Source organism: Apium graveolens, chromosome 9 (assembly GCF_009905375.1).
Source record: "Apium graveolens cultivar Ventura chromosome 9, ASM990537v1, whole genome shotgun sequence".
Classification (NCBI taxonomy): domain Eukaryota; kingdom Viridiplantae; phylum Streptophyta; class Magnoliopsida; order Apiales; family Apiaceae; genus Apium; species Apium graveolens.
The window spans coordinates 266,703,317-266,775,405 of record NC_133655.1 but is presented as its reverse complement, the minus strand read 5'-3'; the positions used below and the strand labels follow the sequence as shown (position 1 = coordinate 266,775,405).

General features: G+C 34.6%; 5 protein-coding genes, 1 non-coding gene and 1 pseudogene across 6 annotated transcripts; 5 read left to right on the top strand and 2 right to left on the bottom strand.

Annotated features, from left to right (window-relative positions):
- The first annotated feature begins 30,963 nt into the window (after window positions 1–30,963).
- LOC141688312 (small nucleolar RNA R71) lies at window positions 30,964–31,070 on the top strand. Its single transcript, XR_012561762.1, has one exon. It is a non-coding gene; the product is annotated as a small nucleolar RNA R71 (small nucleolar RNA).
- An 11,278-nt stretch (window positions 31,071–42,348) lies between these two features.
- LOC141684393 (putative aspartic proteinase GIP2) lies at window positions 42,349–43,861 on the top strand. Its single transcript, XM_074489325.1, has one exon. It carries the CDS (start codon window positions 42,356–42,358, stop codon window positions 43,682–43,684), a length of 1,329 nt encoding a protein of 442 aa, XP_074345426.1. The 5' UTR covers window positions 42,349–42,355; the 3' UTR covers window positions 43,685–43,861.
- A 700-nt stretch (window positions 43,862–44,561) lies between these two features.
- On the top strand, window positions 44,562–45,222 carry LOC141686290 (uncharacterized). Its single transcript, XM_074491333.1, has 2 exons — window positions 44,562–44,678; window positions 44,728–45,222. Exons 1-2 carry the CDS (start codon window positions 44,562–44,564, stop codon window positions 45,220–45,222), a joined length of 612 nt encoding a protein of 203 aa, XP_074347434.1.
- A 978-nt stretch (window positions 45,223–46,200) lies between these two features.
- LOC141686289 (uncharacterized) lies at window positions 46,201–46,806 on the top strand. The gene has a single exon (XM_074491332.1). The coding sequence runs from the start codon at window positions 46,201–46,203 to the stop codon at window positions 46,804–46,806; it is 606 nt and encodes a 201-aa protein (XP_074347433.1).
- A 5,426-nt stretch (window positions 46,807–52,232) lies between these two features.
- On the top strand, window positions 52,233–53,596 carry LOC141687256 (putative aspartic proteinase GIP2). The gene has a single exon (XM_074492464.1). The coding sequence runs from the start codon at window positions 52,261–52,263 to the stop codon at window positions 53,497–53,499; it is 1,239 nt and encodes a 412-aa protein (XP_074348565.1). The 5' UTR covers window positions 52,233–52,260; the 3' UTR covers window positions 53,500–53,596.
- Window positions 53,597–54,723: 1,127 nt separating this feature from the next.
- Window positions 54,724–59,127, bottom strand: LOC141687024 (putative RNA-binding protein C1827.05c). The gene is made up of 9 exons (XM_074492160.1): window positions 58,948–59,127; window positions 58,310–58,441; window positions 58,092–58,209; window positions 57,784–57,839; window positions 57,486–57,533; window positions 57,299–57,396; window positions 56,816–56,885; window positions 56,598–56,708; window positions 54,724–55,006 (listed from the first exon to the last, which is right to left on the bottom strand). The coding sequence occupies exons 2-9, from the start codon at window positions 58,430–58,432 to the stop codon at window positions 54,959–54,961; spliced, it is 672 nt and encodes a 223-aa protein (XP_074348261.1). The 5' UTR covers window positions 58,433–58,441; window positions 58,948–59,127; the 3' UTR covers window positions 54,724–54,958.
- Window positions 59,128–59,944: 817 nt separating this feature from the next.
- LOC141686288 (uncharacterized) lies at window positions 59,945–61,263 on the bottom strand (annotated as a pseudogene).
- Window positions 61,264–72,089: the final 10,826 nt, after the last annotated feature.

Below are 72,089 nucleotides of genomic sequence, written 5' to 3'. Positions count from 1 at the left end.
TTAATAATTGGCTGAGGAAATAGTTAGAATATGGGTTGTCACTCTAAAGGAAGTGAGAATCTACTTTCAAGATGGGACCTTCACTTTTCTTGGCAGTAATTTAATGGACAATCTCTCTCCAACAGAAATCAAGAGAGTGATAAGTATGTTGAAGGACAAGGACACTGCTACAAGAGCATGGAGATCAGTTCTAGCTGAATGGTTGATTGCAAGGGAGAAAAGAAGAGCAAGAAGTAACGAAAAATATGAGGAGAAAAGGAGGAAATATGATGAAGAGATTGAAATGTACATCAAAAGATTAGAAGAACTCAAAGCAAAAGGGATGCGCGGAATGTCCAAAGATGGAAGATTTCTTAATGTAAAAGCTGGCTCATTTTCAAGATTCAGAATTGAAATGTTAGATGGTTATCTAAAGCAAGACAGACTCAATTTGATAGAAGCTCTAACAGGGACTCCAATCATAGAGGAACTTGAAATTCTTGTATATTTAAAAGACCTCATGAGAAAAGAATCAGAAGTTCCAATCTTTGTCTGATGCTTGTAAATACTCAAACTCAAAATCATCTAATGTACAATTATTGTAATTGTGTAAATTTTTATATTATTCTTATTTTACATTATAACTTAGGGTTAGTCTTGTTAACAGGCATGAATTTGTGTTAAGCAAACTTCTCACAAATTGGGGGAGATTGTTGTGCAAGACATGCCTATACTTTAACAAGACTAAGTCAAATTGACAACCATATGTAAGTTGTATTGTAATCTTAGTTTGCATTTTGTATTGTAATATTTAAAGTCTGTATAATTATTAAAGGAGCATAATGGAGTCTTTTTCTGTAAAGAGTATTAAGTCTAAGAATTCTATCTGGAAGAAGATCATGAAGATCATGCCTCAAAAGAATTATGAAGAAGCTTGGAGTTGAATAAATCTATTTTGAGAAAAATATTCTAAGTCAAGATCTCTACAAGTCACAGATTTAGTGTTATAGAGAAGTCATTCGAGAACTCCAGAATGACTTATAGAGAACTCAAGAAAGCTACTAGAGAACTCAGAGATATCGACAAGCCAAATTGAAGACATAAAGATTGGAGATATCGACAAGTCATTTCTTCACTAGAGAACTAAGAGTTATCGACAAGTCAAAATTCATTAAGAGAACTCTAAGTTATTGACAAGTCAAATTTGACTAGAGAACTCAGTGATATCGATAAGTCAAAATTCATTAAGAGAACTCTGAGTTATCGACAAGTCAAAATTGACTAGAGAACTCTGAGTTATCGACAACTCAATAAGTCACTAGAGAACTCAGAGATATCGATAAGCCAAAGTGAAGACATGAAGTGGAGACATCTCGACAAGCCAAATTCTCTTATAGAGAACTCAGAGACCTCTACAAGTGAAATCAACAATAGAGTGATTAGAGATCTTGGTAAGCTAATATACTTATCGAGATGTCAAGTTCTCTATATGCCTAACTGGAGATCTCGAGGTAAAATCTCAAGTACAAATTGCAGATCAGTTCAATATCCAAGATTAACAATCAACAAACAATCCAACCAGTTAGATTGACAAAATCCATAAAAAGTAGCTTGAAGAATGTGCAAGATCAAGGGTGAAGATTAACTGATAAAGGAGGATCAAAATTAACAAAGTATGCAAAGATATGCTAAGCCAAAAATGGAAGATATATTTTTCCTAAAATGGAAATGATAAGTGACAGTTTACTAAAGTGAATAGCATCTCTTATTATACACTGTGTAAACCAGTAGTTAACTATGATATAAAGTTAATACTGGTCATTTGTTAGTTTTACTAATCTAGATAAGAAAATCTTGTATTTATCTCAAGATAGAGGCTAAGTTCTTTATCAACAAAGAGCCTAGAAATTTTGTAGCAAAACATTCTTAATTTTAATATAAAATTAAGTGAGTTTTGAAAGATATGTGTTATTCATAGTTGCATCTTTAATTTCTGTTTTAACACATCTTACTACAAGATTTGATTTACTTTGTTCACAACCATTAAAGATTCAAGAAAAGCATAAAAATACAAAAACACATTTACCCCTCCCTCTGTGTATAATTCATTACCTAACACATCTCATCTAGCTCATTAAGGGTATAGTACTCATCTTCCTCTAGCTCCAAAATAACTTTTTTTTGGGTCATTTGTTCTTTTGCTCCACAGCTTGAATGACTGAAGTATGTGCATCTTTCTCATCTTCACTTGCTTCACTGTCATTGACAACCAAAGCACTGGATCCATCAACTACATGTCCTTGGCTCGACCTTAATGACTTTCTTCGTAACATTTCAAGTTCATATGTCTTCAAGATACCATACAGCACTTCCAATGTCATTATTCTAAGGTCCCTTCCTTCTCTTATTGCTGATATCTTATGTGTAAGGTGGTCAGGAAGAGATAGCAAGAACTTTAGGTTCACCTCCTCAACTTCATAATACTTTTCATGAAGTTGCAAGTCATTTATCAATTTGTTAAACCTTTCAAAAACTTCAGTTATTCCTTCTTTAGGCTTTGCCATAAAACCCTCATACTGAGACACCAGTACCCTCCTTTGATTTGACCTAACTTTTTATGTTCCCTCACACAAAATCTCTATTTTATCCCGAATATGTTTGGATGTGTTATAATTGACGATATTATTATACATTACATTTTCAAGTGACTCTATCAGAATTAATTACAAGCCACTACCCAGAGAGACTTTCTCTTTTTCGGTTTCAGTGTATTTTGAGGGGTATTTAGGGGCATAATGAGCTGGGATGACCATGTCTCCATCAGTGGATTCTTCAACCCTTTTCATGGGAGTGAAAAGGCCATTCTTGAGAATCTGGATATATAATAGGTTGGTCATCCTTATAAACAATATCATCTTCTTTTTCCATAGTGTATAGTTGGCTCTGTGAAAGGCTGGTATCTTAATGCTACTTAACTTCTGTGCAATCATACTTCCAAGATCTTTATCTATTTTCTTCTAGATTTTGCTCAGATTCCACTTGTTAGATATTGAGTACAACATAGAGGGGAGGTGAATGTGTTTTCTTAATTTTTAGCCTTTTTAATACTTGTTTGGATATGGTGAACAAAGCAGTTTATGGTTGTAGAGATATTGTGTTACCAGAATTAAAATAACAAGCACAACAAACACAAATATTTCAAAACTCACTTAATTTATATTAATTAAGTTTGTCTTGCTACAAAATATGTGTTCTTAAAAATATAAGAACTCAGCTACTTTCTTGAGAGAGTACAAGAAAATTTAGATCTGTTTGTTACAACTAAAAACAAAGGACTGGTGTTTACTTTATAGATTAGTAAACACAGGTTTACACAGCATGCAATAAAATGTACTAAACCCTTTTCTAAGCTATCCCCGAATCTTTCTATTTTTGGCTTAATAAATCTTTGCAAATCTTGTAGGTCTGTGACCATCATTTGTTAGTTAATCTTGGCCCTTGATCTTGCACTCTTCAAACTGCTTTTGTAGACTTTCCAATCTAAGTAATTAGATCATTTGTTGATTGATAATCTTGAATCTTTAATTTGTTTGCATTACTGTATTTGAGGTTCATATCGAGATCTCCAGTTTGTTCTATAAAGAAGTGACATCTCGATAAATATAATGACTTATCGAGATCTCTGAGTTCTCTATAATTGTAGTTAACTTGTTGAGGGCTCTGAGTTCTCTATACGTGTACTTGACTTGTCGAGGTCTCTAGATATCTACATGTAGAATTGACTTGCCGATGTCTCTGAGATCTCTATATGCATTTTGACTTGTCGATATCTCTGACATCTCTAATAAGAAATTGACTTGTCGATATCTCCAATCTTCACATCTTTATTTGACTTGTCGATATCTCTGAGTTCTCTACATGCAGAATGACTTATCGATATCTCCATTCTTCACATCTTCATTTGGCTTGTCGAGATCTCTAAGATTTCTCTATAGGCCATTTTGGACTTCTCGATAAGTCATTCAGGAGTTCTCGAATGACTTCTCTATATAACGTGATCTATGACTTGTTGATATCTTGACTTAAAATATTTTTCATAAAACAGATTTATTCAACTCCAAACTTCTACTTCTTTTCTCTGAGGCATGATCTTTGTTTGGTCTTTTTCCGGAGTTTATTCTTAGGCTTGAAACTGTTTACAGAAAAATACACCAGTATAATCTTCTAACCTTTTTATAGAGTCAAGAAATATAATACATAATACAGATTTAGATTGTCGTCTATACTATATTATAATAGATAAAAATATTAAAATTTGGCAGTTGGTCGGTCGGTACTTGCTGAAGTAACTTAGTTACCCTTACTAAATAATATAATATTAACATTGAAATCGGCCTTTACATATCCTATTAAATTGATTAATAAAAAAATATATAGTACACTGTGGATATAAGATTGATAATTGTCACCAAATTTATTATAACACTAATTCTATCACACTTCTAGCTATTGTTTATATCGACAAATTTATATCCACCAACCTATAAAATTAAGTGTAATCACTCAAAATTACTTACACAGGTTGCTTGCTTAGATATAATTAAATCGCATGCAATATCTTATTTAAATACAAGTTTATTTAATTTTAAATTAATTTTTAATTTTAACAAACTTATTAACTTAAAATTATTATATTTAAAATATATGGCACACATTAAAAAATTCAGAAAAATAAATATTAAAAATAAATAGTAAATATTAAATAGTAAACTTCATGTTCAAATTCAAATTCAAATTCATAGCTAACTCTATATTATTCTAATCGGTATTAAAGTCAACATCTTTTTTAAATTTAAATTTTAATTCATATTGAGGTAAACTTCCTCTACCAATTTAAATTTTAATTAATATCTAACTATGTAGTATTCTATTCGATATTTAAGTTAACTTTTTAAATAGATGAAACACTAAAAGTATGGTGTTATTCCCTAATAATACAACAAGAATTACAGAAGGGGGTTGAATGTAATTATGGCTTCTTTTTGAGATTTAAAAATGTTCTAACTCAATATATATAATAGTGTTTGATTTGCAGTAATGGGGAATGAAAGAATAATAGAAATCAAAACACTAAATAATAAAACACAAGCTTTAAAACTTTCTGGTGGATTTGAAAGTATCCACCAGATATATATATATATATATATATATATATATATATATATATATATATATATATATATGTATATATATATCAGATAGAGAACTTTATGATGCTTTAAATAGCACACAGCTGCTTTACAAGTGAACAAACAAACTACAGAGAAATTCTTGACAAGTACTACTTTATCTATCTCTCTGAAAAATGTGCTTGCTTAGTTATTTGTTCTACTTACTACTCTTTGTTTATATATCACCAAGTTAGATGATAATAAAACAAGAAAATAAAACAAAATGAATCTAGTCTAATATCATTTTGCAACATTACTTTATCCAGCATCTTTGAATATCTTCACATTTGCATGAAAATGGTAATGCTTCTTTTTTCTCAAAATCCTGCTTAACAGGCTACCACATTCCTTTTGCAAACACCCGACACATGTGACTCTGTTATCACTATCAACAGCTATTTTGAATGTAATCATCCGTCAGGATTATGTTAAACATCTGTCGGAATTATGTTGATCATCCATCGGGAGCCTTGTAGATCATCCGTCGGGAGTCTATCTGTCACTTGACTCCATTTCACTTATACAAAATAACAAGACATCTCATATTTATAATTAGCCAACCTATTCTGTATATCAATCTAGTATTCAACATGACTTAGAGAATCCTACATAATCTACTAGACTAAAACATTATTGTTTGCAGAAATGAGCTACAATACTTAATTACTACATAAGCTACACTCTCGATGGATGTTCAGTTATAAGCCATCAGGACTATAAAAGATCATTCGTCGAGACTATAATAAAACATTCGTCGAGAGCTACAAATTCACTAAGTTAAATCTACTAAGGTGTTTTATTTAACTTATCATCAAGTTCACAACATAATCCTAACAATCTCCCCCAGTTTATGTCTATTGGAATTGTAGCCATAAATTAAGAAAAACTTGATGATAACAAAATACCCTAAATGTACATATTGAAATATAGTAGATAAAACTGATAAGAGTTACAAATTTATTGAAAATTGAACAAAGGAAAGTGCATAAAGAGTTCTCACAATCATTATCAAGGTGCTCCTCTAGTCTGAGCAGATGATATCTATTTCCTTGATGGTCTGGATTTCTTCCCTAGCTTCCTGTTATTTTCCTCTATTTGATTTTGGAGCTGCCTGTGGAATTCAAGTTCTTCAGCATCTGATAGATTCAGCTTTTCTTGTATTTCCAATATAGTCTCATTGCTAGAGATACTCAATTGGTCATCTAGTCTGAAGAATCTTTTAACACCCTTGTCATCCATGAATTTCATCAACCAATAAGGCCTCAAATGCACTCTATTTCCTGTGAAGGGAATTGATAGAGTCTTTGGGAGTGCATCTTTAGCTTTATTACTCCTTAGATCTTCAATCTTCTTTAGGACTAATCTCCTTGTAGTCATATTAAATCCAAAGTTTTTCTTGAAGGATGAGTAGATCTTTATCAATACAGATTGGCTTACTTGAAGAATCCTGTAAAGAGGCCATGTGATCTCTTTCCCTCCCTTGTACTTGAACACCAGTATTTCAGGGAGATTTTTGTGAGCATCAATTGCTCTCACTTCTTCTAGTTCATCCATGTAGAGATTAATCTCTGAAAATTCTTTGATGTCACAGATGTATAGAAGATCTCCCTTGTTGACAGTTGGTTTGGCTAGGGTTTTTATTCTGAAACTCACAGGTTTGACCTTCTTGATTGCTCTAGACTTTGTTCTCTTTGGCTTGTTGAAGATAGGTAAATTGAGTTCAAGAATTGGCATACTTTCCCAGTCTATTGGCTCATCCTTGGGAATTATAGGCTTACCATGAAAATTCTTTGTTGGATCCACCTTGAATTACTCATGTACCACTAAGGGCTTGGATGTTTGAGTTGAAGTTGTAGACCGTTTGGGAATGTAGTCTTCTAATTCCTCATCACTGAAGTCCAATTTTCTCTTCATTCTTCTCTTTTATCTTGGTTTCTTTGTTTGTTGAGGTTTATTGAGCATTTTCTAATCTTGAGCTTCAGTAATCACAGGTGGTTTCTCAGAAATCTCAGTTGTAGTTTTCACAGCTTGAAGTTTGGCTAAGATAGCAGCTTATTTCTTCTTTTATTTGAGCTTTTTAGCATCTAAAGCAGCCTGCTTCTTTTCTTTCTTAATTCTTTCCTTTTCTTCCTTCTTGGTTTCTACAAACTGAGGGTGTCCAGCCACCACACATATTTCCTTACCATTCCTGTAGATCTTGGCAATTCTTCTTTTCAGCACTGAATCAGTTGGATCTTTGAAGAATGCAATTGAACTTGCCAACAGCTTCTTTTCATCTGGCCTTGGTATCTCAAACATAAGATCCACAGGATTTTTGTCTGAGAACTTTGGATAGTTCTTTTTAGGCTTCAAAACCAGATTGGCCTTTGGAGACTTTGTGCATGAAGGTTGGCCCTTTTTCAAGCTACTTAGACTCATTTCATTCACAGTGATTTGCTTGACTTATGAGTGGTGATGAAAGATCTTCTCTGGTTTCTGTATCTGACCAAATATCTTCTAAATTTCTTCATCTATTTTCCTCCACTTGTCATCCAAATCCTTTTCAACAGCTGCAACATCAAGCTCCTTGAGATTTGACTTAGAATCCAGCTTAGCAGCTGCTATTTGGATCAGATCAATGCTGTCCAATAATGGTGGCTTTGGTAATGTAATTTCTGGAACTATTACTTGGCTGATTTGAGCATTTAACACATGCTCCCCTTCACTGGTTTGCCCTCCTTGACTAACTGGGATGGTTGAATCTTTCTCCCCCTTTTTGTTATTATCAAGTAGAGTGGATGTAGAAGTTTGTGCAGCTACCAGCTTTTGAAGCAACTGAGTTTGTTGTGCTTTATGTAGATGAATAGTTGTGAGAGAGGCTTTTACTGCTTTCAGTCTTGTGTCCAAGGAATCCACTTTAGTTTCAAGATTAGAATTCTTCCTCAACTGTCTGTTGATGTCAAGCACTGTTGTATCTGGAAATTTAGCATCCAATCTTTCATAGACATCCATCTTGACTTGGTCAATCTCTATTTTGATTGAAATGACATTTTGATTGTGTTGAAGAGCTTATATTTGATGTATTTATAGAGAGTTGAGGTGTGCTTGTAAAAGCTTCTTGGTGCTAGCATTAGTGATGGCTTGAAGAGCAGTGTGTGTCTGTTTAAATGATGTGAAAAAGAATTGTCTTGAAATGTTGCTCATCACACTCTTTAGAAAACACACAAGGTGGAATATTTGATCTAGAGCTAGGGCCTTCTTCTCCCCCTATGTCCATAAACTCTTCTTCATCACCATCTTCATCTCCAAAGAACTCTTCAGACTCACCAGTTCCATAGTCAACATTATCACCAGCTTTAAGTGGCATGGCTGTGATGGCATCCTTTGCTCTTTGCATTGAAGCAGTTCTATGCACCAAGTTAAGCATCTTTTATGCAGCCTCATTATCCTGTTCAGCTAGAACTTGATATGCTGACACAGGGTGAGTAAATGCCTCAGCTTCAAAAGAAATAGAGTCTAAAAGAGCTTGATATTCTTGCTGAATTAGCTGTCTCTTATCAGCCTCATTGACATCCATTAACTCACTTACAATGGGCTCTTCCCATTCAGTTGTACCTGCTTTTCTCTCATTTTTTCTATGTTCTTGCATCAAGGGCTCCCCTTGGCTCACCACCCTCACACCTTCACCTTCACCTACTACGGTGGAACTCCCCTCACTTACTTTTTCCAGGCTGGAAGAAATAGCCTGCATTTGTTCACTATTTTTCTCTCCTTTTGCCTGAGTGCAACTCAGCCTCCCACTCAGTTCACTCCCTTTCCTCATTCCTAAGAGTGATTGTACAACTACTAACTCATCTACACTTGTAACAATTGTTGAAATTTCAGTGTGTGTAGTGAGTACCGACGGATGAGAAACATCCATCGGGGTAGTAGTTAGGATAGCCGACGGATGACTGTTGTTAGGCACATCCGTCGGGATACAATCACTAACCGACGGATGAACAATATCCACCGGAATAGAAGAAATGATAGAGTTTGGAGTGGAAACTATTGTAGACTCTGTACAGATTGATGATAATTTGGGCATAGATGTCTCAACAGTTCCTGAAAGAATTGGCAAGTGAGCCAACAAATCATCTAAAAGATGATACTCACTTGCACTAGATTTTGGCTTCCACAATAGAGTTAAAGAAGGGGAATCAGGAATTGATGTGTTGATCATATCCACATCCAGAGAATTTATGGGAGAGTTTGGTGTTTGTGGTGCTTCTATGATTAAAGATTTTGGTTGTGACTCCACATTTATTGGAGCCACATCAATCTGAATTTGAGATGGTGCAGTGACTGAGTCTTTAGCTTCATTTTGTACTGTGTGTGTTCCCTATGCATCCCCAATGGTTTTGGATCTCTTCTTTCTGGCATAAGTTTGGGGTGAGCTTGTGTCCCTTACCCTCTTGGCCTATGCTCCTGGTTGGGAGCTTGTTTTAATAGTAACATTCTTTTGAGAGGACGAAACTAGAGTTGTGCTTATTTCCTTATTAATCACCATAGTTTGTTGGGAAACTGTGGTGTGGCTAGGCTTGGGTACACTTACCTCTCAAGCTTTATCCTTGGGGTTTCTTTGATGTTCACCCTGTCCCTCACCTACCTTACCACCATTTACACTCCCCTCTTTAGTTTTGGTAGATTTTACAACTGGTTTCTTTTTAGAGAAACCAGAGGGGGTTTTCTTTGTTTTGGATTTGGAAATTTTTGTTTTGGTGGCTTGGGTAGGCACTTGTTGGGTCATTAACATATATGCCATAGCCACACTCAAAGGCAAAGAAATTTGGGAGGTTAGAATAATAGAGACAGTGGTGCTTACCTCACTTACCTGACGGCCCTCCATGATTGGAAAATAGAAAAAGGGGGCCTCTTTGTGATGAATTGCTCTGTTAAGATCTGCAATCCCTCTCCTTTCTTGAACCCAACAATCCAGTTTGTTGGTTGGTTTCTCAATGACAATATCCTCAACAAGATGGTTAGCAAGAATCATAAAGAATCTAGCATAATAGATATTTTTACCTCTCTTTTTAATTTCCCCTAACTTGTAACCTAACTCAAACATGATCATGTCACTGAAATTATAGTACTTATCAATAACTAGCATATAAAGCATGTTAAGCATGGCAGTGTTGACAGAATCAAAATTACTTACCTTACCAGAAAACACCTTGGTAACTAAATCACACAAATAACTCCACTCTTTTCTAAGACCTAGCCTTCTAATCTCGCTTAACTTAGTTAGTGGTAGGAAGAGCATAGCCAATAGAAATAAGCATGGTAACTAAATTAGCATCTGTGTGTGGTTCAGTAGTAGTGTTCTCAGGAATCTTAAAACATGCTTGAATTACATCATTGTTAATGCAAAATTGCTTACCTTTAAGAGTAAAAGTTATGGTTTTGTCAGTAGACTGGTACACAACAGTTGTCCATATCTCCTCCATAACTTCACAATAGATTGTGGGTGATTCCAACATGGCATAACTGAGTTTGCATCCTTTCACAAAGTCCATCATTTTATGAAAATCTTCAGATGCAGAAATTTCTTTATTCACAAGTGTAGCGAAGTTGTTCTTCTCATAGAAGAACCCTGATTGAGACATGATTTTGACTACTGGTGCCATTGTTAAAGTGAGGAAATTTACAATAAGAGAGAGGATTTTGCTTTGAGGAAGAAGATAGCAGTTAGTTGCAATTGAGAATGATAAAAGTTAAAATAAACTAGAAGTAAGGCTTTTATGTATTCTCAGATTAAAAGGGAATAAAAATTAAAGTTAAAAATTAAAGACCCAATCAAAATTTCCCAAAATAGCCGTTTAAAAATAAAATAAACTGTCAAAATTCTGTCAATTATCCGTCGTGACATACTTATAGACTGTAAGTATATCCGATGTATAATGTTCAGTACTTTTAACGGCTAAGATGTAGACAATTCGACGGATGAGAATAAAGCAATTATCCATCGAGTATAAAATAATCCAGAAAGGTAATTGATTTTTACCAAGATATTCTATTTCGACGGATGATCAATCTCGATGGATAATGAACATCCGTTTGGATGTAAATTTTGACTTGGCCAAAATTTCATCTAAAACAGAAAAATCAATTAAGTTTTTGGCTGCATTACAACTTGCATAATTATCTGAAATGATTTAGGAATAATTAAGCATACCTAACTCACTTACCAACCAAGAAAAGGTGGATTCATCAAGTGGCTTGGTAAAGATATCTGCAAGCTGCTTCTCACTTGGAACAAAATGAAGTTCCACAGTACCATTCATCATATATTCCCTAATGAAGTGGTACTTGATGTCTTTGTGCTTTGTTCTTGAGCGTTGTACTGGATTTTCAGTGATGGCAATTGCACTTGTGTTATCACCGAAAATAGGAATTATGTCCACTTGCAGACCATAGTCCAACAATTGGTTTTTCATTCATAAAATTTGTGCACATCAACTACCAGCAACAATATATTCAGCATCAGCTGTAGAAGTAGAAACTGAATTTTGCTTTTTACTGAACCAGGATACTAGCTTGTTTCCTAGAAATTGACAGGTTTTTGTTGTACTTTTTCTATCAATTTTACAACCTGCATAATCTGCATCTGAATAACCAGTTAGATCAAAACCAGAATCTCTAGGGTACCAAATGCCAAGTTTTGGTGTACCTTTAAGTTATTTTAATAAAAACATGCCTCTATAGCTTGAAATATCCACAGACTTTTCAGTAGTGTTTAATTCAAGTTTAGTTGCAGTGGCCATGGGTTTTTTTGCAGATGTGCAATCCATTAGATCAAACTTCTTTAAAAGATCATAAATATATTTGGTTTGACTAATGAATATTCCATCACTAACTTGCTTAACTTGTAAACCAAGAAAGTAAGTTAGTTCTCCCATCATGCACATTTCATACTTACTTTGCATCAATTTGGCAAACTTTTTTGCAAAGTTTTTCATCTGTAGAGCCCAATATAATATCATCTACATAGATTTGAACAAGTATACTAAAGCCATTGATATTTCTGAAGAATAAATTTGTGTTAACAGTATCTCTTGTGAAGTGATTTTCTAAGAGAAACTTTGACAAAGTATCATACCAGGCACTAGGTGCTTGCTTCAATCCATAAAGTGCTTTCAAAAGATAGTAGACATATTCTGGAAAATTTGGATCTTCAAAATCAGGAGGCTGACTGACATAGACTTCCTCCTCCAAATCTCCATTCAGAATGGCACTTTCGACATCCATTTGATAGACTTTGAAATTAGCATGGGCTGCATAGGCTAAGAAAATTTTGATGGCTTCAAGTCTCACAACAGGGGAAAAAGTTTCATCAAAATCTATTCCTTCTTGTTGACAGTAGCCCTTAGCACCCAATCTAGCTTTGTTCCTGACAACTATACCATTTTCATCCATCTTGTTTCTGAATACCCACTTGGTGTCAGTTGGATTCTTTCCTTTTGGCTTGGGTACCAGCTTCCATACCTTGTTCCTTTCAAATTGGTTTAGCTCTTCCTGCATAGCTAAAACCCAATCAGGATCCAACAGAGCTTCTTCTACCTTCTTTGGTTCTTCCTTAGAAAGAAAGCTGCTATACAGAAATTCTTCTTGAGTTGCTTTCCTTATTTGAACTCTAGAAGATGCATCACCAATAATGAGCTCAAAAGGGTGATCTCTAGTCCATTTTCTATGTTGTGGTAGATTAGCTCTAGATGAAGAGGCCTCGTTGTTGTCTTGATGTGTGACTGAGATTTGATTATAAGAAACTACCCCTGAATTTGTGGATCTTTGACTTAAAGATGGGGTTCTTTCTGTAAGTGATCTATTTTGACTCTCAGCTTCTCTTATTGTTCCGACGGATGATGCACTTTGTATTTCGACGGATGAATCTGATTATCTACCAACGGATGAAACATTATGTAACTCGACGGATGTTGAATTATGTGCTTCATTAGTTGTATATTTTTCTGCATTATCCTTAGCCACTATTTCTTGATCATTTTCATCATCACTGTCATCACTAACCATCTCAACATTATCAAATTTGAGGCTTTCATGGAAATCTCCATCTTGCAGTCCTTCAATCTTTTTATCATCAAACACAACATGTACAAATTCCATAATAATGTTGGTTCTTTGATTGTAGACTCTATATACTTTCCCCACAGCATATCTAACAAAGATTCCTTTATCTGCTTTGGCATCAAACTTTCCATGTTGATCAGTTTGATTCTTTAAGATATAGCATTTGCAGCCAAAGACATGTAGAAAGTTTAATATTGGCTTCCTATTCTTGAACAATTGGTAGGGTGTCATGCATTTTACTTGCTTAACCAAAGAAATATTCTGAGTGTAGCATGTAGTATTTACAGCTTCAGCCCAAAAATATGTTGGTAACTTTGATTCTTCTAGCATTGTTCTTGCAGCTTCAATAAGAGATCTATTTTTCCTTCCCACCACTCCATTTTGTTGTGGAGTTCTAGCTGCAGAAAACTCATGCATAATCCCATTCTCTTCACAAAATGATTTCATCACAGAATTCTTGAACTCGGTTCCATGGTCATTCCTGATTCTTCTTACTTTGAAGTCAGGATGATTGTTGACTTGCCTTATGTGATTGATGATGATTTCACTAGCTTCATATTTGGACTTTAGAAAATATGTCCAAGAGAACTTTGAGAAATCATCTACAATTACTAGGCAATATCTTTTCCTTGAGATGGACAACACATTGACTGGTCCAAACAGATCCATGTGCAACAGTTGCAAAGGTTCTTCAATTGTTGAATCAAGCTTCTTTCTGAATGATGCTTTAATCTGCTTTTCTTTCTGGAAGGAATCACACAATCCATTCTTAGTAAACTCCACTTGAGGAATACCTCTAACCAATTCTTTCTTGACTAACTCATTCATGGTCTTGAAGTTTAGATGGGACAGCTTCTTGTGCCATAGCCAACTTTCATCTTGACTTGCTTTACCGAGAAGACAAGTTACTGATTCTGCATTTGATGAGTTAAAATCAGCTAGGTACACATTTCCTTTTTTCACTCCAGTGAGAACCACTTTGTTGCTCTTTTTGTTAGTCATAACACAAGCTTCAGAGTTGAAAGTGACTGAGTTGCCCTTATCACAAAGCTGACTGATACTCAACAGGTTATGCTTGAGTCCATCCACTAGGGCAACCTCCTCAATGATGACATTATCCTTTGAAATCAAGCCATATCCCACATTATAACCCTTGTTGTCATCTCCAAAAGTGATACTTGGGCCAGCTCTTTCCTTGAACTCAGGGAGCAGGGTAGAATCTCCAGTCATGTGCCTTGAGCAACCACTGTCTAGATACCAAAGATTCTTTCTATTTCCCTGCACACATCAAAACCAAATCAAGTTGATTTTGGTATCCAAGTTTCCTTGGGTCCTGCCTTGCTAGCCTTTTTCTTTGGTTTCTTAGGTTTGACCTCATTTGATTTAGGGATCTCAGATTCATCCTTAGTCATTTGAGTTGGACCTTTGAAACCAGTTATTGAAACAGAATTATCATGCACATTTTGGTTTACATGAAAAGGCATGCTATTTGCAAACATGTTATTCCAGTAAGGTATGCTAAATGGCATTTGAGGCATACTAAATGCAGTATAATAAGGATTAGGTGCAAATGGCATATTAGCAAATTGTGCATTCATATTCTGAGCAGGCATAGCATTCATAGGCATTGCAGACATGGCAGTCATGTTGGAAAAAGAAGAAGGTGTAGACATGGGAGTATGCATAGCAAGTTTGCAATTAACAGATAAATGATTAATACCGCACTTAACACAGATTTTTCTTGGAGCAAATTTATCAAGTGTGTAGCTGTTGTGTTTGTTAATCCCTACTTTCCCATTTTTATTATTTTTCCTTTTAGCTTCTGTTTTAACCTCAATCTTTTCCAGTCTGTCATTCAATTGTTTGATAGACATATGACCAACATTAGCTTTCTTTTCTTTTCTATATTGACTTGATTCTCCTGGAACAAAGTTTTTAGAAACTGATCCATATTTCTCATTCAATTTAACTAACTTAGCTTTGCTAACTGGTTTACTCACAACAAACAGATGTGGCTCCTTGTCTCTCGATGGATAATCCTTTTGATTATCCGGAGGATGATTTTCATCATTCGTCGAGTCCACATCTGTAAAGAGTCCTTCAACCATATTGGAATCAAGCTTCTCTTTGCTCTTTTTCCAGGCTGCATCACAAAAGGATTCTATACCTTGAACTTTAGTAATTTGAGCATGAACATCTCTAGATGATTTCCATGCTTTAATTACAACCTGTTCTCACTCAAGATGCTTCCTTAAAATCTCTTCTTTCTTTAAAGATTCTGGTAGTTCATCCTTAGCAAACTTGCATTCTAATTTCAATTTTTTAAACTCAATAAATTGAGTCTCTAGCACATTGTTTATTTCACTTAAGAACACATTATTCTCTTTGATTTTATTATTTTCTTTAGTGAGAGACTTGAGTGTAACACGTAGGTGATATAATTCAGTAGACATGTCATTTATTGCATCATTACACTCAGCTTTAGAAAAATGAGCTAGGTTGGTTGTGATTACCTGATTGCTTGATGAACTTGTTTCTGTTTCATCTGACTTGGCCATTAGGGCTAGATTGACACAGTTGATTTCTTCATCTTCATCCAATCCATCTGCAGCCCAGTCATTCTCCTGAGTTATAAAAGCTTTTTCCTTCTGCTTGAGCAACTCAAAGTATTTCTATTTATAATCAACAGGCTCAAACTTCTTTTTACTGAAAGCAGACTTTCTACACTCACTAGCAAAATGACCTGCCAAGCCACATTTGAAACACTTGAATTTTGACTTATCAACCATGTTTCTATTTGGCTTGGCTGCTCCAAAATTCTTCTTGAATTTGAGCTTGGAAAATCTCCTAGATAAGAATGCTAGATGCTCATCAATATCATCCATGTCATCTTGGCTCAATTGTTCTTCATTTTCAGCTACCAGCCCTTTACCCTTGCTTTCACAGACCTTTGATGTAGACTCAACAGCTTCCACCTTCATATTTTTCTCCTTTTCCAACTCAGCAACAAGTGCAATGGATCCTCCCTTCTTCTTTCCTTTCTCCATCATTTCATCTTGCTCTATTTCAAGCTCATAGGTTTTCAGGATGCCATACAGTCTCTCCAAGGTGAACTCCTTGTAATCTTGTGAATTTCTCAATGAGACTGTCATTGGCTTCCATTCCTTTGGGAGAGATCTAAGGAACTTGAGGTTAGAGTCTTTTATCTGATAGACTCTTCCATGCAGTTTTAGAGCATTCAGTAGTTTTTGAAACCTGCTGAAAATATCAGTGAGTGGCTCACTTTCTTCACAGTGAAAATGCTCATATTGCTGAATCAGGAGATGTATCTTATTTTCTTTTACTTGCTCAGTTCCATCACAAATGATTTAAATTTTGTCCCAAACCTCTTTTATTTTTTTATAGTTGATTATGTTATCAAATATATCACCATAAACACCATTAAATAATATGTTCATTGCCTTTTTATCTTTCCTGACTTGCTCAATGTCAGGATCAGACCATTCATGTCTGGGTTTTGGAACTGATGGTTCATTGCCAGTTGCGGCTCTTATTGGTACATGAGGACCTCTCTCTATGCAATCCACATAGGCCTCATCTTGGGAAAGAAGATGTAGGTGCATCTTCACCTTCCAGTAGTGATAATTATCTTTGTCCAGAAATAAAATCTTTACTCCAACATCCTTCTTGTTCATCTTGTTGATTTATTGTGATCTTTACACTCTTTGTGCTTCAAGAGCTTGCTTTGATACCAATTGTTATTCCCTAACAATACAACAAGAATTACAGAAGGGGGGTTGAATGTAATTCTGGCTTCTTTTAGAGATTTTAAAAATGTTCTAACTCAATATATATAACAGTGTTTGATTTGCAGTAATGTGGAATGAAAGAATAATAGAAATCAAAACACTAATTAATAAAACACAAGCTTTAAAACTTTCTGGTGGATTTGAAAGTATCCACCAGATATATATATATATATATATATATATATATATATATATATATATATCAGATAGAGAACTCTGTGATGTTTTGAATAGCACACAGTTGCTTTACAAGTGAACAAAAAAACTACAGAGAAATTTTTGATAAGTACAGCTTTATCTATCTCTCTGAAAAATGTGTTTGCTTAGTTATTTGTTCTACTTGCTAATCCTGGTTTATATATCACCAAGTTACATGATAATAAGATAAGACAATAAAATAAAATGAATCTATTCTAATATCATGCTGCAACATTACTTTATCCAGCATCTTTGAATATCTTCATATTTGCATGGAAATGGCAATGCTTCTTTGTTCTCAAAATCCTGCTTAACAGGCTGTCGCATTCCTTTTGCAAACACCCGACGTGTGTGACTGTGTTGTCACTATCAACAGCTATTTTGAATATAATCATCCGTCGAGATTGTGTTGAACATCCGTCGGATTATGTTGATCATCCGTCTGGAGCCTTGTAGATCATCCGTCGGGAGTCTATCTATCACTTGACTCCATTTCACTTATACAGAATTACAAGACATCTCATATTTACAATTAGCCAACCTATTATGTATATCAATCTAGTAGTCAACATGACTTAGAGAATCCTACAGAATCTACTAGACTAAAATATTGTTGTTTGCAGAAATGAGCTACAATACTTATTTGTTACATAAGCTACACTCTCGATGGGTGTTCAGTTATCATCCGTCGGGACTATAAAAGATCATCCGTCGGGACTATAGTAAAACATCTGTCGAGAGCTACAAATTCATTAAGTTAAATCTACTAAGGTGTTTTGTTTAGCTTATCATCAAGTTCACAACATATTCCTAACATATGGTCGATTGGTTGGTTGGTCATTCTAATTTCAATTGACAATGAAGTCAACTTCACGTAAAATTCAAATTCAAATTCATATCACATTCTATATTATTCTAATCGATATTAAAGTCAACATCTTCTTCCAATTTAATTTTAATTGATATTGAGATCAACTTACTCTACCAATTTAAATTATAATTCATATCGAGGTATGTATTATTCAAATTGATATTGAAATCAACTTATTCTACTAATTAAATTTATTTTAATTGAATTCTAAAAATGATATTTACTATACGAACCAATTTAATTATTTTTATTCTAAAATAATCTACTCTTTTCATCCAAACTAAATATAGTTAATTGGATTTGGTTGATATAATGTGTTTCGAGCTTAAACAAAATAATAAATACTATTGATACTGTTTATAAAATTATAATATTGAATCAGGCTAAAACAAAATAATTATAATCTTCATTCAGGCTAGAATCGCATTATATAGGTGATCCAAACTAAAACAAAATTAAAATCAAAATATAATTCAAACAACTAAAATAAAATCCTTCCTAGCTAAAACAAGATTATCATATTGATCCGGATTTAAAAAAATTACAATGATTTGGTCGGTGTAATGAATCTCGTATTAAAATAAAATAATGTAAACTATTAATTTAAAGATAAAGAGAAGTTCCTGACAAAAGAAAAGATGAAAATAAATTAGGGATCATTTGTTAACTTATTAATCACTTTTAATCCTTCTTAACAAGCATTTCTTAACAGTTAAGAAATTTTGAATTGTTTTGTAAAATATCTTAACAATTGTTACCTTCTCAATAGCTAAGAAAGAAAAAGGTTGCTTACTGATTAAGAAGTCGGGTCCGTGTCAAAACTTCAGTTTTACACGATATTGTTTTTACTTTAATATTTATATATCAATACAATAAATATAAGGCTTATCACTTTAGTTTTTCAAGGATAGTCTTACAAGTTTGCTAAGAAAGTTTTGTCATAACGTGTTACGTTATATTTATATTTAATTATTAAATTATTAAAAAATTGATTTTTAGCCTGAATAAAAATTATTTAAGTTATTTATTATGAATTTGAATATTATAATTCTCATAAACTATTATTCTTTTTAAATAATTTCTCAAATAACAAAATTCAATTATAATTAAAAAATAAAATTACGTTCAGAAATTTTTATTAAGTTTATGTACCAAACAGTATTATTTATTCAGAACTCGGATATTTTAATCGCTCAAAAAGTTTAACAATTCAGTTTTTTTATTCAGATTTATCAAATGACCCCCTTATATCAATATTAAACATAATTCGTATACTACTGATCTAAACTAACTTGACTTTTAATTAAAAAATAAATATGATCACACATAGAGATAAGAATAACATATATCACTGAATGGATGACATTAGTTTTATAGATACCTCTTCTTAAAAAAGTCATGAATATATATTAATATATCTATCATTAAATCATGCCATTTAAAATATTAAATGAACAAATTTAAGAATTAAATTCAGAATAAAACTATAAAAAAAATTATGTAATATTATAAAAGCCCGTGCATTGCACGGGTTTTAAACTAGTACAACTAATTCTCAGCGTCGTCAATGTGATTTATTCTTATTATTATACAGGCATGCCTTGCACAACATCACAAGATTAAGAAAAGAAATATATAAATAAAAGAAAAATGATTACATAACCATAATATGTAATATTATTAAAATATTCTCTTTACAAATTTATAATACGAAAAAAAATCAAATAATGAAAGAAATAAACTAAATTATAATACATATATTATATTTAGATTATCAATATTAAATATAAAAATACAATAATAACTAAATATATAAGTAAAAACTGTACATTTTTTTGAAAAATACATTATTTATGAAGAATATAAAAAAATTAGGGAACAAAATTATCATATTAAAATTAAATTAATTAAAAAATTATATAAAAAATGATAATTATTTTGTGCGACAAAACTAGTGTGTTTAAAGTTGTCATCAAGAAACGGATAAGACTTCCCTCTCTAAATTTCATTAACATTTTCTTCTTAAAATTTAAAGTTTAAGAGGATGGAACCCTTTTAGGTCTCATGGCATAAAACACAATGGAATAACGCATAAAAATTATAAAAATAAGAAAAATTTGAAATTCATCACGGGTTCATATGAAAGATAATATTTAATTTGTAGTTAAGAAGTTTGTTTTAAGAACCTTTATGATTTCGGTTGTCTAACAGATGTCCAAATTTTGAACAATCATCACATTTTACGTCGCGAAATAATCTATGTTTGCTAGGTATTTACACAAATGATCAGTCGGAGGATGAGTATATACTAGCACTCGAAATTTGTGTTTTTATCATATAAAAACGTAAAATCCTAGCTTAGATTTAATAAGATATTATATAGAAAACAGAAAAATATTTTTAATCCTAAACTAATTTAGAATTTTAAATATGAAATCCTAGTTATTATTGATTAGATTTGTTAGGTAATGAATCACACAGTGGGGGGTGAATATGGTTTTCTGATTTTAGGCTTTTCTCCAAAGTTAATTGTTGAACAAAGTAAATTAAATCTTGTATAGAAAAGTGTTCATGCAGAATCTAAACTTGCAGAAAATAAGGAGCACAGATCTTCAAAACTCACTTAATTTTTATATTAAAAATTAAGACTATTTTGCTACAAAATTTTTAAGCTCTTTGATGTTAAAGAGATCAGCTTCTTCTTGAGAGTGATACAAGAGATTTTATCTAAATTGTTACTTCTAACTAGAGGACCAGTGTTAACTTTATAACTCAGTTAACTGCTGGTTTACACAGTGGATAATAAACATGCAATTAATTTTTCTAAACTATCACTTGTCATTTATATTTATAGAAAAGCAAATCTTCCATTTCTGGCTTAACATATCTTTAGCATCCCGTGTTCACTTTAATCTTCCTCTGTCAGTTAATCTTTGCCATTGATCTTGTACACTCTTCAAGCTATTTTTTGTAGACTTGTCAATCGAGCTGTTGGATTATTTGTTGATTGTTTATCTTGGATATTGAACTGATATGCAATTCTGTACTTTGAGACTGTACCTCGAGATCTCCAGTTTGAAAAAATAGAAAACTTGACATCTCGATAAGTAGATAGGCTTATCGAAATCTCTAGCACTCCATATTGAGTTTGTCTTATAGAGGTCTTCAGCTTGTCGAGATCTCTAGTCTTCACATCTTCACTTTGACTTATCAATAACTCAGAGTTCTCTACTGAATGTAGACTTGTCGATAACTCTAAGTTTTCTAGTGAAGGAATAACTTGTCGATATCTCCAATCTTCATTTCTTCAATTTTGCTTGTCGATATCTTCCTGAGTTCTCTAGTAGCTTTCCTGACTTTTCTATTCTGAATTCATTCATTTCTTCTATCCCGCTGCATATTGCTCATCCGTCGAGTTGTGATTGTAACCCGACGGATGTGCCTAACAGCAGTCATCCGTCGACTAGCCAAATTACTCTGAAACTTGAATGACTTCTCGATAATCCATTCTGGAGTTCTCGAATGACTTCTCTATAACATTAAATCTGTGACTTGTAGAGATCTTGACTTAGGGTATTTTTCTCCAAACAGATCTATTCAACTCCAAGTTTCTTCAAAATTCATCTGAGGCATGATCTTCTTGATCTTTTTCCAGATAGAATCATTTGGCTTGATACTGTTTTAGGAAAAAGATTCAAGTCTGCTCCTTTACATTTTTACAGACTTTAAGTGTTACAAGTACAAAATACAAATTTAGATAATAATACAACTTACTCAGGGTTGACCCCAAGTTTAACTAATTATTGAAAACAGTTGTTCATTAATCTTCTACACAGATCAGAAGTCCATTTGACTTGCTTCATACTATGATCAGAGATGCTAATGACATTGTTATCTCCAGTAATCTTTGACATCATCTATTATGTATTACAATCTCCCCCAACTTGTTCATTATGAGATTATGCACAAGTTCTGATTGATGATGTCAAAACTTTAACTAAATGCTGAAACCAAACTTCCCATCTGGTCTTCTTTTGTTGAGTTGCATTTAGATTTATTATTCTCTCCCCCTATGAAGAATAGAATATTTTATTATCTGGAAACATCCATCAGCTGTTTTTGCAGGCATTTAGATATATTCTCCCCCTTTCTGACATTATCTCCTGGTGGAAAGATCTAGCTAGATGCACATTGTTCAAGCTACTGTCATTGTCCATTTAGAACATTGTCTGTAGCTCCAAGCTTCAGTGAGATTTGTGGAGATGAGTTTATCAAATATAATAGAGATTCCACTTAGATATGTAGAAAAAGTCTGTTAATAAAAAAAATCCCAAGCTCTCTGTTCTTTTGAATAAGTAGCCTCACTACTTCTCACTGCACTAGTCTCATGACTTTTGAGAGTCAGAGTTCCCTCACGAGGATTGTTAAATCCATACAGTCATCTACCTCTCCTTTTACCAGGAAGGATCCTGCCTCTCTTATTCTCTGTTTTTCTCTCAATCTTTTCTTTTATTCTCACATGAAAGGCTCAGTTTTGTTTGACTTACAGAAATAAGAGGTGGCTGAGAAGAGTTGTCTGTGATCATATGATTAGGAGTAATCTATATTGGTCTAATCATATTCATTTCATCAGAAAAGAGAATGTTGGCTTGAAGTTGTGAAGTGAATGAATCATTAAGAACATCTGTGACTAGGGCCACGGTTTGACTCACAGATTGCTCTGTGGTTTTGATAGTGTGTTGTTCCTCACTTGTAGTGGAAACCTCCAGCTGAATTGGAGGGGATTTGACTAGGTTACTATCATGTACATCAGCCTCAAACCCTTATGTGTTTTGAAATACACTGGCACATAAATGTGCTATACTTTCCCTTCTCATGACATTGGCATAGGTAATTGTACTTCTAGCTTTGACTGCTAAGGCAGCTTGTGCTAGAGTTATGAGGGGAGTTGTTCCTTTTTGAGGAACCTCCAATTGAATTGGAGAGGATTTAGATAGCTCCCCCTCAAGAGTACTACCCTCAAACCTTTCAATCTGTGAAGACGGTTTTGCACATGAAGGTGCATTAGGAATACTCATGGGATATTCGGTAAACTGATAAATTTTCCATGTTTGGTGATTTCTCTTCTCAAACAACAAAACAATCTGAAGAACATTATGAAATTGTTGTCCTTTTGTAAAACAGGTTTCTTTTGAGAGTCACCTGAGTGGGATTGTGTTTGAGTTTGTGTTTGTGTTGCTGTATTTGGGAGAGCTGCAGTTTGGTTTATAGATGTTTTAGCTACTCTTTAACACAAATACCTGTTGATTAAAATTTTGAATTTTCTGTTGTTGTCTGAGTGAATTGTGTTGAGCCTGTAATGTATTGAATATATCTGGAGTTTTAATTAGGCATAAGCATTGAGCCATACAGTTGTAAGCATTATGACAGGAAAACTAATAATTAATTAATTTGTAAACACAAGGCAATCATGACCTAAACAATCAAGCAACCAAAAACAAATTGATAAAGAAGAAGAGAATTTTCATTAATATTAAACACAGAGTACATTAGGATTCAGATTACATCAAGTAAATCCTAATCCTAACTACTCTAATTTGGGCTTCTTCTCGGCCTCCAACATCCTTGCCTTGCGCTAGTAAGCTCTGGACATGGAGTGTGCAAGAGAGATGATCCTCTCCTGTAACTCCAGAGCAGCAAGGCGTTGCTGCTCAGCTATCCTAGCACGCCTCTCCTGCTCCAGAGAGACTTCCATCTCAAAGAAAAGAATGCTGAGTTGATTATCCCATGAGAGTTCGTTAAAGATCTCTCGTGGAATATCAAAGGGGCTGCAAACAACCCCCCTGAGACGGACACGAAGTCCGAAAGGATAAAAGTAAATTTGGTCTTCAGCCAGATGATGGACAGGCTGGTAAACTCCATGAATAAGTTTGTAGAAGACTGGGGCATCCATTTGAAAGATAGAGAGAGATGAACAGGAGGTGAGTTTGAAATTAGATGTTTGTTGAGAATAAGAGTAGTGATGAATGATAAAAGGTGAAGCGTTTTGATCTATAGAGGGAGTAAAGATAAAAACCAAGAGACTCTTGAGTTGCCCGGATAATAAGAGTAATAATCACATAAGCAAACTTGACAGTTAGAAATGACTAGTTACTATTCCCCATGCAAGTACTCAAGAATCTTAGTTCACTATTTAGAATAACTATTCCCCATGGAAATAAACAAGTACTCCCTACACAAAAAGTAACTCCTCCTATCAGCATATAGTCAAATAATTTTAATCATTATCAGCTTTCTCAAAATATCAGATATAATGTACTAGTCTACTTACATTAGACTAACATATAATCCACAAAAAATAAGCATATAAATGTGTCAATAAGTCATAGTAATTATAGACAAAGTATGTCAAAAGTATTTTGCTGAACATAATTTATGAATTAAATTATTTCAGTTTTTCATACTTTTTGCTTCTTTTGATTTGTTATTTATTAACTTCATATAGTTAGAATATGAATTAATAAATATTCAGTTTGCTTAGAATTTCGAGAAATTTCAAGTTAAAATATTCGAGAAGTCTGGGTATTTATAGTAAAAGTAGATGACTTGTCGAGAACTCAAAAATAGACATTTGGAGTTTGTCTGTCGAGAAGTCATTTTAAATTACTCTTATAGAGAACTCAAACATGACTTGTTGAAATGTCAAATAAATACCCAGTTTGTCCAAAAAATTGACTGAACTAATTCTAACTTTTACTTGAATAAATTCATAATAAAATTAGAATAAATTATCCAAAAATATTTTACCAAAATAATTTATCAATTTAAATTATCTCAGTTCTGAGTTATTGATAAGTCAAAATTTGTACTTGTAGAGGACTCTATGAATGAACACTTTTAGAGAACTCTACAAGGACTTAGCGATAAGTCATTTTAAGCCTATCAAGAAGTCACTCGAGAAGTCAGTAAATTGACTTATCGAGGACTCACTCGAGAAGTCCTAAAATGACTTGTCGAGAAGTCAATTTATACTTATCGAGAACTCAGTTCTCTAACCACAAATTGGTAGAATTTGCACCTACTTTAAATTTACTTTTGGTTATTGCAATTCTGCTTTGTGTTAATTTTACATATTAAGAATGCAAATCAACAACTGAGCAGTTTACTCAGAATTTGAGAAATTTCAAGTTAATTTTAAATTTGAAAAAAAAAATTACAGAGATTTCTGAAATATTTATAATTCATATTTCAGTTAATTTCCAATTTAATCAAATTAATTTTGATTTACTAGAGATTAAACTTCTGAAAAATATTAGTTGAGTTCTTGCCTTAGGATGAAGAGTTAAGCATTCCAATTTACCTACAAGTCTAGTGAAAGTTGCTTCATCCAAAGGTTTAGTAAAAATGTCAGCTAATTATTTTTCTGTTGGTACAAAAATGAGCTCAATTGTACCATTAGTAGCATGCTCTCTAATAAAGTGGTACATCACATCAATGTGTTTTGTCCTAGAATGATTAACTGGATTAGCTACTATAGATATAGCACTAATATTGTCACACATGATAGGAATTTTGTGTAACACTAGGCCATAATCCATTAGCTGATTTCTAATCCAAAGCACTTGAGTACAACAACTTCCTGCTAGGATCCAGGTCTTTGTCCAAGAAATTGACAGCTTCCACTGGTACTCTTTCTGTCAACCCTGCATCCAGCAAAATCTGCATCTGTGTAGCCAACAGCTCCAAAACCAGTTCCCTTAGGATACCATAATCCCAAGTTTGGAGTCCCCTTCAAGTATCTGAAAATCCTCTTTACAGCCATCAAATGTGATTCTTTTGGATTGGCTTGAAATCTTTCACATAGACATGTTGCAAACATGATGTCTGGTCTACTTTCGGTTAAGTAAAGCAATGATCCAATCATTGTTAGGGTGAAAACACGCGCTAATATTCACGCAAGTATACGCGTTCGCAAGTAGTATAAGATATAAATCAGATTCGTTCCCACAGAGACTGGTTTAGGTTAAGTTCAATTTATGCACCTATGCAACAATGTATGGTTATCGCTCAATGCTAAGATAAATAACAAATTGGGTTTTTATTAAACTAAGAGATTATACTAAATAACATTAACTAAGAGAATTGAGGTTGAATTACTATATATGACAAACATGGGATCCTAAATTCATTAAATACTTCATTCAATAGCCTTATTGTTCTTAACCTTAGCATGTGATGGTGATGACACTAATCAGATAACACGAAACTGATAAACGCCAACTTTCATTGCACGAGTACCATTCTACCAGACATCCACAAAAGAGATAGAAGCTGAATAGGCACCAATTATATTGAGACCCTATATGTCTATAGAATTTGACAACATAACAGTTTAAGCACAAGTTATCTATCTTGATTACATAGGGCAAGTAAAACAGTTAGAGTTACGTACGAATCATGTATACACATACATGAACCTATGCTAGCATGGCAAGTTCTAAACCTCTATATTCACTGTCGCTTCAATAGAGATTAACACGCTATCTTATATGTTAGCTACGCACATAAGACGAATAAGCACAACCAATACTAGGATATCATATAATCACCACACACCAAGATATCGAAACAATTAATTATTGAAATCCATAAGTAAATCCGCTAGAATCCCATGACAACGATTAGCCCATAATCGAACTCATCGTCACCATGGGTTCCAATGAAAGCATGGTATAAACAAGGTCTTAATAAACTAAATAATAATCAAAGTACGAATAAACGAGATCTAGGTTCAACAAGAACGAAAACGAGCATCCAAAGTTATAACTAATTCAAAGAATCACAAGTTGAAAACAAGATCTTCTTTTTCGGAGTTGTTCTGTGCTTCTAGGTCTTCTCCTTGGTATCCCAATCTTCCCGGATGATGAAAACCCTTTTTTTTAAGTATATATACGCCCCTAGTGGACCTGGACCCTTAAAATCGTCAAATTCTACTCAAAAAAGGCTTTTTCAGCGAAATCAGCGACCAGCCGTGCCCTGAGCGGCCGCTCAGCTCTCCTGAGCGGGTGCTCAGCTCTCTGAGCGGGCGCTCAGCTCTGCTGAGCGGGCGCTCAGCTACTGACTGGGAAAAATATTCTGATGAATCTTGTTTTGACCATAACTTGAGTTCTACTCGTCAGAATTAGGCGATTCAACTGCCCACGCGAAGCTATTGAGATTCTCTACAACTTGACAATGGCCTTGGCTTCCAATTCTGATCACTTTTCATCATATTTCCTTTAAAAGCTCTTTTCTTCATTTAACTAATACCTGAAATGCAATAACACAAAAACACATCAAAATACCAACAATTTGAGTCCAAAACACCAATTTAAGCTTGTAATAAAGCATTCCAAGTGGATATAAAATCCACTTATCACACCCCCAAACTTGAATCGATGCTTGTCCTCAAGCATAAACAGACTCAAAACTACAAAATAAACCTAATGCATGAATGCAACTATGTGAATGCAACTAAATGATAATGCAATCGATCCCCTCAGAATAACCATAACCAAATGAATAAGCCAATGCCTCTAAAAATGCAATGACTTTAAACAAAGCTCGAATAAATCCCACAAACCAACTCATAAACCAGAAACGTGCGTGTGTGGATGCTTAACAGATATACTCTTGATACTAGATCAATAACCATAACTTATCTATCATCGAAACAATCAAAAGTTTATAAAGAGAATAGACAATAAACGCATTATGACTCACAACACCTCCTTTCTACTAGAGTTATACAAGGATTCACACTATTATTGAACACATAGCAAAGATGCTTATTTGATTGTGCAATGAATGAGGTCCCAAAAGACTTATACAATAATACCCATGTAGCGAGCGTTAGGTTAGTGAATCCCAGACTATAAAAGCCTTAGGTCACTAGGCACAAAGTCCCCTAAAACTTAATAACTCGAGTATTAAAGAGCTCACTCTTGATCAATTATGCATAAACACATACTTTTTTCTTTCTTTTTTTTTCTTTTTTTTTTCTCTTTTCTTTTTTTTTCAACAATTTCTGAATGAGTGCGTTTCGCTCCATCTCATTCAACCCTAGACTACTCATAAAAATATGAGCCGGCTACTAGCCATTTGACACCTAGCCTTACAACAACTAGCAATGAAATCCAAGTTTTTCTCCAGATAAAAAAAATCAGTGTTTTTACGTCATTACGAGAATATCACAAATTCTAAATATAACCAAGTGATTAAATCTCAACAACAAACAAGTATGATCATGATCTAGATCAAAAGCAACCCTAAAAGAATTTGTGAAAATATTTATTTCTGGCATGCAAATCAATTCATTAAGACTTAAACATCCCTCTATTCCTCATCACCACACTCAAATCAACATCAACTTATCCAATATCATAGTTCATCTTAAGGGATCATGCAAAATATGCATGCAAATGCAACTATATGAAATTACATAAAAACAAACAAATATGTCCTAAATGAACAATCATACAAAAATATGAATGAACTACAACTAAACATGCAACATGAATCTATATGAATCTATATGGACACACACTACTAATCCTTACATTATCACCCCCAAACTTAAAATTTTCAATGTCCTCATTGAAGGCAATAATAAGGATTTCAGGCATACCTAATTAGCGGGAGATTCACCCTCGTCGGGTGGAGGATCAGGTGGCCAATCAACCTCGCCACTAGTGTCTCGGAAAATAGTACCGAAAGCGTGTGTCAAATCTTCAGCAAAATGACGGTGAATGTCGTGCATGGCCTCCATATGCCTAATTACTCGCCTGTACTGCTCGTCACCAAACCAGTCCTATCAACTACCTGCTGCACATGAGAAGAACCCTCTATAGGCACTGGAGGATCCGTTCGGCTACCCTCTACATCATCAAAGATATATCCCAACCCCTTGTCAGGGGGTGCACCTAAGAATGAATAACTCAAGTGATTTGGTAGTGGGTTGAGCTCAAGTGTAGGAGCATCTTCAATAGACGACTCGAGACGATCCTGAGAAATTTTCAGCTCTGCTAACCCAAGAGAATCGAATGGCACATCCAACTTCCTCTTCCACAGAGGTGCATTCAAAACCTGAATTTGCTCTACTTTAAAGCACTCCTCTTTAGCTGTGGGTAATTTTATTTCCTTGAACACATTGAAAGTGACCTTCTGATCATGAACCTTCATCGTAAGCTCTCCTTTTTGCACATCGATCATAGTTCGGCCTGTAGCCAAGAATGGTCTTCCCAAGATAATGGGAATCTTCTTATCTTCCTCGAAATCAAGAATTACAAAGTCAGCAGGGAAGAAGAGTTTATCCACCTTGACCCAGACATCCTCCACTATACCTCGTGGATAAGCGATGGAACGGTCAGCTAGTTACAATGACATGTACGTTAGTTTCGGCTCAGGCAGACCAAGCTTCTTGAAGATAGATAAGGGCATCAGATTGATGCTAGCTCCTAAATCACATAAACACTTGTCGAACGACAAGTTTCCGATGGTGCAAGGAATAGTGAAGCTTCCAGGATCTTTAAGCTTCGGAGGCAACTTCTGTTGCAGCACAGCACTGCATTCCTCCGTTAGAGCAACGGTCTCTAAGTCATCGAGCTTCACTTTCCGAGAGAGAATACCTTTCATAAACCTCACATAGCTAGGCATCTGTTCAAGAGCTTCAGCGAAAGGTATGTTGATATGAAGTTTCTTGAACACCTCCAGAAACTTCTCAAACTGCTTATCCAGCTTTTTCTTCTGCAGCCTTTTAGGAAAAGGAGGCGGAGGATAAATCTGTTTCTCCCCTGTATTACCCTCAGGAGGAGTGTGTTCCACAGTAGTCTTCCTTGGTTCCACCTCTACTTCCTTCTGCACATCTTCTTCAGCCAAAACTTCAGATTCTGGAACTTGAGACTTTTCAGGCTCTTCGTCTTGCTGAACTTGGGGGCTTGCGACCTTTCCAGACCTTAAGGTGATGGCGTTCACCTGTTCTTCAACTTCCCTCTTGCCTGGATTTGTTTCTGTATCACTAGGAAGCGTTCCTGGTGGTCGATTCAATAAGGCATTAGCAATTTTCCCTATTTGGTTCTCCAAAGTCTTGATAGAAACAACTTGGCTTTGGCATATAAGAGCCTGGTTTTTGCACATAAGCCTCAACTCCTCTAATTCAGATTTTTCATTCGAAGATAGACCTGCATCATGAGTTTGTTGTTGAAGTTGGAGTTGTTGCTGAAAACCAAGAGAGTTGAACAGCTTATTTCCAAACGGCTGGAATGGCTGTTGTATCACATTCTGATTGTTGCTCCAGCTGAAGTTAGGATGATTCCAGTTGTCAGGATGATAAGTGTCTGGAACTGGTTGTTGCGATCTCTGAAAGTTGCTCACAAACTGAGCTGAGTCGCTAGATATAGCGCATTGCTCTGTCGCATGCGGACCTGCACACAGCTCACAAACATTAATTATCTGCTTAACACCATAGTTAGCCAGAGAATCGATCTTCATAGACAACGCCTTTAGTTGAGCAGTGATAGCCGTAGCTGTATCCACCTCAAGTACTCCTGCTACCTTGCCCTGTGGACATCTCTGGGTTGGATACTGATATTCATTAGCAGCCATCAGTTCAATTAGATCATAAGCTTCCTTATAGCTCTTTGCCCATAATGCTCCGCCTGATGCTGCATCGAGCATGGGTCTGGACTGTGCTCCCAACCCATTGTAAAAAGAAGTGATGATCATCCAATCAGGAATTCCATGATGAGGACACTTCCTAAGCATCTCCTTGTAGCGCTCCCAAGCTTCACTTAGCGATTCTCCCGTTTGCTGCGCAAATTGAGTAATAGCGTTTCTGATTGCAGCTGTCTTCGCCATAGGGAAGAATTTAGTAAGGAATTTCTGAGCAAGATCCTCCCAAGTAGTAATCGAACCAGCTGGTAGAGAGTGTAACCAGCTCTTAGCCTTGTCCCTTAGAGAGAATGGGAACAGTCTCAGCTTCACAGCATCTTCAGAAACACCGTTAAACTTGAAGGTGTCGCATATTTCAATGAAATCCCTAATGTGTGTATTGGGATCTTCCGTTGGAGAACCCCCAAACTGGACTGAAGTCTGTACCCATTGAATTATGCTAGGCTTGTTCTCAAAGGTATTAGCTGTGATAGCTGGCCGGACAATACTAGATTGAATATCATTGATCTTGGGTTGAGAAAAATCCATCAAGGCTTTCGTTCGTGCTGCTGGATCTCCCATTGTAATGAATACCTGAAACACAAACAAATAAACTGTGAAAGTAAAAGAATCCGAGTCAGTGAACTTTAACGACCACTGATGACAAGCACATAAACTAAAAATTAACACCGAGTCCCCGGCAGCGGCGCCAAAAACTTGTTAGGGCGAAAACACGCGCTAATATTCACGCAAGTATACGCGTTCGCAAGTAGTATAAGATATAAATCAGATTCGTTCCCACAGAGACTGGTTTAGGTTAAGTTCAATTTATGTACCTATGCAACAATGTATGGTTATCGCTCAATGCTAAGATAAATAACAAATTGGGTTTTTATTAAACTAAGAGATTATACTATATAACATTAACTAAGAGAATTGAGGTTGAATTACTATATATGACAAACATGGGATCCTAACTTCATTAAATACTTCATTCAATAGCCTTATTATTCTTAACCTTAGCATGTGATGGTGATGACACTAATCAGATAACACGAAACAGATAAACGCCAACTTTCATTGCACGAGTACCATTCTACCAGACATCCACAAAAGAGATAGAAGCTGAATAGGCACCAATTATATTGAGACCCTATATGTCTATAGAATTTGACAACATAACAGTTTAAGCACAAGTTATCTATCTTGATTACATAGGGCAAGTAAAACGGTTAGAGTTACCTATGAATCATGTATACACATACATGATCCTATGCTAGCATGGCAAGTTCTAAACCTCTATATTCACTGTCGCTTCAATAGAGATTAACACGCTATCTTATATGTTAGCTACGCACATAAGACGAATAAGCACAACCAATACTAGGAAATCATATAATCACCACATACCAAGATATCGAAACAATTAATTATTGAAATCCATAAGTAAATCCGCTAGAATCCCATGACAACGATTAGCTCATAATCAAACTCATCGTCACCATGGGTTCCAATGAAAGCATGGTATAAACAAGGTCTTAATAAACTAAATAATAATCAAAGTACGAATAAACGAGATCTAGGTTCAACAAGAACGAAAACGAGCATCTAAAGTTACAACTAATTCAAAGAATCACAAGTTGAAAACAAGATCTTCTTTTTCGGAGTTGTTCTGTGCTTCTAGGTCTTCTCCTTGGTATCCCAATCTTTCCGGATGATGAAAACCCTTTTTTTAAGTATATATACGCCCCTAGTGGACCTGGACCCTTAAAATCGTCAAATTCTACTCAAAAAAGGCTTTTTCAGCGAAATCAGCGACCAGCCGCGCCCTGAGCGGCCGCTCAGCTCTCCTGAGTGGCCGCTCAGCTCTCTGAGCGGGCGCTCAGCTCTCTGAGCGGGCGCTCAGCTACTGACTGGGAAAAATATTCTGATGAATCTTGTTTTGACCATAACTTGAGTTCTACTCGTCAGAATTAGGCGATTCAACTGCCCACGCGAAGCTATTGAGATTATCTACAACTTGACAATGGCCTTGGCTTCCAATTCTGATCACTTTTCATCATATTTCCTTTAAAAGCTCTTTTCTTCATTTAACTGATACCTGAAATGCAATAACACAAAAACACATCAAAATACCAACAACTTGAGTCCAAAACACCAATTTAAGCTTGTAATAAAGCATTCCAAGTGGATATAAAATCCACTTATCAATCATCCCTCTATAGCTTGAGATATCTACACTCTTGCCCTTTTTATCTTCATCCAACTTTGTTGCAGTAGACATAGGTGTAGATGCAGGTGAACAATCAACCATTCTAAACTTTTTCAAGAGATTCTTGACATATTTAGTTTGGCTGATGAAGATACCATCACTTTTTTGGCTGACTTGAAGTCCAAGGAAGTAACTCAGTTCCCCCATCATACTAATTTCATATTTACTTTGCATAAGCTTGGAGAATCTTTGGCACAGCTTCTCATTAGTAGAACCAAAAATGATATCATCCACATAGATCTGAACTAGGATCATATCTTCACCATATTTCTTGTAGAAGAGAGTCTTGTCTATGGTTCCTCTAGTAAAACCATGCTTCAATAGGAAATCTGAAAGTGTGTCATACCAAGTTCTAGGTGCCTTTTTTAGTCCATATAGAGCCTTGAGTAACTTATACACAAAATTTGGAAATTTTGGATCCTCAAAGCCAGGAGGCTGTTGCACATAAACTTCTTCTTCTAGCTCACCATTCAGAAAGGCACTTTTGACATCCATTTGATACACTTAAAAAATTGAATGTGCAGCAAATGCTAGAAAAATTCTTATAGCTCCAAGTCTTGCAACAGGAGCAAAAGTTTCATCATAATCAATTCCTTCTTCTTGTGAGTAGCCTTTTGCAACCAACCTTGCTTTGTTTCTGGTAACTATACCATTTTCATCCATTTTGTTCCTGAACACCCATTTTTTCCCAATAATGCTTCTGTTCTTTGATGCAGGAACTAACTTCCAGACTTTGCTTCTTTCAAACTGATTCAACTCTTTCTGCATGGTAGATATCCAGTCAAAATCCAGTAGAGCTTCATCAATTTTCTTGGGCTCTACTTGAGACAGAAAATATGCATGTAGGCATTCATTAGCAATTGCACTTCTAGTCCTCACACCAGCAGTAGGATCACCAATAATTGCTTCTCTAGAGTGACTTATATCCTACTTCCTTGTGTGAGTTTGTTGACTTGTGCCTTCATCATTTTCTTCATTATCGGTATGACTGCTAGATCCTTCTTCTCTTTCTCCCCTTGAGTTTGTGCTACTAAATTCAGGTGTTTGAGATGAGCTTCCATTCCCATAATTTTCATGTTCAGTAGTCTCTTCACTCATCAGTTGTTGTGCATTAACTTCATCTTCTCCATCAGAATCATTTTTAAAGTTGAGATTTTCAAATACAAGGGCTGCAGCTTCATTTCCATCAAGGCATTCCAAGCCTGGACACTTGTCATCATCAAAGGTCACATCTGTGCTTTCCATGATCTTCTTTTGATCAATCACATAGACTTTGTAGGTTGTTCTTTTCAGTGAATATCCCAGAAAAATTGCTTCAAAAACCTTTGAGTCAAATTATTCCATATATTCAGAGTTGTCTTTTAAAATGTAACACTTGCTTCCAAACACATGAAGATGCTTTACAGTAGGCTTTCTCTTAGACATGATTGAGTAGGGTGACTAGCCATGTGCCTTGTTAATGAGATATTTGTTCTGAGTATAACATACAGTGTTGACAGCCTCTTCCCATAAACTTGTTGGCAACTTGGCATCTTACAGCATTGTTCTAGCAACTTCAACCAATGTTATGTTCTTTCTCTCAACTACTCCATTTTGTTGAGGTGTTCTGACAGATGAGAATTCTTGAACAATGCCTTTGCCTTTGTAGAATTCACTTAATGTAACATTTCTGATATTTGTTCCATTGTCACTTCTCAGTCTTTTCACACAATTGTAATCTCCAGCCTGTTTTTCTATCTTCTTGATGTACTCAATTATGATATGTGGAGTTTCAACTTTAGAGTACATGAACTCTACCCAAGTGTATCTTGAGAAATTATCCACCATCACAAGTGCATATATGTTCCTTTAAAATTGATAAGACATTCACTGGCCCAAACAAGTCCATGTGAATAAGCTGCAAGGGTGCACTAATAGAATACATAGTTTTTGACTTATGACTAGATCTTTTCATCTTTTCTTTCTGATAAGCTTCACAGACTTTAACTTGAGCAAACTCCAGCTTGGGCATGTCTCTCACTAACTTCTTTTTGACTAAGTTGTTAATTGCCTTGAAATTCAAGTGAGACAACTTCTTATGCCATAGCATGCTTTGTTCTTCTGATGCCTTGGTGTAGAAACAGCAAATACCATCCTTATTTGTTGAGTCCAAGTCTGCAACAAATAAGCTTCCTTTCCTTGCTCCTTTCAGAGCAATTTCACCAGTTTTCTTGTTGATAAAGGTGCATTCTTCTTTGTTGAATAAAACTTCAAAGCCTTTGTCTGCAAATTGGCTAACACTGAGAAGATTCACCTCAAGACCAGCTACTAGTGCTACATCATCAATGACAATATTTTCAGAAACAATCTTGCCATATCCCATTATGAATCCTTTATTGTTGTCTCCAAAGGTCACCGATGGGCCAGCTTTCTCCTCAAACTGTGATAGCAGGGCCTTATCACATGTCATATGTCTGGAACATCCACTGTCAATGATCCATATGACTTTTTTCACTTTTCCCTGCACACAATGAGATTCAGGTGTGTTTAGTGACCTAGGCAGTGTTGGGTACTTTCTTTTTGTTAACTGATTTAGCAGAAGTAGAGTGATTAGTTTCAGATAAAATAGAATTCAATGATTGTTGTGCATTATCCCTTTCTGATGTAGACTCAATTTTTGATTCTTTAAGGTCTACTCTCAGTTTGTGGCAACTCTTCATCACTTTCAAGTTACAAGGGATGCAGTCAAACTTATCACAGAATGAGTAGGGATCATTTAAATCTGCTTCATTATATTTGCAAGCTCCTTCAATTAGCTTACTAACACCTTTTTTACAAAGGTAAGTTAGATGATTTGCAGAGTCGCATTTTTCACACTTCTTTCCAGGAGCCTCTGCAACATAGGTCAGATTATTGCTTTTGTTTATCCCCATTCTTCCATTTCTATTTTTCTTCTTCTTTCTTGTGTCTTCAATCTTGGTTTATTTGATAATAGTCTTGGTACTTTGATTGTCCATAAGATTTTCTTCAGTCTTGGAAGATTGAATTGAATTGGTATTCCTCTTTTCATTATCCTCATCTGCAATTTCTTACTTGATAATCAATTCTTCTTCACTGAAGTTTACCTCACAAGTCTTAAACACAGGTGATCCAACATTTTTCAGCATTGCTGGAATATTTTCACTCTTTATTGCTTTTCCTCTGTCACCAGTGTTTTTCTTCTTGTTGTTTAAGGTATCATAATCAAGACCAATATCAATATTTACATATGGTTTGTTTTTCTCATGGTACTGACCAACCAATTCGGATGCATTCTTGAAGGACTTCAACTTTACTTCACTTTTCTCCAGTTGTTCTCTTAGCACAGCCTCAATCTCATTTGCACACTTAAGCTTGTTTTTCAGATAACCATTTTCTTGTTTCAAGGCTTCAAGCTCCACTGTCAACAATTTAACTTCTTGTTTTTCACTTTCAAGCTTCTCATTTAACTTTGTTAATCTGCTAACTTCTTCATTAGCAACAACCATGCTTGTATGAATGTGAAACATTTTTGTGCTCATCTTTTCAACAGTTTCCTTATATTGATTCATATTTAAATCAGTGGAGGTAAGAGTTGGTACCTGTGATTTAGATGAGGATGACTCTCCTTGCTCCAAGACCATGAGAGCATAGTTTCCTACATCTTAATCTTTATCATTTTCAGAATCATCCCAATATTTACCTTCTGCAATATAAGCTTTGTTTTGTTATTTCTTCAGAAGAGCTTCATACTTTGCTTCAAGTTCAAGATAAGCTTTATCTTTGTTTGCCTTCTTGGGTTTCATGCATTCTGTAGCAAAATGTCCTAGTTCATCACAACTGAAGCACCTTATATTAGATATGTCAACAGATCAAGTTTTGTAGTCAGTCTTGCTATCAGAATTGTACTTCCCTTTTTCCTTCCAGCTGTTATCTTTGTTAAAGGACTGTCCTTTACTTTTGAAGTATCTTGGCTTCCTTACTCTAATGTTAGAGAATTTTCTAGCCAGATAGGCCATTGACTAATCTAGCTCATCCAGTTCTTCAAGAGTATAGAACTCATCCTTTTCCAACTCTCGTATGACTTGCTCATGTGAATCAATTATTCTCTGCTCACTTGTTGAGGCAACTGGAATATGAGATCTTGGTTCATCATTATATGTTTGACCTTCATTTACCATTAAAGCACTTGAGCCATCTACAACTTGTCCTTGGCCAGATCTCAATGATTGCCTTTGAATCATCTCTAGTTCATATGTTTTGAGAATTCCATATAGAACATCCAAAGTTATTCTTCTCAAGTATCTCACTTCCCTGATTGCTGAGATTTTCTGTTCCAAATGATCAGGAAGAGTAAGAAAGAACTTTAGATTCATCTATTCAGCCTCATAGTATTTTCATGAAGCTGCAAGTCATTTATCATCTTATTGAATCTTTCAAACACATCAGTAATGTTTTCCTTAGGCTTAGCCATGAAACCCTCATACTATGAAATCAGTATCCTTCTTTGATTAGATCTAACCTCCTCAGTTCCTTCACAGAGTATTTCAATCTTCTCCCATATTTGCTTGGCAGTGTCACAGTTAACAATATTGTTATACATCACATTGTCAAGTGACTCAATCAATATCAATTGCAAGCTGCTATCCAGGGAGACTTTCTCCTTTTCAGGGTCAGAATACTCAGTTGGATCTTTAGGAGCATAATGAGCTGGTATGACCATGTCTCCATCTGTAGATTTCTCAACTATTACCATAGGAATGAAGGGTCCATTCTTGAGGATCAGAATATAGAATGGATTGGCCATCTTGATAAACAACATCATTTTCTTTTTCCAAAGAGTGTAGTTAGCTTTGTCAAAGGTAGGAATTTTGATACTACTGATTATCTGTGTATTCATTCTTCCAAGATCTTGAATCTGTTTACTTTCAGATTTTGCTCTGATACCACTTGTTAGGTAATGAATCACACAGAGGGGGGTGAATGTATTTTTCTGATTTTAGGCTTTTCTTGAAAGTTAATTGTTGAACAAAGTAAATTAAATCTTGTATAGAAAAGTGTTCATGTAGAATCTAAACTTGCAGAAAATAAGGAACACAGATCTTTAAAACTCACTTAATTTTTATATTAAAAATTAAGACTGTTTTGCTACAAAATTTCTAAGCTCTTTGATGTTAAAGAGATCAGCTTCTTCTTGAGAGTGATACAAGAGATTTTATCTAAATTGTTACTTCTAACTAGAGGACCAGTGTTAACTTTATAACTCAGTTAACTGCTGGTTTACACAGTGGATAATAAACATGCAATTAATTTTTCTAAACTATCACTTGTCATTTATATTTATAGAAAAGTAAATCTTCCATTTCTGGCTTAACATATCTTTAGCATCCCGTGTTCACTTTAATCTTCCTCTGTCAGTTAATCTTTGCCATTGATCTTGTACACTCTTCAAGCTATTTTTTGTAGACTTGTCAATCGAGCTGTTGGATTATTTGTTGATTGTTTATCTTGGATATTGAACTGATATGCAATTCTGTACTTTGAGACTGTACCTCGAGATCTCCAGTTTGAAAAAATAGAAAACTTGACATCTCGATAAGTAGATAGGCTTATCGAAATCTCTAGCACTCCATATTAAGTTTGGCTTGTAGAGGTCTTCAGCTTGTCGAGATCTCTAGTCTTCACATCTTCACTTTGACTTATCAATAACTCAGAGTTCTCTACTGAATGTAGACTTGTCAATAACTCTAAGTTTTCTAGTGAAGGAATAACTTGTCGATATCTCCAATCTTCATTTCTTCAATTTTGCTTGTCGATATCTTCCTGAGTTCTCTAGTAGCTTTCCTGACTTCTCCATTCTGAATTTATTCATTTCTTCTATCTCGGTGGATATTGCTCATCCGTCGAGTAGTGATTGTAACCCGACGGATGTGCCTAACAGCAGTCATCCGTCGACTAGCCAGACTACTATTCCGATGGATGTTTCTCATCCGTCGGTACTCTCTGAAACTTGAATGACTCCGCGATAAGCCATTCTGGAGTTCTCGAATGACTACTCTATAACATTAAATCTGTGACTTGTAGAGATCTTGACTTAGGGTATTTTTCTCCAAACATATTTATTCAACTTCAAACTTCTTCAAAATCCATCTGAGTCATGATCTTCTTGATCTTCTTCCAGATAGAATCTTTAGTCTTGATACTGTTTTAGGAAAAAGACTCAAGTCTGCTCCTTTGCATTTTTACAGACTTTAAGTGTTACAAGTACAAAATACAAATTTAGATAACAATACAACTTACTCAGGGTTGACCCCAAGTTTAACTAATTACTGAAAACAGCTGTTCATTAATCTTCTACACAAATCAGATGTCCATTTGACTTGCTTCATACTATGATCAGAGATGCTAATGACATTGTTATCTCCAGTAATCTTTGACATCATCTATTATGTATTACAAGATTTTACTTAATCACGGAACAACACAGTTTTGGATTTAAAAGTAAGTTTGAATTTATTATTTATTTAATTAATTAAATCTTAATTAATAACAAATAATTCAAATTACTTCATTTAATTTAAATTCGAATTTAAATTCAAATTTAAATTAAATTTAAATTCGAATTTAAATTAAATAATTCTTCAATCATTATTTGTGTGAATCTTTAGGTTATTATTATGTTGACAACAATTTTTAAATCTAATTTAAAATCTTAAACAATGAGCGGTATCTAATAATACATTATTAATTCCCAAGTAATAATAATTAAATCGGTGATCGACTAAACATTTTGTGAATAATGTATAATATAATATAATTCTTTTAATCGTATATTATATATTAAAATCGAGGCATGTAATGTGTTATACTCTTCATAATTTAATTCAGGTTTGCTTGATTAATGAGTAAACTATCATATCAAATTAATATTTGAGAGTGATCACACATTTCATAGTCTAGCTCACATAATAGACCAATAATATCATTACTAAAATAGGAGGGTTGAATTATTTATAGATCATTCGTATTTCTAATACGTTTTATAATATACCTGAGTACACTTTTATCATTACTCAATCATAGGTAACTTTTAATGTAATTAAAGTTCATTAATTCTCATATAGAAATATAAATATTTCAAGTTTATATCATTATCACTGAGAGAATTATTTATGACAAAGCAGACTTGTAAAATCTTATATTGTATCAATTAGATGTGATCATCGATAAATAAATATATTAGTCTGAATGCATTATTATTATCTTTTAATAATAATATCTGACTAGGAACATTTAACAATATTGATAATATTATCATAATTTCATTTTTAAGTCATGTACTTAGAACTATAGAATGCATATCATTTTTCAAAAAAAAAATATTAATCTAACATTTATATCATAATAAATTAAGACATAACAAATTATAAAAAAAAATAAAGGATAAAATATTAATATTAATAATTCAAATTTCATAAACAAAAATATAATAGCGTTATTTACAGTGTATAAACACTAACAAAACCTATATCAAAACTGACTGTTTTCATATATTTGTGACATATATTTATAAAAATTTCCAATTTATTTATCTATATACGTGATCGATAGAACAAATAAGAGTGAAGTCAAAACTTAACTATTTTTTTATATAAAATTAACTTTAATAGTCATTTTCAGAATTTTGGCCAAACTTTACATTAGAGAAATGCATAGAATACCCTATTGTCGGCGTAGGTACCGAAAATACCTCAAATATCACTAAAATATCTTATATAAACAAGAATACCGAATACCCAATTATGAGTGAGGTATTCAGAAGACTAAAATTAGTTATATTTTCAGAATGGTTGTTTTTATATTAATTTTAATAAAAATCATTATTTTGGTAATTTTTTTACCAAATAAATTGTTTCACATCATTTTTATTATATGAAATAATAATTGCTCCCCAACACTAAGCCCCTACGTGATTCCATGAAATTTTGAACTGCGTCCAATACTTGAATAACTAATACAACCAGAATAACGTGTTCAAATACATCATCATGATCTCGGAGTCAGAGGAACATGTAATTCTTTATTATGTTACAATCTACATTTTTATCACAATTTTAAAACAATTTTATCGGCTTTGTTTTATTTGTCATATCACTTTTAAGTCTCTCATCAAAGTGAAAAGGACTGAGCTTTCTATTCAGTTACCTAAATTATTAATGTTAGACTTTTCTTTGTCTTGCAGGTGCCGCATACCTCAATTCACAAAGTCTACCCGAGAAAAATGTACTACATCAGTCCCAACCAATTTTTTACGTTTGGTTTGGGTACGGAAATTAAGAAATATGTATAAAATAGTGAGAAAAGAGAAAAAAAAGTGGGTGAAGTTATGGGATTAATTGATTTTTAATGTATAAAAGGGAGATAGTAGAGTAAAAATAGTATGAAAAGGAAGGAAACGTGGGAAAGTAGTGGGACTCATTGAGTATTTGTGGTAAGTTTTGAAATGTAAATAATTGGATGGGACATACCAAAAAAAAGGTAAAGAAATTGTTGGGAAAGAGGGAGTAGCTATTTTTTTATGTATGCTTATACATGAGCACAACTTGACGTTTAAAAAAAGAATGGTAAAAATTATAAAATATTATTAAAAAAATTGAAAAAATAATTACTACCTCCGCCCCTCATTTCTTACGGTTTTTCCACATGCATGACACGTATTTTAAGGTAACTATAAAGTTTATTTTAGTAAATTATTTTTAAAATTTTATTTTTCTGTATAAAAGTTTGAAAATTATATTTTTATTCAGAAAAAAAAAATAAAAAAAATTATGCAACTACATTTAATAAAAGCTTGTACCGACTTTGGTCCAATGTAAATTGAGGGATACCGAGGGAGTATCATTTTTGCTGGAATAATTATATGTCAGAAGTCTGAAAATCCGTTCTGCGGATCAAAGTTGTCTCCCTGTTTAGGACGTGAATATGGGACATGCGACCTTTGTTGTGCTATCTTGTTCCGGTCAAAGATAAATTATAACCTGATGGATTATTGTATGAGTTGGCATGAAAGCAACATTATTTGACTATGAACCTCTCATACAACTTCGAATCCCCACGCAATAAACAAAATCTTTAAGCCGACAACGTATTTCAACTTGACAAGTCCTTGAAACAACTTATAAATAGAGTTAGCACCTGCACAAACTCCATGCACTTTCATCCAACAATGGCTCATTCATTTCAAATCACCTTACTTTCATTTCTCTTCATTTTCTCAATCACTCAAGCTCAACCCTCTTTTCGACCGACGGCCCTAGTCGTTCCGGTGAAAAAAGCTGCCTCGACGCTCCAATACGTGACCACGGTTAACCAAAGAACCCCTCTAGTGTCCACAAACCTTGTCGTTGATCTCGGAGGCCGGTTCTTGTGGGTTGATTGCGATAACAATTACGTTTCATCCACATACCGTCCTGTTCGATGTCGAACTTCTCAATGCTCCTTGGCAGGGTCCATTTCCTGTGGGGATTGCTTTGATGGACCCCGACCAGGGTGCAACAATAATACTTGCGGGGTTTTTCCTGAAAACCCCGTGATTAACACTGCCACAGGCGGTGAGGTTGCTGAAGATGTTGTTTCGGTCCAGTCGACTGATGGATCGAGTGCAGGTCGAGCTGTTACCGTTCCACGTTTCATATTTTCATGTGCACCAAGTTCTTTGCTACAAAATCTAGCAAGTGGTGTGACAGGCATGGCTGGATTAGGCAGAACTAGAATTGCACTTCCTTCGCAATTTGCTTCTGCTTTTAGCTTCAATAGGAAATTCGCCATGTGTCTATCAGGATCGACATCTTCGAATGGTGTAATAATTTTTGGAAATGATCCATATAAGTTCCTTCCAAATATCATTGTTTCTGACCAAACACTTACCTACACACCACTACTAACAAATCCAGTAAGCACAGCAGTAACTTCTACACAAGGTGAGCCTTCGGTAGAGTACTTTATCGGAGTAAAATCAATCAAAATTAACTCAAACACCGTCGCCTTAAACACTTCACTTTTGTCTATAAGTACTCAAGGAAACGGTGGAACAAAAATTAGCACACTCAATCCATACACTGTCTTAGAAACTTCCATCCACAAGGCGGTCACGGAGGCTTTTATCAAAGAATCCGCAGCAAGAAACATAACACGAGTTGCATCAGTGGCACCATTCGGGGCATGTTTTAGCTCAAACAACGTTGGTAGTACGCGAGTAGGGCCAGCAGTGCCTTACATTGAGCTGGTTCTGCAAAGCGAAAGCGTGGTCTGGACAATAACAGGATCGAATTCGATGGTTTATGTTAACGACAATGTGTTATGTCTCGGAGTCGTAGATGGAGGATCGAATCCAAGAACTTCGATAGTTATCGGTGGGTATCAGTTGGAGGACAATCTGCTCCAATTTGATCTGGCAACTTCAAGATTAGGCTTTAGTAGTAGTCTGCTGGGGAGACGAACTACATGTGCCAACTTTAATTTCACATCTACCGCGTAAACACTTTCTACGGATCATATAGCTGCACCATTAAGTGTAAAGTTTCGAGATTGAGATTAAAATAAAGTGTGCGAAGATGTATGTGTGCGAGTTGAATAATTGTATTACAAGTTTGTATGGAAGTAAACTGATATTTTCATATCTTCTCGTCATTAATAAAAAAGTTTGTTTCAACTACGATACGGTTTTTTCTAATATATGTCGTTTAAACGGTAACTATAAATTATAGTCAAAATAAATGGGATAGTTGTACATGGAGATGGAGTTGTTTGATTTGAAAGGAGTAACAGTTGACGTGCTGGCTTGGAAAGATAGCTAGTGCTTGATTAATTTAAGAAAATGATATACTCCTACTTAATTAACATTATTTGTTGATATTAATTTTTTCAAAATTATTTATAAATTTTTTCTTATTTAATTTTTATATTGTATGTCTTTTTATTTTAAACAATGTTATATTTGTGAATCTTATAAGTTTTAAAATAACAAATAAATTATAGGGATAATAAAATAACTTGATATTAATGGCTTAGAAAGAAAAAAAAGTAGGTAAAGTTATTTTTTGTGTAAATCGTGTGATATTAAAATATGGTTTATGTGTAAGACCGCGTTAAATCATGTAAATTATTTTTTAAAATTGGAGTTGGTTGAATGTAAAATATATGGATTAATGATGAACAACTGGCCTCGCGTTTGGATCGACTCACAGTATTGACTTGAAATTTCATGATCAAATTAGTGTTCAAAAACACTTATACGAAACTTTAAGTTTTTCTCTCTGGCTAATCAGAGTCTGTCTTGTCTATATGGCAAGTTTGGGATTTATTAGTTGCTTTACCACCTTATCATATTCAAAACAGATTCAAATTAATATATCATGGAGTCTGGTCATCCAAATCTGGAGAAACTTTATGAAAGGTTAACCATTGAAGAGGAAGAAGAGGAAGATAGTGGCATAATCGTTGGGGCTGTGGAAGAACAGGAAAAAAAGAGAGTTTTCTTTTTGTGGGGCGATTTCTAACAGAAAAAACATCAATTTTCAGGCGATGCAAAATGTGTTAGCATCACTGTGGAGACCAAAGGAGGGAATGGGGGTGCATAATATAGCAGGGTATAGATATTCTTTTGTCTTTTACCATATTTTGGATTTAAGGAAAGTCATTGAGGGGGGACCTTGGTCGTTTGAGCAGAATATGCTAGTGTACCATCATATTCAAAATGAAGAAGATCCGGGTCAAGTAGCTCTAAATGAAATGGAGATTTGGGTACAGGTTCATGACATCCTTAGAGGTTTCATATCTGAAAGTATCTTGACAAGTGTTGGGAATTTTGTAGGGAAGTATGTGAAATCTAATCCTGCAAATTTTGATGGTACGTGGAGACAATACGTAAGAGTTCGTGTGAGGTTAGACGTACAAAGGCCTTTAAAGAGGCGTATGAAGATTAAACGTGAAGGAGGATCCTGGAACTGGATAAATTTTAAGTATGAAAGGATGGGAAATTTTTGTTTTGTCTGTGGCATCATTGGACATACATAGCGAGAATGTAATGTCCTCTATGCACATCCGGAGAAGGAAGTTGAACGTGCATACAGTACTTGGCTCAGGGCGCAGGGTAGGGGAAGCAGCTGGTACTTGATCGGGCGGGGGCGGTTTGGTTTCGAAAATAAGGGGTGGGTGCACGGTGGTTACGAAATATGAACGGCGTAGGACGGTGGTCGGAAGGTGGTGATAGTACACGGAGCCATGGAAGTGGAGGTAACAACTCGGAAGAGGTGGCGAGATTCAAGGAGATTGAAGGGGTGGTTAGAGAAAATCATAGAGATAATTTTGCAGTAGTTGTTACACCAAAAAATCAGGAGAGTGTGGATAAGGAAGGGAATATTTTGAATTTAAGTGAAAAGGCGGGAAGTATTAATACCATACTAGATACAAAAAGGAGAAGAACAGAAATGAGCCATACCCAGTTGGATTATGGACCAAGTTTAATGCAAACGGATGGGCTACTATATGAAGAGGGGAGTAAGGAAATGGAAGTTAGCGATCCAAAAAACTTGTATGGGGCGGGTCCTGGAATCCAGGCCCGCCGAGGATTATGAGTTGCTTATCGTGGAACTGTCGTGGAATGGCCAAACCACGAGCAGTTCGATTTCTCAAAGAAATCGTTAAACAACTTAGGTCAAATCTTATTTTTCTGTCAGAAATATTAGTAAAAAAAGAAAAATTGAAGAGATTTGTAAGGCAATACATTATGCAGGATGTTTTGTAGTCGATGCTCAGAACCATGGAGGTGGATTGGCACTTATCTGGAAAAATGACGGAGGAGTTGAAATAAAAGGAAGTAATAAACATTATATAGATTATTAGGTAGTGTATGATCAAGTCGGACGGTGGAGATATACAGGATTTTATGGATGCCCCGAACGACAACGAAGACAAGAGTCATGGGAGTTGCTGAGAAATTTAGCAGGTTAGTCTACTTTACCATGGTGCATACTTGGGGATTTTAATGATATCATGTTTGATCATGAAAAGTGTGGGGGAACACCACAGCCTCGGGGGTTGATGGAGGGATTCAGAAATGTGGTAAATGAATGTGCGTTAACTGATTTAGGCTTCAGTGGTAATGAGTTTACGTGGGAAAGATCAAGGGGGACCCCTAATTGGATGCAAATACGCTTAGATAGAGGTTTGGAAAATTCTGCATGGCAGAGGTTATTCCCACGGGCAGAAGTAAAGGTATTGGAGGTTTCTACTTCAGATCATCTTCCTCTTTTTTTGGAGCTGAATCAAATGGTGTATGTTCCGGATATAAAAAGGTTTCGATTCGAAAACTGTTGGGTTAGAGAGGATCAGTGTTCTAAGATTGTGAAAGATAGTTGGATTGAGGCTGATGGCTGGAATATTATGAAGAAAATGGAGTATGTGAGTTTGAAGTTAGAAGAATGGGGAGGAGGTTTAGTTCAGGAGCTACGAAATCAGATAAAGAAATGTAGAACTAATATGCAGAGGCTCAGGTCAAGAAGAGAAAGATATGGGATTCAGCAGTATGAAGAAGCTCGAGATTTGTATTTGAAGTTACTGGAGAAACAGGAGGTGTACTGGAAACAAAGATCAAAATAGTTCTGGCTCCGAGAGGGAGACCAGAATACAAAGTTTTTTCATAGATTTGCGACGGGACGAAAGAAACAAAATCAAATTACAAAGTTGCAGGACGCAGATGGGGAATGGAAGGAGAGTAAGGAAGAGATTCGACAGATCATTGGAGATTACTTTTCTGCATTATTCAAAAGTGAAGGAACATCTGAAACAATATCTGAACGAGAGGTAGTAAAGCAAGTTTCAGTAACGCAGAATGAAGAGCTTACTATGCCAATTACAAAAGAAGAAGTGAAGAATGCTAATTCTCGATGCACCCAGATAAATCACCGGGTATTGATGGTTTGAACCCTTGCTTTTTTCAGACATAATGAAGTGTGGTAGGAGAAGATGTGGTAAGATATTGTCAGCACTTTATGATTACAGGGGAATTACCACCTGTTGCCAATAAAACAGTTGTGTGCTTAATTCCAAAAGTTAAACAGCCTCAAAGAGTGACTGACTTACGTCCAATTTCATTATGTAATGTACTCATCAGGATTGTGTCAAAAGTCTTGGCAAATCGACTGAAGGTCTATTTGCCTATGTTGATATCAGCAACACAGAGTGCTTTTGTAGAAGGTCGGTTGCTCACAGATAATGCATTAGTTGCGTTTGAATTGAATCATTACATCCAGCGGAAAAGACAATGAGAGAATGGAGTGGTGAGCTTTAAAATTGATGTGTCCAAAGCCTATGATAGACTGGAGTGGCACTTTTTGGAAGCTATGATGCAAAAATTTGGATTTAACGATGTTTGGAGAGATCGTGTAATGGCATGTGTCAGAACAGTTTCATACAGTTTTGTTCATGATGGAGAGATTTTTGGTGATGTTCAACCTCAACGTGATATTAGACAAGGCGATCCTATATCGCCTTATTTGTATATATTATGTGCAGAAGGTTTGAGCTCTATGATTCGAAGACATGAGGAAATGGGTTTGCTGCATGGGTGTTCGATTGCTCGAAGGGCACCTCCAGTGTCACATTTATTATTTGCAGATGACTCTTATTTTTTCTTTAGAGCTACAAAAACTGAAGCATCAATTATGAAAAACATCTTACTGAAATACGAGAGGTTATCAGGACAGGCGATAGACTTTGGAAAATCAAATGTGGTGTTTAGTCCAAATACTACAAGAATGAGGAGGAGGGAGATTTGTGAAACGCTGCAGGTAAATGAAGTAGGTGTTCCTGGTAATTATTTGGGGTTACCAATGTATATTGGGAGAAGAAAAAATAACACTTTTAAGTTTTTGGTGGAGCGTATCAGTTCTAAATTGGCAGGATGGAGTAATAAGCCAATTTCAAAAGGAGGAAAACTGGTGTTATTAAAAACTGCGGCACAAACAATTCCAAATTTTTGGATGAGTCTGTTATTAATACCACAGGAGATATGTAATCAGATTCAAAAGCAAATGAATTCATTCTGGTGGGGAAGCGGAGGATCAAGCAAGGGGATTAGATGGCTGTCATGGGAGAAGATGTGTTCTGCTAAAGAGGGAGGAGATTTGGGATTCAAGGAATTAAACAAATTCAACATTGCTATGTTAGCAAAGCAGGGTTGGAGGTTGCTTAACAATCAGAATCCTTGGGTTACGAGTATTATGAAGGCAAAGTATTTCCCAAAATGTGATTTCTTGCAGGCTCGGGAGTATTTTTGCGGCTAAGGATATGGTTAAGCAAGGGAGTAGAAGAAGGATAGGAGATGGCGAGCAGACTACTGTGTGGCATATACCGTGGTTGCCAGGGGATAACGATGGTTTTTTTACCACTAACATGCCCCATGAATTGGAGCATATCCGGGTGGTAAGTTTAATGGAGACTGGGAGGAGAAGTTGGGACGAAGAGGTATTGAATGATATTTGCAATGAACGTGATGCACAGATGATTAAAAGTATTCTAATCCCATATCAAAGTAGGGCTGATTCGTGGGTATGGAGGTTGGAAAAGTCTGGGATGTTTTCTGTGAAAAGCTGCTATAGAGCACTGTAGGGTGACCAACAATAGACAGATGCAGCGTTTTGGAAGAAAATCTGGGCATTGGAACTACCAGGTAAGGTGATTAATTTTGCTTGGCGTATCTGTCGTGGATGTTTGCTGACTGCTACTGCTCTAGTTATGAAGCGAGTGCAAATTAATACTAAGTGCTCATGGTGTTTAGTTAAGGATGAAGATGCAACTCATGTAATGTTTGATTGCTCATTCACACGGTCAGTATGGAGCCAGGTGGGTCTAAAAGAGGTTAGTACGACGGGATATGAAGGACACATTGCTGATATATTACATCAACTTGCAGAAAAATGCTCCCGCAAAAGTTTTGCATTGTTGTTGTTGATATGTTGGAACCTCTGGAACCGAAGAAATCGGTGGGTATGGGACAAGATAAGTGGCTCGGAATTTAGTATTCAAGCAACAGCAAGGAACATGATGCATGAGTGGAATCAGAAGTGTGCAGAAGATAGGAGTCACAGAGGTGTTTCGACGAGATGGCGTAGCCCACAGCAAGGATGGATCAAGGTGAACACTGATGCTGCTATCTTTTCTGAATGGAATAGTACTGGAGTAGGAAGTGTGATTAGAAACGAACATGGTCAGTTTATCCGAGCTCGAAATCAAAAGTTGTAAGGGTTATATAGTCCTCGAGAAACTGAAGCTCTTGGCCTTAAAGAAGCTCTATCATGGGTTAAAAATTTGGGCTATAAACGGTGTGTATTTGAGACGGATGCGAAAGAGCTTGAAGGGGCATGTCAAGGCGTCCAAGGAAATACCTACTTCCACTTAATTATGTTAGATTGTATGGAATTATTTAAGCACTATGACGAAGTGCTAGTAGACTATGTCCCGAGGTCTGCGAATATAGTGACTCATGAGTTAGCAAGAGCTACTTATTCTATGTCAGGTGTCCATGAGTGGGTTGATACCCCTCCTGATTGTATTCGTGATGCGTTGATCATCGATTCAATTTAATAAAAGCAAGTACTTTAACTTCAAAAAAAAAAATTAGTGTTTAACTCCGCTTTAATAACAAGCCGGTCTTAAAAATAATGAACTGATTTTAAAAATCATTTTCAGTTCAATAAAAAACTCGACTCTAACTCATTTAATTTATAAAAAAAAAACTAAACAAAGCTCGACCTATACAAAACTCGGTTCAATTTGTTTATTTACATCTCTATGAATATTAAGCTAACAGGTACTTGCATATCACACCCCCAAATATCATTCAAAATTAAAATAAACCCCAATTTTGGGAAAATCAATTTCCATCTCTTATCTTAACTTTAACATTTATTATATAAATGCATCCCATATCATAATTTCATTGAATCGAGGGTGAAATTGAAATTTCAGTAAAAAGAATTGAAATAAATTTTATAATTTTCAAATATTATTAAAAATAAAATTTTAAGTATACCAACTATAAAATACTTAATTCTAAATTTTCAAACTATACTATTAATTTATGTTTCAGTTTTTATATTATAATATTAATTTTCAAAACTTTATAATTCTACTAAAAGGAAATTTAAGTATATAATTTAAGGTAATTTTACAAAATTAATTTAATAGAATAATAAAATATTGGCATTAACGTTTTAAAAGGAAAATCAAAAATAAAATCAATTGTATGATTTGAAAATTCAAAATTTTTAATTTTATAGCTAGTAAACTTAAAAGTCTAATTTTTATTAATATTTGGAAAATATAAAATCTACTTGAACTATTTTTTGTTTAAAATTCCAATCCAGTGAAATTTCTATAACCAATGCATAATAAATGTCAAAGTTAAATTTAAGAGATATAATTTGATTTTTTTAAAGTTTGAATCTTTATGATACTTAAGAAATGCATTATGTGAATAACTTTTAAGATCATTTCCATTTTAGACCCTAGTATGTATCTAAAGAAGCTCCAGTAACTGTAAGGGTGTTAGTATTTTATGGAATTGGTAAGATGTTCATGGGTCGGCGCCGAGAATTGCTAATAATTGTTAAAATTCGCAGTAGTTTGGGATGCCAAACTACAATGCTAATAATATGTCATATCTACAATTTTTTATTAATTTTTATTTTAAATATATGTTTGTAAATGTTTTTTAACTTAAAATTTATGAATTAAAATAATTGTATTTAAAAAAAATTGCTAAATAAAAATTATTTATTTTAGTTTATTAAAGTATAAAAATTTCTGACTTATAAATAATACTTATATAATATCTATCTACTTATTATTTATAAGTCAATTATTTATTTTAATTTTTAAATAACTTATTTTTAGATTTTTGGATAATAAAATAACACGACAAAATAGACATTGTTGGGCCTGTTTGGTCACATCTTATAAGTCAGTTATTGACTTATAAGCCCTAGGTAGTTTGAGTGTTTGTGTACCTAATTTATAAGTGAGATTTTTAACTTATAAGCTGATTAAGTTGAATGTTAGTAACGATGTACTTTGTTTTATTTTGATTTTTTGCGTTTTTAATAATTTTAATTTAAAAAAATATATTTTTAAATGTTAATCTAATCTAAAATTGATGAAATAATATGATTATATTTATAAGTTATTTATTTTGATTTATTTGAAATTATCCAAACACGTATATAATTTATAAATATTTTTTACTTACCACTTATAAATTATTTATTCATTTTAAGTTATACGGTTGGTAGCATTATTTGGTGATGTCACTGCACTTGCTCGCAGACACTGAGCAGGTGCTGAGAATGAGCTGAAATATATGATGATATTATTAGACTGCATTATTAAGCAATTCAAGTTGTTCGGTTATGGCGTCTCCGCGTCTAATAAATCAACCTCTTGGGGTGCAACTGCACCGCCTTCAGTTCTCTCTCTTCATGCCCCATGCAGGCCCGGCGGCTGATTTTATCACCCTCTTCTGGGCCAGGGCACAACAGTAAGGCATAAGCTTTACTACTTGTCCATACTTTTCCTTGATAATTTTAGGTTCAAACTAAATTATTATTCGGAATCATCAATAAATAAGTAAATGTAAGATATCATTATAGTAATGCTAGTTATCCTGAATTGATTGTTAAAATCATTTTACAATGATACGTGACATTTATCATAAATATATTATGTATCATTATCAAAAAATAATTACCAAATATGAATAACAGGAATAACATATAATTTTAATTGAAAGTATGCTACTGTTTTACAAGAAGATAAATCAACCCTTCTAAGTTGGTACATATCACATCCACATCTTGTAATAAAAACCAATAGCAAATACAGTAGGCGCTTCCAAGTGGCAATTGTCAAAACTATAGAATAATCAATTTGTCTAGATTTTGACATGTTCTTATTATACCAACTTTGACCATACAAAAACAGATGTATATTGGGTGCTTCATCTAGTATATATGCAACTGATCTCAACACCTTTTCATCATATCCACTCTCAAAACCATGTCTTCATTCATCCATTTTATTCTCTTCTCCTCACTGCTCCTCTCATTGGCTTCTGCTCAACAATCTTTTCGCCCTCGTGCCTTACTCTTACCCGTCTCGAAGGATCCGAAAACGCAACAATTTTTGACAGAAATTAACCAAAGAACTCCTCTGGTCCCTACAACTCTTGTTGTGTCACTTGGAGGCCGCCAACTTTGGGTTGATTGCTACAACAATTTCATTTCTTCCTCCATTCGCCGCCCTAAATGTGGCGCGGCTCAATGTGCATTGGCCGATGCGGATGGCTGCAGGAACAACATTTGTGGTGCTAGTCCTGAAAACCCCGTCACTCGAACTGTTACTTATGATGATGTTGTCACTGATGTTGTTAATATCATATCGACTGATGGATCAAGACCTGGCCCTGTTTTTACCATACCAAATTTTGTTTCGCTTTGTGCACCTTCTTCTCTTCTGGAAGAGCTTGCTAGTGATGCAGTTGGCTCAGCTGGTTTGGGACGGACTCGAGTTTCACTTTCTTCTCAACTTGCTGCTAGATCAAGTTTTAAAAGACAATTTGCTATGTGTCTTCCATCTTCAACATCATCTAATGGTGTTATAATATTCGGAGACGTTCCTTATAAGTTTCTTCCGAACGTTGATGCTTCTAAGATATTGGCATTTACACCGATTCTTACCCATCCGTCAGGTGACCTGTCAGCTGAATATTTCATTGGGGTGAAAAAAATTAAAATAAACGGAAAAGTAGTGCCGATAGCTACTGCATTGTTAACTATTCAAAACGGTGGAACTCAGCTCACAACAGGCAATCCTAACACCGTGATGCGGACTTCTATTTACAATGCAGTGACCTCAGCTTTCATAAAGGAGGCTGCAGCCATGAACATTACTCGAGTTGCATCAGTGGCGCCTTTTGGTGCGTGTTTTGATGGTAAAACTGTTTTAGGTAGCCGGTTAGGTGCAAAGGTTCCATTTATTGACCTTGTTTTGCAGAATGAGAAAGTTGTGTGGACAATTACAGGGTCAAATTCGATGGTTGAAGTTGGAAACAATGTGTTGTGCCTTGGATTTGTTGACGGTGGCAAGGATCCGAGGATTCCAATTATTATTGGAACACATCAGCTGGAGGATAATGTCTTGCAGTTTGATTTGGCAACATCAAGGCTAGGTTTTAGCAATACTCTGTTAGCTAGACAAACTACATGTGCAAATTTCAACTTCACATTGACTGCTTAAGTAGTACTATGTATATTAATCTTGTGCAATTGAGTAATATGCAACTAACTTCAAAAATAATTTGCATCAATGTATTTTATTCATAATTTTACAATAAGGATTCTTTGTTTCATAGAAAATCTTGTGCATATGCAGTTAAAATCAAACTATTACACACATAAGAAAAAACAAATGTACATGTGTAGATCGTGCTAAACACATTCTGAAGTTTATGATCAAAAAAGGAAATGTCTGTATTACTACCTATATATGTACGGACATTTAGTCTTTCCTGTTTGTGCAAAATAGTAAAGCTTGCAGCAAGGTACGCCAGAAAACCTGAGAGATGAAGGACTAGTTGGGGATCTAGTGAGTGACAGGAAAAACGATAGAGAATGACCAGGTTGACCAATCCAACATGATAAGCTTGTGTGATTCATGTTTGCGTACCACATTTCTTTTGAGAAAAGACAGGGAAGCTAAATTTAAAAGAATTAAGGAGCCGTATCAGTCTTGACAGGTATACATGATCAAAGAAGAAGCGAACACGTTGCTGAAGCAGTTCCTCCGACGCGCGCAATAGCCAAAGGTTTTATAATCAGATTGTTCATCATGTTCCTTGCCTGCTCTCAACATAATCAGTCTCCCCTGCACCCCCTGTAGAGTAGTATATTGCACACTGCTAATGTTGTATCATCCTCTGTCAAATGGAAAAGTTTATTACCGTTTGACTTTCAAGTTTTAATAGTGCATAAGCACCGGTACAAACCTCTTCAAACACTTCCTGCTTTAAGTGTCAATAAGATGTCAAGCTATTTTAAAATTATCACATATTTTGCTTCCCTCAAATAAAGAACCCTTGGACTAGACACGGTAACTGTTCACATATGAATGCATAGGCCGCTTCATAACTCATGGTAGACGATGACATACACTGTGTCTTACAGACAATGACATACGTAGTGTCTCAATTAATGAATAAAATATTTTCACCACAAGGGTATTCATTTATCGAGATTTGTACTATTTTATTTGTTTTATCGTTAATCTCTCTATTTTAGTTTTCATCATTTTGACATAGCTCATCTCAGTACTTTCCAGCTGATTACTCACAAATTACAAATTTGTTACTTTCAGAGAACAAGATGCTTCTTTTAGGAAATCACCATTCAATGATACCATGTTTGAAACAACAAAATAATAGCCCATACTTCTCCACATCAGTTCTCGATAATGCATCAAAAGTTATCAAAAGTCGTCTAAAGTTCAAATAAAGAAAGGTGACTTGGTTGTAGATATACAAACATTGTAACTACATGTTAAAACCTTCCAAATATTTCAGGAACTCTGCAACTCTGAGAATACCAGAGATGCTAAAACGTCCTACAAACTCGTTATACATTTCCGTTGTGTTTTTCTGCCAATAGTATCCTTGCTTTTAATTGCATACTTTGACCTGAACCAACGAAGCAACACCACACTAATCAGCAAATTTGATCTTCTTTGGAAGAGGTTGATTGCTACCCACCTGCGAGAAAATTGCATTCATGTAAAGAGCCGAAGTGTGCAGATGATATTATAATCATATACCAGCAGTCCCTTCTGTATACATAGGCTATTAAGAACTTCGAGAGTTTACAAGTTATGAAAACCACAGAGCATCACTAACTAGTAACTACTAAATGCTAACACTTCATAAACAAAAGGGATTGCCGGGGAAACATACAACCCCTACTTCTCTACAAGTGCAAAAGAGACGCATAATGGGGACTCATTTCCATCTCACAATGGACAATTCATGTTTCTAATTAGTGATTAATTGTTTATGTCATTACAAAACAAAGGCCATTGAGAAAGGGGATATGGTATCTCTCAAGGGAGTTGATTGAGAAGCATAATAACCTGTCTACTTGAAAATTCCAGTTAGGAATTGATACTGGAAAATACATGTGGTAGGTAATTTAAGATTTCTGACATATTGTTTCCTATATACTGGTATGTGCCAGGAAATTCCACATTTACATAGTCTATCAGGCTGAAGGTAAGTCAAATGACTGCACTACCTTCACACTGGCTCTACAAATGCATATCATTCTTGGCGATGCCGATGTCAAGTCTGCCAACATTCTACTCTGTGAATATATCATGGCTAAACTTGTTGATTCAATGGTTTCATAAAAATGGCTTTTAAGATTGACATGTTAGTAAACTTTTTACTATTCTACACAGAGTTTGTCAACAAGCTCCAGTACAACTATGCAAATAACCTATGCTGCTATTCTTTCTTACATATGCTGCTTTTTCAGATAATTCGCTGTTGTTGGCTTAGTTTGGTAGTTTGTTAAAGAAAGGCAATCTGCCTCATCTTGTCTGTGCAAATTCATGAGATTGGCTGAGTAGATAAAATTCATGTTCATGTTTTGGTTAGTGTGGAATTAATTGAAACCACTAAATTTATAATATGGTAAAGTAGATCCTGAATGGGGAACAGCTCCTCTGATGGGTGTCGCAATGGCCCTGTTTGCAATAATTTTATCTATTATTTTGAAGATTTGGAACTCTTCTGTTTTATTGGATGGAATTTCAATATATTAGACACACTGCGGTCCAACCAATTGGGAGAGAATTGTCAAAAAGGAACAATTTAAATAAACATAAATACATAATTCGATATTCATTCAATTCATCCTCTCAGAACGAAATGCCAAAACATTTTGACTCTTCAACCCACTCAGGAGGAAGAACAAGTAATACCGTAATAGACATTTGGACGTGTTAAATTACAATCTGTATGTATTATGTAACTAATTCCTTGTTTTAGAATTTTCGCTTTAAAATGAATTCGATAATAGTTCTTACTACAGTAAACACTCGTATACCATAGTATTGTAGTACACAAGTATATACTATTTAAAATTAGATACATCATACAAGTGCATAACATTTAAATTAGATAGTCATAGAATATAAGTCTTAATTTTTGGCTCAAATTGCATTTTCAACTATGTGCTTGTGAATTATATACATGTAGTTATCACATTATTTAATATGATAGCAATCAAAAATTAAAACGAAAGGCAATTTGAGCTTTTAAAAGACAGAGAATAAAGAATTCTTACAATTTCTGGGCATACGTAATCAATACCAGCATCCTCAATCCTCTTCCGCCTTTTCTGGTCCTTTTTCATGATACGTTCCACCAATTTCCTCTGCTCCTCTAACGTTCTTTCCTGGAAGTAATATCACAGAACAATCTCATATTTGCTAACATACATAAGTTGCAAAAAATGAACCCCTACAAGAGTGCATCGGACACTAATATCTATCATAGATGTACCTTGTTGTGTCGTGTCCTTTCAATTTGAACCCAGTCAGGAGGTGTGTACCAGCGGCTAACACCTTTCCATCTGAATAAGGTGAACATCAGTTTATTACAAAAGTTAAGAGAGAGCTGTGATAATAAACATGTCAAATGCATGTAAACTGTGACATATGTGAGGAATTAAAAAACTCAGTTTCAAATTTATTAGCACCGCATTCACAAGACAAGATTATAGAATTCAAATTCTGATATGTATCAATTAAAATCTTAAACCATAAGGCCTGTATTTTGTTGTAATTGCCAAGTGCTTTACTATATTTATAGTATGTCAAATCTATGTCAAGTTTCTATGTAATGATTTTGTACGGGATTTATGTAGAAAAAATTCCTATATAAAATATTGTACATGATTTACTTAAAATGGTATGAAAAAACTTCACACAGCATTAATGCAGTGACAATATATTTTCATAAGCGAAATTTACACACTACACTTACACTTTTGGATGAACTCTCTCTGGTGGAATAAGCTGAACTTGCAGTAAGTGCTCAAATAAGAGGTAGTTGTGCATAGTCTCAGCAACGATCTTAGCCACCTGCAGTCACAGACACCATTAAATTAAGATTGGTAAGATATGTGTCAGTGTTCACAACAATAAGGGAATAAAATCATGACAAGTACAACCTCAGGAGATTCAAACTGAATGAAACCAAAATGCTTTGATTTTCCGGTCTGTACGGCACAAGTCAAACGATTGTAAGTTAGTCAATTAGAATAACTCTTTACATCAAATAGGTTTCAAAAAGAGATATGACAGATGATTTTTAAAATATGGACATTATGCACCATTAAGAAAATGATTGGCAATTCATAATCATAACCATCAGATTACACGATGCACAGATCAAGAAATGTGCATAAACTAAATTAGTTTTTTAGTATGCAAAGGCTTCCTACCAACAAGTACAATGATATTACGAACCTTTTTGTTCCTTGCAATTCGAAGCCTTTTGATTGCACCGAATTGTTTGAAAAAGGCTGCAGGAACAGGGTAAAAACCAAAGAAACATTATAGATATTCCTTTCAAATTAACAAGGTAGCCAGCATTAACTACTTCAGAAATTTCTCATTTAAAATTTAGCGTGTCAATTACAGTATAAAAATAAAAATACACAAAGCAGCCTACGTGTTCCCTATAATAACGATAAAACATGCATGCATTTTTATGAAATTGGTCATGAGTATGTTCACAAGTAAGGAAAAAAAAACATAGGCGAAACTGAACCCACCTTCCATTTCATCCTCATAAAACCCATGTGGGATTCGACCAATATACAAGACATTTGCTTTGTCTTCCGACTTCTTCTCGGACACTGGAATCTTCCTAGCTGGACCACCTTCTAACGGCTTTAATCCACCCACAAAAGAACAACAATAATCAGTAAAAAAACTTTATGATAATCAATATCCAACTACAGCTTCCCAGTCAATGAAAAACCAATATTACCAAAAAATCAGCAGCAGCAGTAGCAGTCGCGGCAGCCTGGACTTTCTTAGCCGAAGCAGCTATCTTATTAACCTTCTTCTTCTGCTGTTTCCTCAACGTAGTTTTCTTTAATTTTGAAACCATATTTCCGACCTAATATCACACACAATACTCAAAACGTCAAACACAAAACTCGATATCAAATATCATGAACACGAAACTTACTACTTCATATAAATCTAATTGAACCTAGTTCCTCACTGTTACTAACAGCTCACAATTTCAAAAAGGTGTCTTTTAAATCTAATTTTCATCGCCTATTTGCAATTACTTCGATTGTCAGAATAATTAACTTCCTACTTTATACAACTCGAATAAACCCTAATTCCTCATTCTATTATCAACATCTCAACATTTACCTTCAAATGTATCTCTTTTAATCTAATTTTCATCATTATTCGCAATTTCTTCGACTTTTGACAGATAAAAAATCTCAAACCACGAATAAATTTCAATTTCTTATAGCAAAAATCACAACAACAAAAAAACAAAGCAACGAATGTATATATGAAGTTGTACAAAATAAGCTACTTAAAAAGCAAAGGAAACATAAGTACGATAAGTATGAGGATTGTGTATGTATATAAGTAATTACTGACCTTAGTAGAGCGGCCGGAGAGATTGAGAAGAGGAAAGTGCGGCGGCGGAGATGTGGCGTCGAGAGAGAAAGAGAGGCTACGGAGAGAGAGAGGAGAGATATATTGCTGATGATTTGGGCTCTTAAACCCTGGTTGGTGTTTTATTCTTTGGGCTCTTTGTAAGTGTGAGGGTTTTGGAGGTTGGCCCAATTTAGAGTTTGAAGTTCTCTTTTTTTTTTACGAACAACCTTATATACCTTGCCATTTATTTCGGGGTGAATAATTTTTAATTGCATGAGAATCTGAGATATGTCATCGAACTCCTAGTTCAAATTTTTTATCCAAATTCGTAGTTTTATTTGTCCCTAAAAATATATCAATCTATAAAACAAAATCAATATATCCATTTTTCTCCTCAAAATTCCATCTACTATTTTTTCATATTTCGAAAATAATTGAAAATTTTACGTTCTCTTCATTCTCCCACTTAGAGGTAAAAACGAATTGAATAAATACGAATAGCCATATGTTCAAATTCGTCTTAAATTTATAAATACTTATTCAAATTCGATCCGGATTCAAATTAAAAAAAAAAACACTTTACCTCAATGTTATTAAAGGTGATGAGACACAAGGCCAGACGCGTGTCTCATCAAAGTGAAACAAATTTATTTAGAAAATATATTTATAATTGCTAAAATTATGCAAAAACACCATAAAAACCTAAATAAATTTTGCTTTGAGCTTAAAAGTGGAACATACCTGTAATTTTTAAGAACAATTAATATTGTACAGCACGAGTTTAGTACACAATGTGATGTCTTGTAGGATGAATTCTACAAACTCTTTGGCATGAACAAACAACTAACTACTAAAAAAGTTACAAATTAGCGAGGAATAAGTCCACCAACATCAAGCAATTGTAATTAACTCAAAGTCTCAAACAATAATAGTGGAAAGAAAATAAGTTTGGGGGCCGGATACAAAATGAAATAAAATAAATAAAGACATATCCAAGTTAAAAAATTTCATGTTCGAGATAATCAACATTAAATTCATCAACTTCGGTGCTCCCTTCCTCAAATTCGAACTCATCTTCCTCATCCTCCTCATCAGTCAAGCGGTAACTAGATGATGGCTCACATGGACGTTTCTCTTTCTTGTTAGCAGAAACAACGGTGTGTGCTTGTGATCTAACAGCCTGTGTTTGTGATCTAGAGTTATATCGAGCTTCTCATGCACCACTAGCTACTGCTATATCCTACCAGGTCAATCTTTCACCCTCGACAAAAATAAATTCATTTCCATCATCATCATCAGGCGTCCCCATCAGCCACTCGATATTTTCATCAATATCATTCAAAGATATATGGTTAATGGTGTCGTGCAAGGCGTATCGGCCTCTCAATACTCTATTGTATTTGACAAAACAAAATCATTCAAATGTTGTTGAGCTAGTCGATTCCTCTTTTTGGAATGAAACTGTAATATACAAACATAATTTTTCTTATAAGAGTACGCATTAATTAGATATACAAATTGTTTCTCCAATTTCGTTCACAACTGGACGAACTGCAACTGAGACTAAGGATTTTGATTGCAAGTTTTTGTACATTAGGCGCATAACCACCGTAAGAGATCCATCACTTCGTTGAAATATTAGCGCAATGAATATAAGAATGAGACTGATTTAATAAAAAACTTTAACAATTTACTTCATTATATTTATGTAACCTGGAGATTTTGAACTCATTTGCCTTCTAGCCATTGAGATGCCAAAGAAATTGCATACGCTTATGTACAATGGAATCTGGTCAGTATTTCTATCTTTTTCAGCTCTACTAGATATCACATTCTCAATACAAGTATAAAGCCCTTTTATCACCTATTGACCTGATTCTATGTCAAGTTTGTATAATAAAATTCTGGATTAAGATAATATCCAGCAGCATGTAGGGGCTGATGCAATTGTACATTCCACCTAGCATTAAAATACCAAATATTTTTTATCTACCGACCTCTTTTAACAATTACACAAGCGAGTGAGTCGTATATTACCTTTCATCAATTATTTTGAAAATGTGTAAGTACTTTTTCTCAATTTTCTTAAAGAACTTTGCAATTGCCTCTTTTCACATCCATTTCCTCGTATATATATCTCATTGGGGGTTTATTTTCCCCATCAACCAGCCTAAAGACATGAACAAGAGGTATTTTCACCGTAAGTGAAAATATCACATTATTCCAAAATGACGACATGAAAATAATTTCAGCAATATCTTTACCGGTCCTCTCCTTTGAATATTTGCTTTCGAGCCATTCTTTTAATGAAAACATATTTCGTAAATTAGCCTGGTGGTTGTGAATTCTATCCAGAATGAGAAAAGCCGTTACAAATCGAGTTTTTGTTGGTTTGATCAGCTCCCAATGTTTCGTGAATTACCTCAACATGTTTACCGTTGTAGGCCTGATAAATATTTAGAAATTCAATTTAACAACCCTCTCAAATATTGTCTTCATATTATTCAATTTGAAAATTCCTTCAAGGATTAAATATAAGCAATGAGCCGCACAAGGAGTAGACCCGCAATTATCGACACGACACGACTTACACGAAACGACACGAAAATTTAGTATTTGGGTTTACCTTTTTAGTAAACGACACGAATATACACGAACATGAAAGTACACGGGCAAAATTTAGTGTCGGTTTTGTTTTTACCCTTTGAGTACACGACACGACACGAAGTATACGACATAATTATATATATATATATATATTAATATTAGAACTTAATAAATTTATAAATTAAAAAACCTAATATAATATAACAATACATTATAAAATATAATGTATAAACAAATAGTCAAATACAGTAATACACTTTACTGGCTCGGGCCCTTATCAAAATAAGTAAATAACCTCTACATTCTACGGCTCTTATACTTTATACTTTATTACATTGGGAATTAGGGTTCTTTATACATCTTTTTTACACATCCACAAATAGCAAACTCCAATTTAAACGGCCCATCTGAACTACAATGGATGAAGAAGAACACCCAGATGCCAATATTCCGGTATTGATTACTTCTCAATTCTCGTTAATATTTGTTTTGATTGTATTCACTTGTTGATTGAATTTATTGAGTATTTGTTTATTTTGGGAGGTTTTGATTTCTTACCTTTTTTGTAATTTCTTATATCCTCTAGGTATATGAATTACTAAGTGAGGATAAGGCGGATTTGCAGGAGAATGAAAATGAAAATACGGTGCCAAGTACGGAGGATTCAGTCCAACAAGAGACGAAGTCGAAGGGTAATAAACGGAAGTGGACGAAAGCTTGGGATACTTTTGATTATATCAAGGGTGTAAATGGCGAGAGAGATACATCCAAGTGTAAAAAATATGGTTATTAATTACCTTATAATTCATCATTTGGGACCGGGAACATGCTTAAACATCAGAAGACTTGTACAAGATCTAGAGACGTGAGGCAGATGATTATTTTCAGCAGCCAAGGTTCTATGACGATGCAAAATTCAAAATTTGATCCTTTAATTTTCAGAGACATGATCACGGATGCAGTGGTAAGGCATAATCTACCTCTTCAATTTGTTGAGTATGAGGGCATTAGAGATGCTTTTAAATATACAAATCCAAAAGCTATTTTAGTGAGAAGGAACACTTTAAGAAGTGATATATTGCTTGGTTATAGATCTGAAAATGAAATTTGTTGAACATATTAAAAAATGTTAGCGCTAGAATATGTTTAACTTTAGATTTGTGGACCTCCGTTGCAACCGATGGATATATCACACTTACCGCTCACTTTATCACTGATGATTGGGTCTTGCATAAAAAGTTGTTGAACTTTTTGTACATGCCATCACCACACACGGGGATCACAATTTCTGATAAAATATACAAGTTATTATGTGAATGGAATCTTGAGTATAAGTTGTTTAGTATCACTTTGGATAATGCGTCTAGTAATGATGTATTTGTTGGTATTTTGAAAACACAACTAAATTTAAGGAAAGCTTTACTTAACAAAGGAGAGTTCTTTCAGTCTCAACTGAAGTCCTTGTCTGTTTTAATACTGTTTGAATGTGCTGCTTTCAGAAAATTAGGATTGAAAAAAGTAAACAATATTGGAAAAAATTATACATCCCTCTACTATAGTCTTCTGGGTCTAAAAGTTAACAATATAAAGCTATCAACTTGTAAAAGGGTAAACGTTTAGATAGAAGTTGCTCCGTATAATTGTTGCAGATGGAGCCTATAGATTTAGTATTATATCATGTGGTTTCAATGTAAATTTATTCAAATACACATTGATTTATAAGTTTTCCAAAAACATTTACCTCCAGAAGCAGTGGATTTGGTTTGCAGATTTTTTCAAAAACTGCAGTCAGAATAAAACTGAATTTCTTGCCAACTAGTGTTGTTTATCTAGTTTATTGGTTTAACTAGAATGAATAATCTATTTAAGTTCCATCAGCTAAACTGTTTAAATCTCCTAGGCAACTAATAAGTATTTTGTTATTTTTGTTGTTCAGTGTTGTGAAAGTACTATCCAGGTGAATTAAGAATTGCATTAAGAATTTAATATGCTATTGAAGGTGTTAGGTCCCAATGAGTTTGTAGAAGGGGGGTTGAATACAAACAATACTGAATAATCAAATAAATGCGGAATAAAAAATGTGAAACAAAATTCAAGTTAAATAAGAATATTATTAAACTTGAAAGGTGTTACAACAACTGTATTGATTACAAGGAATTAATCTCAAATTAATTATCACAAATCTAGAATAAATTCGACATGAACTTTTTCTATTTTTGCAATAATTAGAATCAAATGCTAAAAGCGATTTAAGATTAAGTTCTAGGGATTTTGATCCGTTAGATTGTTACACAAGAACAAGATAAATAATTCTAGTGGTTTGAATTTAACTTTATAAACTAGAAATTTGATCTTGAAGTTTGCAGAGAAGATGAAATATTGGTCTGCTTCTTTTTCTTTTGTTCTCGGGTGTTGACTTCTGTTTGATGTGTATTGGATAATGAATTCTGTTGCTTCTGCTTCTTTTTATCAAACAGCCGAATAGAATGAACTGCAATGACAATCCAATTAGCTCAACAAGACTTTCGGTAGGACTATCCTTAGAACTAGCAAGACAATCAGAATGAACTAGCAAGACTTTCGGTATGACTATTGATTGTCATACCAATTGTCATATTAGTTCAAATCAGATTGTCTTACCAAATTAATAACAGATTTTAATCTAATAATAATTCTAATAAGACAATTAAATGAATTAGCATGACTTTCGGTATGACTATTGATTGTCATACCGATTGTCATACTAATACAATCAGTTTGTCTTGTTTGAATTTAAATAGATTTTAAACCAATTAAAATTCTGAAAATCCTTAATATTAATTCTGAATTAATTAATCAATTAATTCAATTAATAAATAAATTAATCTTTGCAGATATAATTTATTTTCTTAATTAAATTATATGACTTAATTAATTAATAGAGAATTAATACTAATCCTGAGCAGCAACCATTCTTCTGAATATCTTCTGAAAATCACTGAAAATTATGAATCAATTCCACCAGTTCAATGTTGACACTCGATGTACTGTCTGGTTCATGAGTGACTAACTTCCGTGACGTTTCTTCATGTCTTGACTTTGACAACTTGATTTTCTTCAGATTAAATCCTTGTAATTCTCTGATACCCTGACGAGATCTCTGTCACTTGATTAAATCCACAATCTTGATTTGTATCACTGAGGCTTGATCAATTTCTTGAGCTTCTTCCAGTGAATTAATTCCTCAAGTCTATAGATGAACCTTGTTTCTGAATCCTTTGACATATGTTTACTTTGCGAGATCTCTTTGACGGTAGATCCACTATTTACTTATTACATTCTTATTTGAGTTGAGTTAAATCCTCGAATATACAAATAGGCTATGACATATGCCTTACAGAAGGGTAACAGTCTGTGACTTCTGTACATGCTATTTGAACTTCGATTTTTTTAAACAAAATTCCTGAACAAGTCTCCCAGGAAACTTTGTCTACTTTGTAGCCACCCGTTTTCTAAGTTGTCATTATTGCCCAATTTGCAGGTATCTGAATTTTGAACCACTGGGGACTGGGGAGAGTCTAAATCTGCAGAAAATGGAAAATTAAGACCATTGTTATCTTAAAATATCAGCATCTTTTACTAAAAATTATATTTGTAATTTGGTAGTATTTGGAGTTTGGACCTAGCTTAAATGTTGAAAAACTATTGTAAACTTTAACTTTTATGTGTAATAGTTCATTTCCATTCATGTAACAGTTCGTTTCCATTCATGTAATTTCAGTTCGTTTCATTCCGTGTACTAAATTATACACGAAAAATTTCGTGTACACCAGATCGTGTCGTGTCTGGTCGTGTAAGATCTGTGTCGTGTTCGTGTCAGAGTTCCAGGTATACAGATACATTTCGTGTCATTTTCGTGTCTACACATAAAGTACACGAAACACGACATTACACGACACGAAATGACACGACCTGAATGATTTTCCAGGTCTAACAAGGAGTCTGTTGTGCAAGACATGCCTGTACTAAAATAAGACTAAGTCAAATTGATAACACTAAGTAAGTTGTATGGTAATCTATGTTTGCATTTTGTATTGTAACACTTAAGTCTGTAAAAATGTAAATAGATTAGACTGGAGTATTTTTCTGTAAACAGTTTCAAACCTAAGAATAAACTCTGGAAGAAGATCGTGAAGATCATGCCTCAGAGAAAGTGTGAAGAAATTTGGAGTTGAATAAATGTGTTTTGGGAAAAATATTCTAAGTCCAGAAATCTACAAGTCACAGATTATGTGTTATAGAGAAGTCATTCGAGAACTTCAGAATGACTTATCGAGAAGTTAAGAAAGCTACTAGAGAACTCAGAGATATCGACAAGCCAAATTGAAGACATGAAGAGCGGAGATATCGACAAGTCATTTGTTCACTAGAGAACTCTGAGATATCGACAAGTCAAAATATCACTAGAGATCTCTGAGATATCGACAAATCAAAATATCACTAGAGATCTCTGAGATATTGATAAGTCAAAATATCACTAGAGATCTATGAGATAACGATAAGTCAATTTGTCACTAGAAAACTCAGAGACATCGATAAGCCAAAATGAAGATATGAAGATGAGAGATCTCGATAAGCAAAATTCTCTTATAGAGAACTCAGAGACTTCGATAAGTCAAACAACTGTAGAGTTATTAGAGATATCGATAAGTCATTTTACTTATCGAGATGTCGAGTTCTCTACATAACTAACTGGAGATCTCGACATAAAAGTTCAAGTACAGAATGAAGATCAGTTTGATATCCAAGATTATCAATTAACAAACAAATCAATCACTGATTTGAAAAGTCTACAAAAGCAGCTTGAAGAGTACACAATCAAAGGCCAAGATTAACCGGCAAAGTAAAGTCAAAGTCAGGCAAGATTAGAAAAGATACACTAAGCCAGAAATAGAAAGATTTGATTATCCAAAAGTAGGGTTTAGTACATGTTATCGCATGCTGTGTAAAAACCAGTGTTTACTATTCTATAAAGTAAACAATGGATGCTTTATTTTAATTGTAACAAAATAGATATGAAATTTCTTGTAACTCTCAAAAGAGAAGCTGAGTTCTTAACATACTAAGAACCCAGAAATTTGTAGCAAACACTAGCTTGATTTAAAATAAAATTAAGTGACTTTTGAAAGATAATTGTGGTCATATGCATGTTTTAATTATTCTGTTAAAACACATTATCTCTATAATATATATTATTTTGGTCACCATTATTAAAAGTTCAAAAAGACATTAAAATTCTTTAAAACACATTCACCCCCCCGTGTTGTATTCATTACCCAACAAGTGATATCAGAGCAAAATCTGAAAGCAAACAGATTAAAGATCTTGGAATAATGGATACAAAGAAACTGAGCAGTATTAAAATCCCTACCTTTGACAGATCTAACTATACAATATGGAAAAAGAAAATGATGTTGTTCATAAGGATGGCCAATCCACTATACATTCAGAACCTCAAGAATGGGCCTTTCGCTCATGTGGTAAGAGTTGAGAAATCTACAGATGGAGACATGGTCATTCTAGCACATTATGCTCCTAAAGATCCTTCTGAATACACTGAACCTGAGAAAGAAAAAGTCTCTCTAGATAGTGGCTTGCAGCTGATTTTCATAGAGTCATTTGACAATGTAATGTACAATAACATTGTCAACTGTGACACAGCCAAACAGATCTGGGAGAAAATAGAGATATTATATGAAGGAACAGAGGAAGTTAGGTCAAACTAAAGGAGGATTCTGGTTTCTCAGTATGAAGGGTTTATGGCTAAACCAAAAGAAGGAATTACTGAAGTTTTTGAAAGGTTCAACAAACTGATAAATAACTTGCAGCTACATGACATATATTATGAAGCTGAGGAGGTTAACCTAAAGTTTTTGCTAGCTCTTCCTGACCATCTTGAACAAAAGATATCAGCCATAATAGAAGGAGGAGATTTAAGCAGAATGACTTTCGAAGCTCTATATGGAATCTTGAAAACCTATGAACTTGAGATGTTGTAAAGAAAGTCATTAAAAGCACATCATGGACATGTTGTTGATGGTTCAAGTGCTTTAATTGTAAATGACAGAGAAAAAAGTGAAGATGAGCAAGATGACCAAGTTCCAGTTATTCAAGCTATGGAACAAAAGAACAAAGGACCTCAGAAGCAAGTTGTATTGGAGCTAGAGGAAGATGAATATTACACCTTGGATGAGCTTGATGAAATGGACCAATCCATGGCTTATTTGGTAAGGAAATTTTCCAACATAAGAGTCAAGAAGCCAAGGTTCTTCAAGAGCAAGGGACAGTCTTCCAACAACAACAATTGGAAATCAAAGACTCGGTACAATTCAGCTAGCAAAGGTGGATACAAAACAGGATATATGGACAAATCAAAGATAAGGTCCTTCAACTATGATGAGTTGGGTCACTTTGCTACTGAATGCCAAAAGCCTAAAAAGGTGAAGAAAGACAAGGCATATCTTAAACTGGAAGCAAAGTATGAAGCTCTCTTGAAGAAGCAGTCTGGAAAAGCTTATATTGCAGAAGAAAAGAGTTGGATGACATTGATGTTGATGATGAGGATGAAGAAGTTGGAAACTATGCTCTAATGGATTTTGAGCATGGAGAAGCATCAACTTCAAAATCAAAAGTACCAACTCTAACCACCATTGATTTAAATACTAGTCAATATAAGGAGATTGTGGAAAAGACGAGTGTGGAAATGTTCCATATACACACTAGCTTAGTAGTTGTTACTAAGAAAGTCAGTAGGCTAACAAAAGCTAATGAGAAGCTTGAGAGTGAGAAGCAAAAGATGGATCTACTGCTTGTGGAGCTTGAGTCTTTCAAGCAAGAAAATGACTATTTGAAAAATAAGTTGAAGTGTGCCAATGAGATTGAACTGTGTTAAGAGAGGAGATTTAAAAGAATGAAGTTAAGTTAAAATATTTCAAGAATGCATCTGAGTTGGTTGGACAGTACCATGAGAAGAACAAGCCATGTGTTAATATAACCATTGGTCTTGATTATGATGTTTTGAACAATAAGAAGAAAGATATAGGTGGCAAAGGGAAAGCAATAGAATATGAAGATGTTTCAGCTATGCTGAAAGAGGTTAGCTCACCTATGTTCAAAACATGTGAAGTAGATTTCAGTGAAGAAGAGTTGATCATAAAGCAAGAAATTGCTGTTGAGGATAATGAAAAGAAAAATGCAGAAACAACTCTATCTTCCAAAACTGAACAGAAGCCCATGGCCAACCAAGATTTCAAGACACCTGTCAAGGAGATGAAAACTGAAGATGCAAGAAAGAAAAGAAGAATAGAAATGGAAAGATTGGGATAAACAAGAGCAACAATTTTGCTTATGTTGCAGATGCTACAAGGAAATAATGTCAAAAATGTGGCTCTGTGAATCATCTAACTCACTTTTGTAAAAAGGTTGTTAGTAAGCCAATAGAAGGAGTATGCAAGTATAATGAAGCAAATGCAAATGATCCCTACTTATTCTGTGACAGGTTTGATTGCATCCCATGCAACTTGAAAGTAATAAAAAGCTTCCATAAGCTGTGAGTAGACCTCAAAGAAGTAAAAATTGGGTCTACAGCAAAAAGGGAAATTGCACAACAGTCAATGAATTTTATCTTATCTGAAACAACTCATTCTGATTCTGCTGACTCTGTTAACAAGAAGATAATACCCAACACTGTTTCGGTTTCTAAACACACTTAAACTCATTGTATGCAGGGCAAAAAGAAGAAAGTAATATGGATCATAAACAGTGGATTCTCAAGACATATGACAGGTGACACATCAAATTCCATTCAATTCAACAACTTAGAGGTATGGCTGAGTGGCTTAAGGCATTGGTTTGCTAAATCGACATACAAGAAGATTGTATCATGAGTTCGAATCCCATTTTCTCCGGCACGGAAGTGAAACGGGAGGGCGAAATTACGGCCCTGACGTATCTAAGACATAGTTTGTGTGGACTTGTTATCACAGTTTGAGGAGAAGGCTAACCCATTAGTAATTTTTGGAGACAACAGCAAAGGTTTCACAATGGGATATGAAAAATTGATTTATGGAAATGTTGTCAATGAAGATGTAGCACTGGTAGCTTATCTTGAAGTGAATATTCTCAGTGTCAGCCAATTTGTAGATAAAAGTTTCAAAGTTTTATTCAACAAAGAAGAATGCACTTTTATTAGTAAGAAAATTGGTGAAATTGCTCTGAAAGGAGCAAGGAAAGGAAGCCTATTTGTTGCAGACTTAGACTCATCAAATGAGGATGGAATTTGTTGCTTCTACACCAAGGCATCTGTAGAGCAAAGTAATCTATGGCATAAAAAGTTTTCACATTTAAATTTCAAAGTAATCAACACTCTAGTTAAAAAGGAGTTGGTGAGAGACATGCCTAATCTGAAATTTGCTCAAGATGAAGTCTATGATGCTTGTCAAAAGGAAAAAATGAAAAGATCAAGTCACAAAAGTAAAACTGTGAATTCTATAAGTGCACATTTACAACTTATTCACATGAACTTATTTGGACAGTTAATGTCCAGTCAATTTCAAGAAAAAGATATGCATTTGTGATGGTGGATGACTACTCAAGATACAAATGGGTAGAATTTATGCACTCTAAAGATGAAACTCCACACATCATAATTGAACACATCAAGAAGATTGAGAAACAGGCTGAAGATCAAAATTGTGTGAAAAGATTAAGTAGTGACAATGGAACAGAATTCAGGAATACAACCTTAACTGAATTCTGCAAAGACAAAGACATTGTTCAAAAATTATTAGCAGCTAGGACACCTCAACAAAATAGAGTGGTTGAGAGGAAAAATAAAACATTGTTGGAAGCTGCTAGAATAATACTGCAAGATGCAAAGTTGCCAACTAGTTTTTAGGAAGAAGCTGTGAACACTGCATGCTATACTCAAAACAAATATCTCATTAATAAGAATGTTGGAAAATCACCCTACTCAGTCTTATCTAAGAGAAAGCCTACTGTGAAGCATCTTCATGTATTTGGAAGCAAGTGCTACGTGTTCAAGGACAACTCTGAATATGTGGGAAAATTTGACTCTAAAGTTTTTGTGGTAATTTTTCTGGAATATTCATTGGAGAGAACTGCATATAAAGTCTATATGACTGAACAAAAGAGCATCATGGAAAGCACATATGTTACTTTTGATGATGACAAGTGCCCAGGCTTGGAATGTCTTGATAAAAATGAAGCTGAAGCCCTAAAGTATGAAAACCTCAACATTGATAGTGATTTTGATGATGAAGCTGAAGTCAATGCAAATCACAAAATAAATGAGAGTCAACTGAACAAGTGAACCATGAGAATGGAAGCTCATCTCATGAACTTGAATTTGATAGCACAAACTCAGGGGGAGAAAGAGAGGATGGTTCTGCAAGTCATGCCAATGGTGAAAAAACATAGAAAATTCTAGTCAATAAACTCACACCAGAAAGTGGGATGGAAGCCACACTAAAGAAGCAATTATTAGTGATCCAAATGCTAGAGTAAGGACTAGAAGTGCAACTACAAATGAATGTCTGCATGCATATTTTTTGTCACAAATTGAGCCAAAGAAAACTAAAGAAGCTCTACTTGATCCTGATTGAATATTTGCTATGCAAGAAGAGCTAAATCAGTTTGATAGAAATAAAGTATGGAAATTGGTTCTTGCACCAAAGAACAGAAGCATTATTGAAACAAAATGGGTGTACAGGAAAAAGATGGATGAAAATGGAATTATCACCAGGAACAAGGCAAGGTTGGTTGCAAAAGGCTACTCACAAGAGGAAGAAATTGACTATGATGAAACTTTTGCTCTAGTTGCAAGACTTGAAGCAATAAAGATTTTTCTTGCATTTGCTACACATTCAAATTTTGAAGTATATCAAATGGATGTCAAAAGTGTCTTCCTAAATGGTGAGTTGGAAGAAAAAGGTTTATGTGCAACAACCACCTGGCTTTGAAAATCCAGAATTTCCAAACTTTGTATACAAATTGCTCAAGGATCTCTATGGACTAAAACAAGCACCTAGAGCCTGGTATAACACACTGTCAGAGTTTCTACTTAAACATGGATTCAGTAGAGGAACAGTAGACAAGACACCCTTCTATAAACTGCATGGTGGTGATATGATCCTAGTTCAGATTTATATGGATGATATCATTTTTGGCTCTACTAATGAAAAGCTTTGTCAAATATTCTCTAAGCTTATGCAGAGTGAATATGAAATGAGTATGATGGGGGAACTAAGTTATTTTCTTGGACTTCAAGTCAGTCAAAGAAGTGATGGAATCTTCATCAGCCAAACTAAGTATGTCAAAGATTTATTGAAAAAGTTTGGTATGATTAATTGGTCACCTGCATCTACACATATGTCTACAACTACAAAGTGGGATGAAGATAAAAAGGGCAAGAGTGTAGACATTTCAAGCTATAGAGGAATGATTGGATCATTGCTTTACTTAACTGCAAGTAGACC

What these genes read in the sequence shown, in the direction of transcription:
- LOC141687256 (XM_074492464.1), top strand. Translation starts at nt 52,261, where the DNA reads ATGTCTTCATTCATCCATTTTATTCTCTTCTCCTCACTGCTCCTCTCA.
- LOC141686290 (XM_074491333.1), top strand. Translation starts at nt 44,562, where the DNA reads ATGGAGTCTGGTCATCCAAATCTGGAGAAACTTTATGAAAGGTTAACC. An exon ending in AAGAACAGGAAAAAAAGAGA is followed by an intron (nt 44,679 to 44,727) that starts GTTTTCTTTTTG and finishes ATCAATTTTCAG; the next exon opens with GCGATGCAAAATGTGTTAGC.
- LOC141684393 (XM_074489325.1), top strand. Translation starts at nt 42,356, where the DNA reads ATGCACTTTCATCCAACAATGGCTCATTCATTTCAAATCACCTTACTT.
- LOC141686289 (XM_074491332.1), top strand. Translation starts at nt 46,201, where the DNA reads ATGTTTGATCATGAAAAGTGTGGGGGAACACCACAGCCTCGGGGGTTG.
- LOC141687024 (XM_074492160.1), bottom strand. Translation starts at nt 58,432, where the DNA reads ATGGTTTCAAAATTAAAGAAAACTACGTTGAGGAAACAGCAGAAGAAG. An exon ending in TTATGAGGATGAAATGGAAG is followed by an intron (nt 57,840 to 58,091) that starts GTGGGTTCAGTT and finishes CTGTTCCTGCAG; the next exon opens with CCTTTTTCAAACAATTCGGT. An exon ending in ATTACGTATGCCCAGAAATT is followed by an intron (nt 55,007 to 56,597) that starts GTAAGAATTCTT and finishes ATTTTCTCGCAG; the next exon opens with GTGGGTAGCAATCAACCTCT.